Here is a 72,089-nt window from a genome sequence, read left to right as displayed (position 1 = left end):
AAAATGGACTTTATGTTTTCACTCAAAAACTCGGTTTTTCGTAGGAAATTAAAGTGATCACAGATTTCTTTCTTTTTGCCCTAGCGCCTTTAGTTTAGCCAGAAAGATAGACTTTTATGTTTTCACTCAAAAACTCGGTTTTTCGTAGGAATTAAAAGTGATACAGATTTTCTTCTTTTTGCCCTAGCGCCTTTAGTTTAGCCAGAAAATGGACTTTTATGTTTTCACTCAAAAACTCGTTTTTCGTAGGAAATTAAGTGATCCACAGATTTTCTTCTTTATTGCCCTAGCGCCTTTAGTTTAGCCAGAAAATGGACTTTTATGTTTTCACTCAAAAACTCGGTTTTTTCGTAGGAAATTAAAGTGTCACAGATTTTCTTTCTTTTTGCCCTAGCGCCTTTAGTTTAGCCAGAAATGGACTTTTATGTTTTCACTCAAAAATCTCGTGTTTTTGTGGAAATTAAAGTGATACAGATTTTCATTTCCTTTTGCCCTAGCGCGCTTTAGTTTAGCCAGAAAATGGACTTTTATGTTTTCACTCAAAAACTCGGTTTTTCGTAGAAATTAAAGTGATCACAGATTTTCTTTCTTTTGCCCTAGCGCCTTTAGTTTAGGCCAGAAAATGGACTTTTATGTTTTCACTCAAAACTCGGTTTTTCGTAGGAAATTAAAGTGATCACAGATTTTCTTTCTTTTTGCCCTAGCGCCTTTAGTTTAGCCAGAAAATAGGACTTTTATGTTTTTCACTCAAAAACTCGGTTTTTCGTAGGAAATTAAAGTGATCACAGATTTTCTTTCTTTTTGCCCTAGCGCCTTTAGTTTAGCCAGAAAATAGACTTTTATGTTTTCACTCAATAACTCGGTTTTTCGTAGGAAATTAAAGTGATCACAGATTTTCTTTCTTTTTGCCCTAGCGCCTTTAGTTTAGCCAGAAAATGGACTTTTATGTTTTCACTCAAAAACTCGGTTTTCGTTAGGAAATTAAAGTGATCACAGATTTTCTTTCTTTTTGCCCTAGCGCCTTTAGTTTAGCCAGAAAATGGACTTTTATGTTTTCACTCAAAAACTCGGTTTTCGTAGGAAATTAAAGTGATCACAGATTTTCTTTCTTTTTGCCCTAGCGCCTTTAGTTTAGCCAGAAAATGGACTTTTATGTTTTCACTCAACAAACTCGGTTTTTCGTAGGAAATTAAAGTGATCACAGATTTTCTTTCTTTTTGCCCTAGCGCCTTTAGTTTAGCCAGAAAATGGACTTTATGTTTTCACTCAAAATCTCGGTTTGTGTATTGAAAATTAAAGTGATCACAGATTTCTTTCTTTTGCCCTATCGCCATTTAGTTTAGCCAGAAAATGGACTTTATGTTTTCAATCAAAATCTCGGTTTTTCGTGGAAATTAAGTGATCACAGATTTTCTTTCTTTGCCATAGCGCCTTTAGTTTAGCCAGAAAATGGACTTTTATGTTTTCACTCAAAATCTCGGTTTTTGGTTGGAAATTAAAGGTGATCACAGATTTTCTTTCTTTTTGCCCTAGCGCCTTTAGTTTAGCCAGAAAATGACTTTTATGTTTTCACTCAAAACTCGGTTTTTCGTAGAAATTAAGTGATCACAGATTTTCTTTCTTTTTGCCCTAGCGCCTTTAGTTTAGCCAGAAAATGGACTTTTATGTTTTCACTCAAAAAACTCGGTTTTTCGTAGGAAATTAAAGTGATCACAGATTTTCTTCTTTTTGCCCTAGCGCCTTTAGTTTAGCCAGAAAATGGACTTTTATGTTTTCACTCAAAAACTCGGTTTTCGTAGGAAATTAAAGTGATCACAGATTTTCTTTCTTTTTGCCCTAGCGCCTTTAGTTTAGCCAGAAAATGGACTTTTATGTTTTCACTCAAAATCTCGGTTTTTGGTTGGAAATTAAAGTGATCACAGATTTTCTTTCTTTTGCCCTAGCGCCTTTAGTTTAGCCAGAAAATAGACTTTTATGTTTTCACTCAAAAACTCGGTTTTCGTAGGAAATTAAAGTGATCACAGATTTTCTTTCTTTTTGCCCTAGCGCCTTTAGTTTAGCCAGAAAATGGACTTTATGTTTTCACTCAAAAACTCGGTTTTTCGTAGGAAATTAAAGTGATCACAGATTTCTTCTTTTGCCCTAGCGCCTTTAGTTTAGCCAGAAAATGGACTTTTATGTTTCACTCAAAACTCGGTTTTTTCGTAGGAAATTAAAGTGATCACAGATTTTCTTTCTTTTGCCCTAGCGCCTTTAGTTTAGCCAGAAAATGGACTTTTATGTTTTCACTCAAAAACTCGGTTTTTTCGTAGGAAATTAAAGTGATCACAGATTTTCTTTCTTTTGCCCTAGCGCCTTTAGTTTAGCCAGAAAATGGACTTTTATGTTTTCACTCAAAAATCTCGGTTTTTGGTTGGAAATTAAGTGATCACAGATTTTCTTTCTTTTTGCCTAGCGCCTTAGTTTAGCCAGAAAATGGACTTTTATGTTTTCACTCAAAAACTCGGTTTTTCGTAGGAAATTAAAGTGATCACAGATTTTCTTTCTTTTTGCCCTAGCGCCTTTAGTTTAGCCAGAAAATGGACTTTTATGTTTTCACTCAAAAACTCGGTTTTTCGTAAGGAAATTAAGTGATCACAGATTTTCTTTCTTTTTGCCCTAGCGCCTTTAGTTTAGCCAGAAAATGGACTTTTATGTTTTCACTCAAAACTCGGTTTTTCGTAGGAAATTAAAGTGATCACAGATTTTCTTTCTTTTTGCCCTAGCGCCTTTAGTTTAGCCAGAAAATGGACTTTTATGTTTTCACTCAAAACTCGGTTTTTCGTAGGAAATTAAAGTGATCACAGATTTTCTTTCTTTTTGCCCTAGCGCCTTTAGTTTAGCCAGAAAATAGGACTTTTATGTTTTCACTCAAAACTCGGTTTTTCGTAGGAAATTAAAGTGATCACAGATTTTCTTTCTTTTGCCCTAGCGCCTTTAGTTTAGCCAGAAAATGGACTTTTATGTTTTCACTCAAAAACTCGGTTTTTAGTAGGAAATTAAAGTGATCACAGATTTTCTTTCTTTTGCCCTAGCGCCTTTAGTTTAGCCAGAAAATGGACTTTTATGTTTTCACTCAAAAACTCGGTTTTTCGTAGGAAATTAAAGTGATCACAGATTTTCTTTCTTTTTGCCCTAGCGCCTTTAGTTTAGCCAGAAAATGGACTTTTATGTTTTCACTCAAAAACTCGGTTTTTCGTAGGAAATTAAAGTGATCACAGATTTTCTTTCTTTTTGCCCTAGCGCCTTTAGTTTAGCCAGAAAATAGGACTTTTATGTTTTCACTCAAAAACTCGGTTTTTCGTAGGAAATTAAAGTGATCACAGATTTTCTTTCTTTTTGCCCTAGCGCCTTTAGTTTAGCCAGAAAATAGACTTTATGTTTTCACTCAAAACTCGGTTTTCGTAGGAAATTAAAGTGATCACAGATTTTCTTTCTTTTTGCCCTAGCGCCTTTAGTTTAGCCAGAAATGGACTTTTATGTTTTCACTCAAAATCTCGGTTTTTGGTTGGAAATTAAAGTGATCACAGATTTTCTTTCTTTTTGCCCTAGCGCCTTTAGTTTAGCCAGAAAATGGACTTTTATGTTTTCACTCAAAAACTCGGTTTTTCGTAGGAAATTAAAGTGATCACAGATTTTCTTTCTTTTTGCCCTAGCGCCTTTAGTTTAGCCAGAAAATGGACTTTTATGTTTTCACTCAAAAATCTCGGTTTTGGTAGGAAATTAAAGTGATCACAGATTTCTTTCTTTTTGCCCTAGCGCCTTAGTTTAGCCAGAAATGGACTTTTATGTTTTCACTCAAAAACTCGGTTTTTTCGTAGGAAATTAAAGTGATCACAGATTTTCTTTCTTTTTGCCCTAGCGCCTTTAGTTTAGCCAGAAAATAGACTTTTATGTTTTCACTCAAAAACTCGGTTTTTCGTAGGAAATTAAAGTGATCACAGATTTTCTTTCTTTTTGCCCTAGCGCCTTTAGTTAGCCAGAAAATGGACTTTTATGTTTTCACTCAAAATCTCGGTTTTTCGTAAATTAAGCTGATCACAGATTTTCTTTCTTTTTGCCCTAGCGCCTTAGTTTTCGCCAGAAAATGGACTTTTATGTTTCACTCAAAATCTCGGTTTTTGGTTGGAAATTAAAGTGATCACAGATTTTCTTTCTTTTTGCCCTAGCGCCTTTAGTTTAGCCAGAAAATGGACTTTTATGTTTTCACTCAAAAACTCGGTTTTTCGTAGGAAATTAAAGTGATCACAGATTTTCTTTCTTTTTGCCCTAGCGCCTTTAGTTTAGCCAGAAAATGGACTTTTATGTTTTCACTCAAAACTCGGTTTTTCGTAGGAAATTAAAGTGATCACAGATTTTCTTTCTTTTTGCCCTAGCGCCTTTAGTTTAGCCAGAAAATGGACTTTTATGTTTTCACTCAAAAACTCGGTTTTTCGTAGGAAATTAAAGTGATCACAGATTTTCTTTCTTTTGCCCTAGCGCCTTAGTTTAGCCAGAAAATGGACTTTATGTTTTCACTCAAAAACTCGGTTTTTCGTAGGAAATTAAAGTGATCACAGATTTTCTTTCTTTTTGCCCTAGCGCCTTTAGTTTAGCCAGAAAATGGACTTTTATGTTTTCACTCAAAACTCGGTTTTTCGTAGGAAATTAAAGTGATCACAGATTTTCTTTCTTTTTGCCCTAGCGCCTTTAGTTTAGCCAGAAAATAGACTTTATGTTTTCACTCCAAAACTCGGTTTTTCGTAGGAAATTAAAAGTGATCACAGATTTTCTTTCTTTCTCAAAAACTCGGTTTTTCGTAGGAAATTAAAGTGATCACAGATTTTCTTTTCTTTTTGCCCTAGCGCTTTAGTTAGCCAGAAGATGGACTTTATATTTTCACTCAAAACTCGGTTTTCGTAGGAAATTAAAGTGATCACAGATTTTCTTTCTTTATGCCCTAGCGCCTTTAGTTTAGCCAGAAAATGGACTTTTATGTTTTCACTCAAAACTCGGTTTTGGTTGGAAATTAAAGTGATCACACGATTTTCTTTCTTTTTGCCCTAGCGCCTTTAGTTTAGCCAGAAAATACTACTTTATGCTTTCACTCAAAAACTCGGTTTTTTGATAGGAAATTAAAGTGATCACAAGATTTTCTTTCTTTTTGCCCTAGCGCCTTTAGTTTAGCCAGAAAATAGACTTTATGTTTTCACTGAAAAACTCGGTTTTTCGTAGGACATTAAAGTGATCACAGATTTTCTTTCTTTTTGCCCTAGCGCCGTTAGTTTAGCCAGAAAATGGACTTTTATGTTTTCACTCAAAATCTTTTAAAGTGATCACAGATTTTCTTTCTTTTTGCCCTAGCGCCTTTAGTTTAGCCAGAAAATGGACTTTTATGTTTTCACTCAAAATCTCGGTTTTTGGTTGGAAATTAAAGTGATCACAGATTTTCTTTCTTTTGCCCTAGCGTCTTAGTTTAGCCAGAAAATAGACTTTTATGTTTTCACTCAAAAACTCGGTTTTTTGTAGGAAATTAAAGTGATCACAGATTTTCTTTCTTTTTGCCCTAGCGCCTTAGTTTAGCCAGAAAATGGACTTTTATGTTTTCACTCAAAAACTCGGTTTTTCGTAGGAAATTAAAGTGATCACAGATTTTCTTTCTTTTTGCCCTAGCGCCTTTAGTTTAGCCAGAAAATAGACTTTTATGTTTTCACTCAAAAACTCGGTTTTTCGTAGGAAATTAAAGTGATCACAGATTTTCTTTCTTTTTGCCCTAGCGCCTTTAGTTTAGCCAGAAAAATGGACTTTTATGTTTTCATTCAAAATCTCGGTTTTTCGTAGGAAATTAAAGTGATCACAGATTTTCTTTTCTTTTTGCCCTTGAGCCTTTAGTTTAGCCAGAAAATGGACTTTTATGTTTTCATTAAAGTGATCACAGATTTTCTTTCTTTTTGCCCTAGCGCCTTTAGTTTAGCCAGAAAATGGACTTTATGTTTTCACTCAAAACTCGGTTTTTCGTTGGAAATTAAAGTGATCACAGATTATCTTTCTTTTTGCCCTAGCGCCTTTAGTTTAGCCAGAAAATGGACCTTTATGTTTTCACTCAAAATCTCGGTTTTTGGTTGGAAATTAAAGTGATCACAGATTTTCTTTCTTTTTGCCCTAGCGCCTTTAGTTTAGCCAGAAAATAGACTTTTATGTTTTCACTCAAAATCTCGGTTTTTGGTTGGAAATTAAAGTGATCACAGATTTTCTTTCTTTTGCCCTAGCGCCTTTAGTTTAGCCAGAAAATAGACTTTTATGTTTTCACTCAAAAACTCGGTTTTTTGTAGGAAATTAAAGTGATCACAGATTTTCTTTCTTTTTGCCCTAGCGCCTTTAGTTTAGCCAGAAAATAGACTTTATGTTTTCACTCAAAAACTCGGGTTTTCGTAGGAAATTAAAGTGATCACAGATTTCTTTCTTTTTGCCCTAGCGCCTTTAGTTTAGCCAGAAAATAGACTTTTATGTTTTCACTCAAAAACTCGGTTTTTCGTAGGAAATTAAAGTGATCACAGATTTTCTTTCTTTTTGCCCTAGCGCCTTTAGTTTAGCCAGAAAATAGACTTTTATGTTTTCCACTCAAAAACTCGGTTATTCGTAGGAAATTAAAGTGATCACAGATTATCTTTCTTTTTGCCCTAGCGCCTTTAGTTTAGCCAGAAAATGGAACTTTATGTTTTCACTCAAAAACTCGGTTTTTGGTTGGAAATTAAAGTGATCACAGATTTATCTTTCTTTTTGCCCTAGCGCCTTAGTTTAGCCAGAAAATGGACCTTTATGTTTTCACTCAAAAACTCGGTTTTTCGTAGGAAATTAAAGTGATCACAGATTTTCTTTCTTTTTGCCCTAGCGCCTTTAGTTTAGCCAGAAAATAGACTTTTATGTTTTCACTCAAAAACTCGGTTTTTCGTAGGAAATTAAAGTGATCACAGATTTTCTTCTTTTTGCCCTAGCGCCTTTAGTTTAGCCAGAAATAGACTTTTATGTTTTCACTCAAAAATCTCGGTTTTTGGTTGGAAATTAAAGTGATCACAGATTATCTTTCTTTTTGCCCTAGCGCCTTTAGTTTAGCCAGAAAATAGACTTTTATGTTTTCACTCAAAATCTCGGTTTTTGGTTGGAAATTAAAGTGATCACAGATTTTCTTTCTTTTTGCCCTAGCGCCTTTAGTTTAGCCAGAAAATGGACTTTTATGTTTTCACTCAAAACTCGGTTTTTCGTAGGAAATTAAAGTGATCACAGATTTTCTTTCTTTTTGCCCTAGCGCCTTTAGTTTAGCCAGAAAATAGACTTTTATGTTTTCACTCAAAAACTCGGTTTTTGGTAGGAATTAAAGTGATCACAGATTTTCTTTCTTTTTGCCCTAGCGCCTTTAGTTTAGCCAGAAAATAGGACTTTTATGTTTTCACTCAAAAACTCGGTTTTTGGTTGGAAATTAAAGTGATCACAGATTTTCTTTCTTTTTGCCCTAGCGCCTTTAGTTTAGCCAGAAAATGGACTTTTATGTTTTCACTCAAAAACTCGGTTTTTCGTAGGAAATTAAAGTGATCACAGATTTTCTTTCTTTTTGCCCTAGCGCCTTTAGTTTAGCCAGAAAATAGACTTTTATGTTTTCACTCAAAAACTCGGTTTTTCGTAGGAAATTAAAGTGATCACAGATTTTCTTTCTTTTTGCCCTAGCGCCTTTAGTTTAGCCAGAAAATAGGACTTTTATGTTTTCACTCAAAACTCGGTTTTTCGTAGGAAATTAAAGTGATCACAGATTTTCTTTCTTTTTGCCCTAGCGCCTTTAGTTTAGCCAGAAAATGGACTTTTATGTTTTCACTCAAAAACTTCGGTTTTTCGTAGGAAATTAAAGTGATCACAGATTTTCTTTCTTTTTGCCCTAGCGCCTTTAGTTTAGCCAGAAAATGGACTTTTATGTTTTCACTCAAAAACTTCGGTTTTTCGTAGGAAAATTAAAGTGATCACAGATTTTCTTTCTTTTTGCCCTAGCGCCTTTAGTTTAGCCAGAAAATGGACTTTTATGTTTCACTCAAAAACTCGGTTTTTCGGTAGGAAATTAAAGTGATCACAGATTTCTTTCTTTTTGCCCTAGCGCCTTTAGTTTAGCCAGAAAATGGACTTTTATGTTTTCACTCAAAATCTCGGTTTTTGGTTGGAAATTAAAGTGATCACAGATTTTCTTTCTTTTGCCCTAGCGCCTTTAGTTTAGCCAGAAAATGGACTTTTATGTTTTCACTCAAAATCTCGGTTTTTGGTTGGAAATTAAAGTGATCACAGATTTTCTTTCTTTTGCCCTAGCGCCTTTAGTTTAGCCAGAAAATGGACTTTTATGTTTTCACTCAAAAACTCGGTTTTTCGTTAGGAAATTAAAGTGATCACAGATTTTCTTTCTTTTTGCCCTAGCGCTTTAGTTTAGCCAGAAAATGGACTTTTATGTTTTCACTCAAAAACTCGGTTTTTCGTAGGAAATTAAAGTGATCACAGATTTTCTTTCTTTTGCCCTAGCGCCTTTAGTTTAGCCAGAAAATGGACTTTTATGTTTTCACTCAAAAACTCGGTTTTTCGTAGGAAATTAAAGTGATCACAGATTTTCTTTCTTTTTGCCCTAGCGCCTTTAGTTTAGCCAGAAAATAGACTTTTATGTTTTCACTCAAAAACTCGGTTTTTCGTAGGAAATTAAAGTGATCACAGATTTTCTTTCTTTTGCCCTAGCGCCTTTAGTTTAGCCAGAAAATAGGACTTTTATGTTTTCACTCAAAAACTCGGTTTTTCGTAGGAAATTAAAGTGATCACAGATTTTCTTTCTTTTTGCCCTAGCGCCTTTAGTTTAGCCAGAAAATGGACTTTTATGTTTTCACTCAAAAACTCGGTTTTTCGTAGGAAATTAAAGTGATCACAGATTTTCTTTCTTTTTGCCCTAGCGCCTTTAGTTTAGCCAGAAAATGGACTTTTATGTTTTCACTCAAAACTCGGTTTTTCGTAGGAAATTAAAGTGATCACAGATTTTCTTTCTTTTTGCCCTAGCGCCTTTAGTTTAGCCAGAAAATAGGACTTTTATGTTTTCACTCAAAATCTCGGTTTTTGGTTGGAAATTAAAGTGATCACAGATTTTCTTTCTTTTTGCCCTAGCGCCTTTAGTTTAGCCAGAAAATAGACTTTTATGTTTTCACTCAAAATCTCGGTTTTTGGTTGGAAATTAAAGTGATCACAGATTTTCTTTCTTTTTGCCCTAGCGCCTTTAGTTTAGCCAGAAAATGGACTTTTATGTTTTCACTCAAAATCTCGGTTTTTCGTAGGAAATTAAAGTGATCACAGATTTTCTTTCTTTTTGCCCTAGCGCCTTTAGTTTAGCCAGAAAATGGACTTTTATGTTTTCACTCAAAAACTCGGTTTTTCGTAGGAAATTAAAGTGATCACAGATTTTCTTTCTTTTGCCCTAGCGCCTTTAGTTTAGCCAGAAAATAGACTTTTATGTTTTCACTCAAAAACTCGGTTTTTCGTAGGAAATTAAAGTGATCACAGATTTTCTTTCTTTTTGCCCTAGCGCCTTTAGTTTAGCCAGAAAATAGACTTTTATGTTTTCACTCAAAAACTCGGTTTTTTGTAGGAAATTAAAGTGATCACAGATTTTCTTTCTTTTTGCCCTAGCGCCTTTAGTTTAGCCAGAAAATAGACTATTATGTTTTCACTCAAAACTCGGTTTTTGGTTGGAAATTAAAGTGATCACAGATTTTCTTTCTTTTTGCCCTAGCGCCTTTAGTTTAGCCAGAAAATGGACATTTATGTTTTCACTCAAAAACTCGGTTTTTCGTAGGAAATTAAAGTGATCACAGATTTTCTTTCTTTTTGCCCTAGCGCCTTTAGTTTAGCCAGAAAATAGACTTTTATGTTTTCACTCAAAAACTCGGTTTTTCGTAGGAAATTAAAGTGATCACAGATTTTCTTTCTTTTTGCCCTAGCGCCTTTAGTTTAGCCAGAAAATAGACTTTTATATTTTCACTCAAAAACTCGGTTTTTGGTTGGAAATTAAAGTGATCACAGATTTTCTTTCTTTTTGCCCTAGCGCCTTTAGTTTAGCCAGAAAATGGACATTTATGTTTTCACTCAAAATCTCGGTTTTTCGTAGGAAATTGAAGTGATCACAGATTTTCTTTCTTTTTGCCCTAGCGCCTTTAGTTTAGCCAGAAAATAGACTTTTATGTTTTCACTCAAAAACTCGGTTTTTCGTAGGAAATTGAAGTGATCACAGATTTTCTTCTTTTTGCCCTAGCGCCTTTAGTTTAGCCAGAAAATGGACTTTTGTGTTTCCACTCAAAAACTCGGTTTTTCGTTGGAAATTAAAGTGATCACAGATTATCCTTCTTTTTGCCCTAGCGCCTTTAGTTTAGCCAGAAAATGGACTTTTATGTTTTCACTCAAAAACTCGGTTTTTCGTAGGAAATTAAAGTGATCACAGATTTTCTTTCTTTTTGCCCTAGCGCCTTTAGTCTAGCCAGAAAATAGACTTTTATGTTTTCACTCAAAAACTCGGTTTTTCGTAGGAAATTAAAGTGATCACAGATTTTCTTTCTTTTTGCCCTAGCGCCTTTAGTTTAGCCAGAAATAGACTTTTATATTTTCACTCAAAAACTCGGTTTTTGGTTGGAAATTAAAGTGATCACAGATTTTCTTTCTTTTTGCCCTAGCGCCTTTAGTTTAGCCAGAAAATGGACTTTTGTGTTTCCACTCAAAAACTCGGTTTTTCGTTGGAAATTAAAGTGATCACAGATTATCTTTCTTTTTGCCCTAGCGCTTTTAGTTTAGCCAGAAAATGGACTTTTATGTTTTCACTCAAAAACTCGGTTTTTCGTAGGAAATTAAAGTGATCACAGATTTTCTTTCTTTTTGCCCTAGCGCCTTTAGTCTAGCCAGAAAATAGACTTTTATGTTTTCACTCAAAAACTCGGTTTTTCGTAGGAAATTAAAGTGATCACAGATTTTCTTTTCTTTTTGCCCTAGCGCCTTTGGTTTAGCCAGAAAATAGACTTTTATGTTTTCACTCAAAAACTCGGTTTTTCGTAGGAAATTAAAGTGATCACAGATTTTCTTTCTTTTTGCCCTAGCGCCTTTAGTTTAGCCAGAAAATGGACTTTTATATTTTCACTCAAAAACTCGGTTTTCGTAGGAAATTAAAGTGATCACAGATTTTCTTTCTTTATGCCCTAGCGCCTTTAGTTTAGCCAGAAAATGGACTTTTATGTTTTCACTCAAAAACTCGGTTTTTCGTAGGAAATTAAAGTGATCACAGATTTTCTTTCTTTTTGCCCTAGCGCCTTTAGTTTAGCCAGAAAATAGACTTTTATGTTTTCACTCAAAAACTCGGTTTTTGGTAGGAAATTAAAGTGATCACAGATTTTCTTTCTTTTTGCCCTAGCGCCTTTAGTTTAGCCAGAAAATGGACTTTTATGTTTTCACTCAAAAACTCGGTTTTTCGTAGGAAATTAAAGTGATCACAGATTTTCTTTCTTTTTGCCCTAGCGCCTTTAGTTTAGCCAGAAAATGGACTTTTATGTTTTCACTCAAAAACTCGGTTTTTGGTTGGAAATTAAAGTTATCACAGATTTTCTTTCTTTTTGGACTTTTATATTTTCACTCAAAAACTCGGTTTTTCGTAGGAAATTAAAGTGATCACAGATTTTCTTTCTTTATGCCCTAGCGCCTTTAGTTTAGCCAGAAAATGGACTTTTATGTTTTCACTCAAAATCTCGGTTTTTGGTTGGAAATTAAAGTGATCAAAGATTTTCTTTCTTTTTGCCCTAGCGCCTTTAGTTTAGCCAGAAAATGGACATTTATGTTTTCACTCAAAATCTCGGTTTTTCGTAGGAAATTGAAGTGATCACAGATTTTCTTTCTTTTTGCCCTAGCGCCTGTAGTTTAGCCAGAAAATGGACTTTTATGTTTTCACTCAAAAACTCGGTTTTTCGTAGGAAATTAAAGTGATCACAGATTTTCTTTCTTTTTGCCCTAGCGCCTTTAGTTTAGCCAGAAAATGGACTTTTATGTTTTCACTCAAAAACTCGGTTTTTCGTAGGAAATTAAAGTGATCACAGATTTTCTTTCTTTTTGCCCTAGCGCCATTAGTTTAGCCAGAAAATAGACTTTTATGTTTTCACTCAAAAACTCGGTTTTTTGTACGAAATTAAAGTGATCACAGATTTTCTTTCTTTTTGCCCTAGCGCCTTTAGTTTAGCCAGAAAATGGACTTTTATGTTTTCACTCAAAAACTCGGTTTTTCGTAGGAAATTAAAGTGATCACAGATTTTCTTTCTTTTTGCCCTAGCGCCTTTAGTTTAGCCAGAAAATGGACTTTTATGTTTTCACTCAAAAACTCGGTTTTTTGTAGGAAATTAAAGTGATCACAGATTTTCTTTCTTTTTGCCCTAGCGCCTTTAGTTTAGCCAGAAAATAGACTATTATGTTTTCACTCAAAAACTCGGTTTTTGGTTGGAAATTAAAGTGATCACAGATTTTCTTTCTTTTTGCCCTAGCGCCTTTAGTTTAGCCAGAAAATGGACATTTATGTTTTCACTCAAAAACTCGGTTTTTCGTAGGAAATTGAAGTGATCACAGATTTTCTTTCTTTTTGCCCTAGCGCCTTTAGTTTAGCCAGAAAATAGACTTTTATGTTTTCACTCAAAAACTCGGTTTTTCGTAGGAAATTAAAGTGATCACAGATTTTCTTTCTTTTTGCCCTAGCGCCTTTAGTTTAGCCAGAAAATAGACTTTTATATTTTCACTCAAAAACTCGGTTTTTGGTTGGAAATTAAAGTGATCACAGATTTTCTTTCTTTTTGCCCTAGCGCCTTTAGTTTAGCCAGAAAATGGACATTTATGTTTTCACTCAAAATCTCGGTTTTTCGTAGGAAATTGAAGTGATCACAGATTTTCTTTCTTTTTGCCCTAGCGCCTTTAGTTTAGCCAGAAAATAGACTTTTATGTTTTCACTCAAAAACTCGGTTTTTCGTAGGAAATTGAAGTGATCACAGATTTTCTTTCTTTTTGCCCTAGCGCCTTTAGTTTAGCCAGAAAATGGACTTTTGTGTTTCCACTCAAAAACTCGGTTTTTCGTTGGAAATTAAAGTGATCACAGATTATCTTTCTTTTTGCCCTAGCGCCTTTAGTTTAGCCAGAAAATGGACTTTTATGTTTTCACTCAAAAACTCGGTTTTTCGTAGGAAATTAAAGTGATCACAGATTTTCTTTCTTTTTGCCCTAGCGCCTTTAGTCTAGCCAGAAAATAGACTTTTATGTTTTCACTCAAAAACTCGGTTTTTCGTAGGAAATTAAAGTGATCACAGATTTTCTTTCTTTTTGCCCTAGCGCCTTTAGTTTAGCCAGAAAATAGACTTTTATATTTTCACTCAAAAACTCGGTTTTTGGTTGGAAATTAAAGTGATCACAGATTTTCTTTCTTTTTGCCCTAGCGCCTTTAGTTTAGCCAGAAAATGGACTTTTGTGTTTCCACTCAAAAACTCGGTTTTTCGTTGGAAATTAAAGTGATCACAGATTATCTTTCTTTTTGCCCTAGCGCTTTTAGTTTAGCCAGAAAATGGACTTTTATGTTTTCACTCAAAAACTCGGTTTTTCGTAGGAAATTAAAGTGATCACAGATTTTCTTTCTTTTTGCCCTAGCGCCTTTAGTCTAGCCAGAAAATAGACTTTTATGTTTTCACTCAAAAACTCGGTTTTTCGTAGGAAATTAAAGTGATCACAGATTTTCTTTCTTTTTGCCCTAGCGCCTTTGGTTTAGCCAGAAAATAGACTTTTATGTTTTCACTCATAAACTCGGTTTTTCGTAGGAAATTAAAGTGATCGCAGATTTTCTTTCTTTTTGCCCTAGCGCCTTTAGTTTAGCCAGAAAATGGACTTTTATATTTTCACTCAAAAACTCGGTTTTCGTAGGAAATTAAAGTGATCACAGATTTTCTTTCTTTATGCCCTAGCGCCTTTAGTTTAGCCAGAAAATGGACTTTTATGTTTTCACTCAAAAACTCGGTTTTTCGTAGGAAATTAAAGTGATCACAGATTTTCTTTCTTTTTGCCCTAGCGCCTTTAGTTTAGCCAGAAAATAGACTTTTATGTTTTCACTCAAAAACTCGGTTTTTGGTAGGAAATTAAAGTGATCACAGATTTTCTTTCTTTTTGCCCTAGCGCCTTTAGTTTAGCCAGAAAATGGACTTTTATGTTTTCACTCAAAAACTCGGTTTTTCGTAGGAAATTAAAGTGATCACAGATTTTCTTTCTTTTTGCCCTAGCGCCTTTAGTTTAGCCAGAAAATGGACTTTTATGTTTTCACTCAAAAACTCGGTTTTTGGTTGGAAATTAAAGTTATCACAGATTTTCTTTCTTTTTGGACTTTTATATTTTCACTCAAAAACTCGGTTTTCGTAGGAAATTAAAGTGATCACAGATTTTCTTTCTTTATGCCCTAGCGCCTTTAGTTTAGCCAGAAAATGGACTTTTATGTTTTCACTCAAAAACTCGGTTTTTCGTAGGAAATTAAAGTGATCACAGATTTTCTTTCTTTTTGCCCTAGCGCCTTTAGTTTAGCCAGAAAATAGACTTTTATGTTTTCACTCAAAAACTCGGTTTTTGGTAGGAAATTAAAGTGATCACAGATTTTCTTTCTTTTTGCCCTAGCGCCTTTAGTTTAGCCAGAAAATGGACTTTTATGTTTTCACTCAAAAACTCGGTTTTTCGTAGGAAATTAAAGTGATCACAGATTTTCTTTCTTTTTGCCCTAGCGCCTTTAGTTTAGCCAGAAAATGGACTTTTATGTTTTCACTCAAAAACTCGGTTTTTGGTTGGAAATTAAAGTTATCACAGATTTTCTTTCTTTTTGGACTTTTATATTTTCACTCAAAAACTCGGTTTTTCGTAGGAAATTAAAGTGATCACAGATTTTCTTTCTTTATGCCCTAGCGCCTTTAGTTTAGCCAGAAAATGGACTTTTATGTTTTCACTCAAAATCTCGGTTTTTGGTTGGAAATTAAAGTGATCAAAGATTTTCTTTCTTTTTGCCCTAGCGCCTGTAGTTTAGCCAGAAAATGGACTTTTATGTTTTCACTCAAAAACTCGGTTTTTCGTAGGAAATTAAAGTGATCACAGATTTTCTTTCTTTTTGCCCTAGCGCCTTTAGTTTAGCCAGAAAATGGACTTTTATGTTTTCACTCAAAAACTCGGTTTTTCGTAGGAAATTAAAGTGATCACAGATTTTCTTTCTTTTTGCCCTAGCGCCTTTAGTTTAGCCAGAAAATAGACTTTTATGTTTTCACTCAAAAACTCGGTTTTTTGTACGAAATTAAAGTGATCACAGATTTTCTTTCTTTTTGCCCTAGCGCCTTTAGTTTAGCCAGAAAATAGACTATTATGTTTTCACTCAAAAACTCGGTTTTTGGTTGGAAATTAAAGTGATCACAGATTTTCTTTCTTTTTGCCCTAGCGCCTTTAGTTTAGCCAGTAAATGGACATTTATGTTTTCACTCAAAAACTCGGTTTTTCGTAGGAAATTGAAGTGATCACAGATTTTCTTTCTTTTTGCCCTAGCGCCTTTAGTTTAGCCAGAAAATAGACTTTTATGTTTTCACTCAAAAACTCGGTTTTTCGTAGGAAATTAAAGTGATCACAGATTTTCTTTCTTTTTGCCCTAGCGCCTTTAGTTTAGCCAGAAAATAGACTTTTATGTTTTCACTCAAAAACTCGGTTTTTGGTTGGAAATTAAAGTGATCACAGATTTTCTTTTTTTTTGCCCTAGCGCCTTTAGTTTAGCCAGAAATGGACTTTTATGTTTTCACTCAAAATCTCGGTTTTTGGTTGGAAATTAAAGTGATCACAGATTTTCTTTCTTTTTGCCCTAGCGCCTTTAGTTTAGCCAGAAAATAGACTTTTATGCTTTCACTCAAAAACTCGGTTTTTCGTAGGAAATTAAAGTGATCACAGATTTTCTTTCTTTTTGCCCTAGCGCCTTTAGTTTAGCCAGAAAATTGACTTTTATGTTTTCACTCAAAAACTCGGTTTTTGATTGGAAATTAAAGTGATCACAGATTTTCTTTCTTTTTGCCCTAGCGCCTTTAGTTTAGCCAGAAAATGGACTTTTATGCTTTCACATTAAAGTGATCACAGATTTTCTTTCTTTTTGCCCTAGCGCCTTTGGTTTAGCCAGAAAATTTACTTTTATGTTTTTGCCCTAGCGTCTTTAGTTTAGCCAGAAAATGGACTTTTATGTTTTCACTCAAAATCTCGGTTTTTGGTTGGAAATTAAAGTGATCACAGATTTTCTTTCTGTTTGCCCTAGCGCCTTTAGTTTAGCCAGAAAATAGACTCTTATGCTTTCACTCAAAAACTCGGTTTTTCGTAGGAAATTAAAGTGATCACAGATTTTCTTTCTTTTTGCCCTAGCGCCTTTTGGTTTAGCCAGAAAATGGACTTTTATGTTTTCACTCAAAAACTCGGTTTTTGGTGGGAAATTAAAGTGATCACAGATTTTCTTTCTTTTTGCCCTAGCGCCTTTAGTATAGCCAGAAAATAGACTTTTATGTTTTCACTCAAAAACTCGGTTTTTGGTGAGAAATTAAAGTGATCACAGATTTTCTTTCTTTTTGCCCTAGCGCCTTTACTTTAGCCAGAAATTGGACTTTTATGTTTTCACTCAACTCGGTTTTTAATTGGAAATTTAAGTGATCACAGATTTTCTTTGTTTTTGCCCTAGCGCCTTTAGTTTAGCCAGAAAATGGACTTTTATGTTTTCACTCAATAACTCGGTTTTTAATTGGAAATTAAAGTGATCACAGATTTTCTTTGTTTTTGCCCTAGCGCCTTTAGTTTAGCCAGAAAATTGAATTTTATGTTTTCACTCAAAAACTCGGTTTTTGGTTAGAAATTAAAGTGACCACAGATTTTCTTTCTTTTTGCCCTAGCGCCTTTAGTTTAGCCAGAAAATGGACTTTTATGTTTTCACTCAAAAACTCGGTTTTGGTTGGATATTAAAGTAATCACAGATTTTCTTTCTTTTTTTTTTTGCCCTAGCGACCTATATGTTTTCACTCTAAAAATCGATTTTTGGTGGGAAATTAAAGTGATCACAGATTTTCTTTCTTTTTTTTTTGCCCTAGCGACCTATATGTTTTCACTCAAAAACTCGATTTTTGGTTGGAAATTAAAGTGATCACAGATTTTCTTTCTTTTTGCCCTAGCGCCTTTAGTTTAGCCAGAAAATGGACTTTTATGTTTTCACTCAAAAACTCGTTTTTTCGTAGGAAATTAAAGTGATCACAGATTTTCTTTCTTTTTGCCCTAGCGCCTTTAGTTTAGTCAGAAAACGGACTTTTATATTTTCACTCAAAAACTCGGTTTTTGCTTGGAAATTAAAGTGATCACAAATTTTCTTTTTGCCCTAGCGCCTTTAGTTTAGCGAAACTCGGTTTTTTTAGGAAATTAAAGTGATTATAAACATATAAGAGTATAGATGTGAAACTTTTTTAGTTTTTTTTGTAATAGAAACTTCAAATTGAATCGGTAATGTGCTAATTGAAGGAATAATAATAATCTCATATTCTTTAAATGACACCCAATAAATAGCGTTTAATTAAAACACTATAATAAACCTAACAGTCTGGCAATACCATTATTTTGTTTTCTTCTGCCACACACTTCATTCATTTCAGTCTGACAGTTTTCCATTTACATTCTACCAGTACGTTTGCTTTCTTTCGTAACACAGCCAAACTAAAAAGTGATAATTTTAATAAATTAAATTTTACTTCAAAAGTGTAATAAAACAATAATGGGTACTCGCAAAAAAGGTGCAGAATTTATTAAACATATAACAGATATTATTAAAAATTCAACTGGTTTCGAAAAACATTTAGAAAAGGTAAGCTAAAAAAAAATTGTCAAGAAATTTCTTTCGCATAATCATTTCATTCATTGTTCTCTCATCAAAACAATTGGCAAGAAAAAAAAAAACAGCTACAGCTGAACATTCTCGCACGTTGAGCAATACAGCTGTTTTTTGTTTTGACTTTTTTTGTGTAGAAGACAGGGTGTTACAAGTAAAGTGGGAAATTGAAATATTTTTAAGTTTTGAAGCAGACTGTGGAAATTATTTAAATAGTTAAGTTTGAATTTAAAAATTCAATGGCAATATTTCGAATAGAAGAAGAGAACCACTGATTTGTAAAATTTTAGAAGGAGAAATACAACATTTTAGTCCTATCATAGTCATAACGTCTCTTAATTTCAAACATTTACCTTGTTTTTTGCCAACAACGGTTTTTTTTTTTTAAATTCTAATACTTCGGAGGGTTCATTCCGATATATGAAATACCTAGTGGTTAATCGATAACTAATTCTTTATAGTGAACAAATTATATAAGTTTCTATATATCGATTTGGTCCATATTTTTTAAATATTCAATGACCTCATCTAACTTTTGTTTCCTAAAAGTCTTTCTTATTTTGGGCTCTATAAGTAACCCCCATATTCATAAATGCTTAATAAAGTTGTTGATGGTTTATTGTAGGAATTTTGTATGGAAAATGTGTGTAATAAACCTAAAATAAACGAATAATATCATTATGAATACGGGGGTAAGTCTTGATGACTACAAATACATATAAAGTTTAATATATAGAATAGAATGACGTCTCAGTATTATAGGGAATTTCACGATGCTTTATGCAACCCGTTAAGTCAACCACTATATGTATATTAAAGGCTTTCAATAGTCCAGTTGTTCCTTTTCAATTTGGTCTTATAAAGCGGTGTAGTCTTCCATATTGAATGATTTATTTTTTTATTTTTAAACTGACATATTAAATTGTTATTTTGTAATTGTCTGAATTAGTTCATACTCATTTAATTAAATTCATTATTATGGATTCCCATTATACTAAAAAGCACATCATCTCGCCTCACTCTAAAAATTCTCTATATTAACAAATCAAATTTTTTCCCCCCTCCTTACTCTCGCTTTCTCCTACGCTCAGGTTAAAATAACCAGTGGTGGTGATGGAAAATGTTCAGCAGAGTTCACAGTAAGTCGTGAACATCTCAATCGTATGGGTGGTTTACATGGTGGTTTTACCGCCACACTCGTAGACATGGTCACCACTTATGCACTCATGTCGAAACCCTGTCATCCCGGGGTATCGGTTAGTATAAGTGTTGATTATCTTAAGGCAGCAAAAGAAGGTGATGATGTGCTCATCGATGCGAATCTGCTAAAGGCGGGTAAGAAACTCGCCTTCCTAGAGTGTATACTAAAACATAAGAAAGATAATTCTATAATTGCCAAAGGTAGTCACACAAAATATGTTGATTTTAAATGAAAATTCTATAAGATTTAATAGCGAAAATTAAAAAAAACTCTTGTTGAAGAACTACAATGTTTTAATCTTATTTAATTTTTATTTTATATTTTTTTTTTCAAATCATTACATTAGTTGTCTATAATTGTTTATATAGTACGTTTATAATTATTTTTTTTTTTTTTTGGTTTTTGTTTATTTTGTTTTAAGTTTGGCCATTCATTGTGTTTGGTTTTATAATTGTGTGTTTTTTTTTTTATTTTCTTAAAAGTGTTAAAGAATCTTAAAATTAAGTTTAGTATTTGATTTTTTTTTTGTTTGGTTTAATTCATTTGAACTAAGTTATTGTGCATAAAATGAATAATTTTCAGAAATTGTTTTGTGTATCAGAGTTTAAAAAATGTTATACATCATACAATATTTTTAAAAACGTTTTTAATCTCTTTTTGTTCTCAATAAAAAAAAATTGGGATTTCAATTGCTTAGTTTTTATTAAAAGTGGGTGGACAGTGGGGACAACATGCCATAGGTGGTGTTATGGGATCTACGCCCGGTAGACAATGGACTTCACCGCATTTCTCTTTTGTACAAGTAACCTGAGCCCGTCGGCATTCACATTTGGTACAATAGTCCGGTGTCCATACTTCGTTGTTTAAGCGTGTGGTGCCATTATCATCAACACAATGATTACGTTTGGTTGGTTTGGCATTGGTGTTGGCGTTGGCGTTAGAACTATCACAAGATTCCTCTAGTTTATGGATTTTCTTGTGTAGTTTTTTCAATTCTTTTTGGAAACTACTAACCACTTCCTCTAGTCCACCTACTCTTTCCTCATTAATATCCCAAAGTTCTTCTAAATGATTATTGGCTTCTGCTGCCACAGGTTCGGGTTGTTCTGCTGTATTAAGAGATCTCTTATTTCTACTGTGTGTATATGTTTGTGGTACATAGGTATCGAAGAGTGGCGGTAAACTACTGCAACTACCACAGTCTTGCCATAAATACAGGTTAATACCAGGTATATCCTCACATTTCTTATAACCTCCCTGGCGGCTGGGTAAAATGAAAACATTGTCGGTCATGTCTTCAATCTTATCGCCATTGTCACAGAGTACACGACCCAAATTAGCCTGTTTAATTTGATCCAATTGTTGAGGCAGAAAAACAGTGGGATTTTCATAATAGAATCTATCACCATCACGCAAACGTCTAAATTGTTCTACCAACAAACACTGGAATAGAGGACCCACTTTGCCACCCTCAACTTGCTCTTCCAAAATACCTCCTACCCAAACATCTATATTATCAGGATGACCATACAATTCCTTTAATTTATCTCTTACATCTTTGCTAATAATTTCCGCAGCCAAATCATCGAAAGTTTTGGCTTCAGTAAGATTACAGAATTTACGATAGACATTATAGCCGGGTATGCCATGATCACGACCTCTTTGTATATTAATAGCAGCCAAATCTAAGGCTACAGCATGGGCAGTTTGGAAAAGTTTTTCGGTCAATTCGGTATTAAGATTTTGGTCGGGTGTTTTTAATTTGGCCGGTACCGCAAACATGCCTCTCATTATAGCATCTACACCACCTTCATAGGCCAATCTCCAGGGTGCAAAGAAAGCCTTATGTAAAGGCAAATGTCCTTGAGGTATAGGCTCAAATGAGGCATTCAATCTATGCAATATGGGATTAATAATAGTATGACCAAATCTCAAAGCAGCAGTAGCAAACTCATTAGCAATACTGGGATTTATAGAAGAATCATAACCCTTATATTCACCCAACATGGCCATACCACTTTCGCCAATAATCAAGGGCAACCAGTGTTTATAGGTGATGTGTTGCATTTCTGCGCCCACTATTTTACGGGCCTCAAAGTAAATAGTATCACCATCCCAATGAGGATTTACATGTCTAAATTCATTAGCTATGCGATTATGTTCACGCATCCAAATGGTGTGCATGGCCAGTAAACCAACTTGCTCATTAACTCTAATATCTCCGGCCACAAAACAACTCATTTGATTTTCATCCAAATTACGGCGACAATCCATGCCATCTTGAGGAGCAGCAAATGGCAACATTTCACGTTGATTGGGGAAATGCACACCCACTCGTAAGAGACCATCATCGGTAGTAAGATTTCTCAATTCATTGGCAAATTGTTCACTAAAACCGTAAACTTGTGAGGCATCAATATACGAAGTCAATTGATTAATTTGTTCTCTATGCTGAACACTGTCAAAGAACACCGAAGTCATGCCAGAACCACAAATCGAACTCGAACGTACTACATCAATACAACGTCTATTCTTAATGCGAGGATCATTTGGTGGCACTTCAATGGGATAACAGGGAGGAGCAAATTCACAAGTTTTCTTACAATCAATACCATCCCAACTCTCAGAACTAACCGAGGGTATAGCATGATCCAGATCATGATCCAAAAATTGACCCCATTGCATCACCATATGGGTAATGGTATCATCTGGCGTAATATCTTTGGTGGATATTAGAGAAGTAGAAACCAATCTTGAACTGGGTTTGGGAAAACCAGCATACAACTTGTTCTTAGTCCAACCTATAGGCATGCTGAAACCATTTTCATATATAGGTTTCTCTATACGTCTAAAGGAAGTTAGCGAAGCACCCCAAGTGGGATGCAACAGATTGTTGCAAGTACCATCTAGTGTACGATATTTCGAATGGAAACACATATCCGTACAATTGGGCATTTCACGATGTTCCATACAACCCGATAATTCGGCCACTAAATGCAAATGTTCTCGAGATAAAAGATCCTTAAATTTATACTGATCACTTTCGATAGTTAAATTGTCACCCTTCAACACATGTTTCCTGATATTAACTAAAGTTCTTTCATAAATCTCAGCAGCTCTGGCCAATTGTCTGGCTTCTCCGGTGGGGAAACGGAATACTCTCAATAAATCTCCATAGTTGGGCGGTGCTCTTTCGCCATTGGGCCTAGTACGATTGCGATTTGTAAACAGCATGTCTATGGTGTTATTAATGGCCAAATCAATTTCCTTTGCTGCCTCCTCGAAAGCAATGCGTACATAACGATCTCCCGGAGCTACATCTTCATTATGTCTGTAAAAAAAGGAAAAAATGTTTTTAAAGATTTAGTAGGTTTAAATAATAGCAATAGTTAATAACCCTAGGAAAATATTTATATATAAATAAGTTTGTAATATACTATTGTTTACATACACAATAGGGTGGCTCCGTTTGTAAGCAACAAAATTAAGGTTCCCAGCGAAAATGAAAGCTTGGTTCATTCTAACATACCATTTCTTAAAATTTTTGTTCTGCAGTCAATATTTGGTGAGCTGAGTCTTAGAATGAACTAAATTTTCATTTTTGACAGGAACATATGTAACTTTCTTTTTGGGGCCGCCCCAATAATACACTATCTAAACAACATCCTTTACCAAAACCTATTGTGTGTTTATTTGGTCTACAGGAAAAAAAAAAGATTTTAACTTGATTGTTTTTACAATGCTCGTTATAGTCATTGTCGTTCCTTCTATATAGATAGAGTTTTAGTAACCACACTTTAATTTAAACTTAATTAAACAATAACAATGTCTATATTGTTTAAATACCTTACACACAGTACATCTGTTGCAGATGCCATTACTACGTTGGGGCTTTAAAAAATTTAAAGTTTTATTATGCTATAAATGGAAAAAATTCTTTAAATAATTTTTCTAAAAAAAAAAACTTTTTAAAATATTATGAGTTTTATTTACACCTGATTGAACTAATGTTCTTGTGTATATAGTTTAAATAAAACTCTTAACTAGATAAAAAAAATTTGCATTGTCTGCCATATAAATAGTTATGTTTTTGTTCATATTCCAGTCTAGTAGCTGTAGCATTGGCTTATGAGGAACACCTCTGCAGACTACGTAATAAAAAAAATGAATCGTATCGTTTTATGTGTGGATAACATAGGCGATAAGTCGTTGACATTGTCATAGCAAAGCTAGATGGTCTGTACTTATCAACTTTCCAAAGTTTTGGCAAAAATCATTGTATATTAGTTGCACTTTATTTGTTTAAAAAGTATAGATCAGGCCTATAGATCAGGTCATATGTGAGGAAGTTGCCTAGCATTTCCATTATATCTCTTAATCGTAGAGAAGATTTTCCATATACTTAACCCTCGCAGTCTACTAGTTTTCAACAGAATTAGTCACTTCTTCGACTGGGCTTTATAGGGGGGCATAGAGTTTCTCTTTCATTTCTTTCTTTAGGGTACTGACTGGGTTGAAATCTCTTGAGAATAGACCTGTTTCCATTTATCTATTCTTTTCTCTTTTTAAGAGATATGTAATCTCTTTCTTTCTTGTTTTCTTAGAGTGTTTTTGTTCCTCTGTCTTTGGATCTTTACTCTTTAAAGGGAATCATTTCTTAACTTAAATATACTATTTCCTAAAATAATTTAACCAATTTCCAGCATTTTCGTCACATTGACTATAACCTTTCTACCTTAAAAAGATTAATTAATTTTATGAGTCCTCAAAAATACTCGTAACTGTACATTTCTGTATGCAAAGACTTAAGGCTATAGAGTAATCTTTAATTTAATTGTGGTAGATTTTCTCTTCAGTTTCCTATTACCAACTCCGGTAAGCAGTATTCTTCGATGTCAAACATTTTAACTTTATGAACAATGTCAAAAAGTAGATAGAATTCTTGGAAGCTTTAAGAATTCGCCTATTAGTTGCCAAGGAATCTATTTCTCTTGACAATTAGGACAAGTGGTAATGCGTTAGTATACATTGACTTGCATACTTATCTAGCACTCAGTTATAACTGCCAGCAATCTCAATATGACCCGCCTATTAGGCTCTGTCTCTGTTCCATTTATTTTCAGTTTATGATACCAATTTTAATAGATCTCAGCGGAATTGTAACTGAAGACACAGATCCAATTCCAGCTATCTCATCTGCTGCTCATAGCCATTTTAGTCTTTATATGCAGGGATCCAAAGTTATATCAGATAGACAACATTTTTGACATGCCACTTATATTCTCTGAACAATAGCGATGTCCTAGTGAAATTAGTTTAGAAAAGTGCCGCCTGACTATCATTGAAAATTCCACAGATTGTGACCCAAACCTTTTTTACCAGTATTTTTCCTACATTAGTTTAGAATCTTTACTTCTTGCTTCTTGATCATATTATTTTTATTTTCAATTGTCAGATCCATTTTGAACCTTCCTATTTGTTTAGTAACTCGGACATATCCATGAATGTTTTATATAACTTTGTTTTGGTTTTCGAAATTGAGAGTGTAACTCTTCAGTTGTAAAAATGTTTATAACTGGAATAACTTTATATAAAGATCAAAGATATTGGTATATATTTCATTAATATCTTGATTGTCTCAAACATTGGGATATTTAGGGATCTACATATTTAAATTTTTTTAAAAGTTCTAGCCGATATTTGAGGTATTATTTGTCTTAAAATTGGGCTATTAAAGGATCGTAGGTAATTAGTTAGAAGCACTAGATCAGAGATACAAACCAAGACGGCTCAAACCGGCGGCAGCTGGCCGCCGGTAATATTTTGCAAGCCGCGCCGCCACCGACTTCTTTCGGCTCAAAAGCTAAACCGGCTTAAACGTAGCCGCTGATAAAGTAAAGTATTTCAGAAAATAATTTCACCAATTTGAACGGAGTTGCCACTTTTTTAAATTCTTATGGCTAATTGAAAGGAGTTGCCACACAATATTGTGCCAATATTAAAATAGTGATAACTACTATAATAATGTCCATTTTTGCAGAAAAAACTTATATAATGATATGTTTCTATATAACAGACTATTATACAAAGATTTTTTAATATAATAAACGCTTATAAGATCAATTTCTGAAGAAAAAGTTAAATTGAGCAGACAATTTAGCCGCCGCCGATATTTTCTATAATAAGCCCCCGCCGCTGACCTAAAATGGTTGCGGCGCCGCCGCCGATCATTTTGCATCGGCTTGTATCTCTGCACTAGATATCTATTTATTCGCTTTATTAAGAAAATCTTCCGGACTAGAGAGAAAGGAACTATTCTCGGCTTTGAAATGCAAATGATTGTATATGAGTTTTTACCTAAAAGGCACTATAAGTGCAAAAGAGCCTTCCATTCACAGTCTGCGAAGACTTCCACGTCTTTAAACAATTGTATTATCTAGACTCTTTAGTAGGTTATTTATTACATAATAAGTAAGGACCAGACTCCTTCAGCTTTGTGTGTATTTGTTTGGTTTATGTTATGTATCTAATGATGTTGAACTGCACTTAATTTAAGTACATAAATAATTCTTTCAGTTACATAATTATAAAGATTATTTAAATATCTTTAGTATAAGATTATACTTTCAACAATTTTGCAACTATTGTTTGTGACCTTAGGTAAAATTTCTGCAGACAAAATACATATTTTTTCATAGATATTTTAAAATATTAGTCTACAAAATACCAATTCAGGAAACTAACACCCCATAGTCTTTAGAAAAATGTAGTCTGTTATTAAACTATACAATTTGAATGCAACCTGATATTGGTTTAAGATGAAATATATTTCTTTTAAATAAATGTTTTTGTATATTTTTAATGTTATACATACTTTATACTGTCATTATCACTATAAATCAGAGTTTGACATTTACAACAATTTGTATGTAGATAAAATTCTCTAAAGAATAAACTAAAATAAATATAAATGTCGGTAAATGTAGGTTTGTTGTAATGTATACATACATATACATATATATTCACGTTTAAACGTATAAATTTATCTGATAAAATTGAAAAGAAATAAAATTATCAGGCAACAGCCAACAGATGGTGGACACTTAAATGTTGTTGTAAAAAAATTAATCCATATTTTTATACCCACCATCAAAAAAGATGGGGGGTATATTGATTTTGTCATTCCGTTTGTAACACATCGAAATATTGGTCATAGACCCACAAAAGTATATATATTATGGGTCCTTATTATATTCTAAGACGATCTAGCTATGTCTGTCCGTCTGTCCGTCCGTCTGTCCGTCCGTCGGTCTGTCTGTCTGTCTGTCTGTCTGTCTGCCTGTTGAAAGCACGATAGAGTCCGAACGGAACGAGATAGATGATTGAATTTTTTCATAAATATTCTCTATAGGTAAGGTTTGTTTGGTATTGAAAATGGGCAATATCGGTGCACGTTTTCGAATAGCCCCCATACAAGTGGACCGCCGGTAAACAGCTTTAATGGGCATATCTGTTTCAAAAGTACGAATATAGCGATGAAATACGACATAAATAAGTTTCATATGATTCAAAATCTTCGTACCAAATTTTATGAGGATCGGTCCATAATTGACCCTACCCCCCATATAAGGCCCCCTTCAGATAATTTGTTTAACGCTCATTACTGGCTTAAAAATACTAGTATAACAATGAAATTTGACATAGGTAAGTCTCTTATAATCCAAAACTTCGCTACCAAATTTTATGTTGATCGGTCCATAATTGACGCTACCCCCCATATAAGGTCCCCTTCGAAAAATCACTATAACGCTCATTACTAGTTTAAAAATATGAATATAGCGATGAAATTCGACACACATAAGTTTCATGCGAGTCAAAATCTCTATACAAAATTTTATGTGGATCGGTCCATAATTGACCCTACCCCCCGTATAAGGTCCCCTTAAAAAAATTACTTTAACGCTCATTACTGGCTTAAAAATACGAGTATAGCAATGAAATTTGACATAAGTATGTCACTTACAAGCAAAATCCATTTTAGCAAATTTTATGTGGATCGGTCCATAAACTACCGCCCATATAAGGTCCTCTTCAAAAAATTACTTTAACTCTCATTACTGACTTAAAAATACGAGTATTATTTAACGCTCATTACTGGCTTAATATTACGAGTGTATAGATGAAATTTGACATAAGTAAGTTTCTTACGAGACAAAACCTAAGAAACTTTTATAGGAACGTAAATCTTCCTACCGAATTACAAGCGGAAAGTGTCGGGAACTGATATTCGATGTAAACATGTTTTATATGAACCAAAATCGGTCTAAAAAAATTATGAAAAATGTCATGAAAAACTGTCAATAATTCACCCTTCCTCTCATATAAGGTCCTCTAGTAAATTTGATGAGTAATATCACCCTGATGTTTATAGGAGAGCATTCCTTTTACGGCATACGGTTTGATGGTGGGTATATTAGATTCGGCATAGCCGAATATAGCACTTTTACTTGTTTTTAATTAAAAAATCTAAAACTAAAACATATATTTTTAACTGCTTTATTATAAAAAAACACTTTCTTTTTAAAATCCTTATTAACTCATACACATACATTTTCCTTACATAATTAATGTCCCCATTAAATTGTGCTAATACTGTGGCCATGGATAAAACTCCAACAGTGTTTATACAAGCCACAATCTTAGATTTGTAATATAAGGAAAGCAAATCTTTTCCCTTGCCGAGCAGGAAAACAATACAACTAAAATATACATTATGACAAAAAAAAAAAAAAGAAAAGATGCAACTGGAAAAAAATAAATTATGAAAAAGGAAACGGATGTAAGATTTCAGAGACAAAAGACGCCCTTTATTATAATAAACGAGCATATGAACAGATATTGTTGTGGTAAATGTTGTTGCTATTGCTCTTCTTGTTTCTTCTACAAGTATTTTATGATTATGACAATATTAACAGACACCGCAAAAAAATTATATGATATTCTTTTCTATGGTTTAGTTGTCTACATAAATATTTTCATAACTTACACTTGCACTTAGCAGTAGAAAATAATATTTATATGTAGGAGTGTAGTAGTTATAGTGTAATAAACTAACATCCTTTTTAAGAAAATAAAGCACAAATTAAAGTTATCAACAGGGGCGTAGGTTGGGGTGGGGACTTAAGTGTTGATAGTGATACTCAAAAGTAAGGGAATTAGTTTTTCTTAATATACCTCGACTTAGTATTGATACTGAAATGAAACAACTTGGAAACCTGCCATACGTAAGATCACGATCAATCAATGAAGAGATTGATCGTGATCTTAGTCGCTTGTAGAGTTTAGAGGCAAATGTTCAAAGTTTTGTAGAGTTAAGTAAGAAGTTTGTTAGGACTGTATACTGTCCCTTTACTTATACATCTTTAAATTTTCGAGAACTGCGCAAGGAGTGGAATCGATAGCTTGAGCAGACGACTGAAATATTATTGTGAAACTTCTCTTGCTCGGGAACATCATATCCTGGTAGCAAAATCAAGTTGTCCGCTGTACCGATAAGCCGGAGGGGAAATCCATACAAATCAACGAAACTACACATTGAGAATATGGTCCGGATTTAATCAACTAAAATGGAGGGCATTAAACTTCTCTAATACATCCCGTTTAGTTTTGATACTAAAAGGAACAACTTAGAATCCTGCCATACGCAATGTGCAACAATTTAAAGAGATTGATCGTTGACTACTATGGCTTCTAGTAGTCACACTTGTAAAAGTTATAGACGAATGAATTGTTATTGTGAAACTTCTCTGGCATGTGGAACATTCTACAGCTAATAAACTAGCAAATGACGATCGATCATGGGCGGTATAACCCCCAACAAAATCAGGTAGCAAAATCAAGTTGCTAATAAACCGGAGAGGGAATACAAACCCATCAATAAACCTACACATTGAGAATATGGTCGTCATTTAATCAACAGGGATGAAGGGAATTAGACTTCTCTAATACATTCCGTTCAGTTTTGATACTGAAACGAACAACAAGGAATCCTGTCATACACAATGTGCAACTATTAGAAGAGACTGAACGTGAACTACTGTTCGTGCTAGTAGCTTGTAGAGTTTTTGAACTATGCCCTGTCCCTTTTCTATTAAACTTCTATATCTTTTAAACTTTCTATAACTCCGCAAGAACTGGAAGTGATTGATTGTGCTGACGAATGTATTATTATTGTGAAACTTCTAATGCATGCGGAACAACCTGCCGCTAATAAACTAGGAAATGCTGACCGATCAGGGGCGGTATAATCCAAACAACTGATGGTCCTCCAAATTTACGGGGAATTACCCGCTTGCCGACCTATTGGGCAAGCGGAGCGGTGGAGTTCGCATAGAGAATATGCACTGGATTTAGTGGAATAACCTATTGTATACTAATCAATAGTTAAAATGTTAGAACACTTCCAGAACCTTCCGCAAGGAAATCAACTAGATATGGTAGGTGTTTGCAAAGTCAGATTAAAAGGGACAAGCAGCAATAGAGCAATGTGAAAATAACGACAGGAATTGGAATATTAACATCGAATAAAACGAAAAATTCGTTAATCGGATTCAGACCAATATATGAACGGGTAATCGGGGCATGATTTCGCACCAAATATCACAACATCACCATCTTCCAATGCTATATAGAGTGACATGAAAATCGTACTCGGCGATATGAAAGCGAAAATTGGATCGAATAATTCCAACCTATGTTCTATAATGGGCAAACAAAGTCTAGCGTGCAATAGCAACAACAGATGGGGTTCAGTATAGGTGTCTACGTATGTATAAGGAATATTTTGGCGATCTTCAAATACCCTGTGTGGGTCGTAAAGGTTCTGTAGATTCTGCGATCTACTGGAAGATATTGGACCTCTTCAAGATGTGAAGATACTGAATAATATTATCAGTGTATTGTAAGTTACAATTTGTAACCAATAAAGTAATTCAGATTGAGGATCATAATCAGAGAGTAGGTGATGACATGTAATCTTTAAGGGTTGAGGTTCTGAGCAAAGTTTAAGGAAAAACCAGCATAACAATTTTGGGTACTGGACCTTATCATGAGATAATGAATAAAGTTAGAGAATAAACCAACGAGAACAAGATGTACAAAGTAAAAAATTTCTTTTAATTTTATCTAAAAAAGTTTACTATTTTGCCAATAGCCTGGTGTGGACTTAAGTTACTGCAGAGCCCTGAGGTCTACTTGAAGATGTTCGATGTTTGATTATACTGCATAAACATAGAATTTCTATCGGTGCAACAAAGTTAAAGAATTATCAGAGTTGGAGTTGAAACCTTTTTATCAAGGGTTGAAGTGAAAGGAAAGTTTGGAACTGGACTTAATCATATAGGAGTCATTGATGAAACCCCCTTTTTAGGCTTGGAGATAGATTCGACATAAGACATTATCTTGAGAAAATGAAATAAGTTAGAAGAAACCCCTTATTAGCGGAGAGTCGGTGAGGAAAGCTTTTCTTAGATAGTTGAAGATTTTGTATATATAGTTAGAGGGAAAAGCCTGTGTGATAAGGTTCTGAAACGGATCATTTCAAAAGAGAGATATTGGGATCTTCTCTATTAGGCTTAAAATAGAATTAGTATCTCTAAAGAAGACACATCTTCTTCTGCAATAATCTTGACCATCTGGATGTATAAGTTAACCTTAACCTTGGCCTATTTAATTTCTCAGCTCACTGTTTAGGAAAGAAATAAAGAGATGGCATCCGGCGTCAGTTTCACTTTGAGAATTGATTTTAATAAACTTTACTAGAAGACCCCTGTTGACTATTTTTCCCATAGCTTGGTGGCCTTAAAATCTTCGCAGAGGCATGTGGTCTATTTGAAGATTAATTATACTGCAGAGAGAATTTCTATCGTTGCATTATAACCAACAACGTAATTACTTAGAAAATTAACATCAGAGAGTCGTTGGTGAAACCTATTTTTTAAGAGTTGAAGTTTCTGAACAATGTTCAAGGATAAACTTGCAAGGCATAATTCGAAACTGGACGAAATTCCCTTCCCAAATCATTAATTCCATTACCTACACACCTGCTAATTGCGAAAAAAAAACTTTCAATATAGTATAAATTATAAATCATTGTCGTTGACTTTATGTTGCAACTTGTGCATAGTCCTTAACTAAAGGATATATGTATATAATTTTAGCATAATAGCAACAACAGCAATAAAAACAACAATTTGCAAGAGCATAAATGAAAAACTAAAAAGCTAAATATACAATACACTTAAATCCCAAAACAATACGTTTCTCCAGCTATAGCATACAAACGCAAATGATGATAATGCTGACAGTGGGAGGGATGGGGCTGATGGTAGTGGTAGAGGAAGTCATTTGAATATTCGTGCAGCATTTATACATTATGCAGTGTAACCTAAAGGTACACTACTACTCACTCAATAAACCGGCAACGCATAAAACAAACACACATAATGAGAAAAGTTTGCATTTTTAGAGCAAAGAATTTTCACATAAAAAAACATACACACACAAAATATTTAGAATCCATAATGTATTTTTAGAATTCGGGTTAAAAAACAAAGAAAAATTCCAAAAAAAAAAAAAGCATAAAATGCATGTGAAAGTAATATATGTATAATATGAGATTTTAACCGCATTTTACCAGCATTATTTTTGTAGATTTATTTTTGATAATGCTTAATGTTCTTTTTTCGACAAAAAAAGTTTTCCTGGTCTTTGTTAATGTATGCATTTCTTTAATTCCTTATACTGAAACTCGTTCTGGTATTTGTGGCCTGTATATAACCGCCATAAAAATAGCAGCAGCAGCCACATTTTAACACTTTTTGCCGTATGCGCTGGTTAATTAAATTTTCAGCTTTTGTTTTCCTGAACACTTTTTTCTCGAATAACTTTATATTGTTTTTTATTTTATTTATATTTCCTTTTATTTCACTATTTTTCTACAAAAAATCATATACGTAGGAACAAAAAACCGTTTTGAAATAAGAGTTTTTATTGTAATTTTGTCTTTAGTCTATAATTATGTGGCTTTTTGCTTTAGGTATTGGTTTTGAAGACGTAGTTTACCTTTCGCTATTTTTTACTTAAAACCTGATTAAACTTTTACAATTATACGAACTTTATCCAGAATCTTGAAAAAAACGCTTTGTTTTTCCCAACTAACTACTAACTAACTAACTAACTAACTAACTAACTAACTACTAACTAACTAACTAACTAACTAACTAACTAACTAACTAACTAACTAACTAACTAACTACTAACTAACTAACTACTAACTAACTAACTAACTAACTAACTAACTAACTAACTAACTAACTAACTAACTAACTAACTACTAACTAACTAACTAACTAACTAACTAACTAACTAACTAACTAACTAACTAACTAACTAACTAACTAACTACTAACTAACTAACTAACTAACTAACTAACTAACTAACTAACTAACTAACTAACTAACTAACTAACTAACTACTAACTAACTAACTAACTAACTAACTACTAACTACTAACTAACTAACTAACTAACTAACTAACTAACTAACTAACTAACTAACTACTAACTAACTAACTAACTAACTAACTAACTAACTAACTAACTAACTAACTAACTAACTAACTAACTAACTAACTAACTAACTAACTAACTAACTAACTAACTAACTAACTAACTAACTAACTAACTAACTAACTAACTAACTAACTAACTAACTAACTAACTAACTAACTAACTAACTAACTAACTAACTAACTAACTAACTAACTAACTAACTAACTAACTAACTAACTAACTAACTAACTAACTAACTAACTAACTAACTAACTAACTAACTAACTACTAACTAACTAACTAACTAACTAACTAACTAACTAACTAACTAACTACTAACTAACTAACTAACTAACTAACTAACTAACTAACTAACTAACTAACTAACTAACTAACTAACTAACTACTAACTAACTAACTAACTAACTAACTAACTAACTAACTAACTAACTAACTAACTAACTAACTAACTAACTAACTAACTAACTAACTAACTAACTAACTAACTAACTAACTAACTAACTAACTAACTAACTAACTAACTAACTAACTAACTACTAACTAACTAACTAACTAACTAACTAACTAACTAACTAACTAACTAACTAACTAACTAACTAACTAACTAACTAACTAACTAACTAACTAACTAACTAACTAACTAACTAACTAACTAACTAACTAACTAACTAACTAACTAACTAACTAACTAACTAACTAACTAACTACTAACTAACTAACTAACTAACTAACTAACTAACTAACTAACTAACTAACTAACTAACTAACTAACTAACTAACTAACTAACTAACTAACTAACTAACTAACTAACTAACTAACTAACTACTAACTAACTAACTAACTACTAACTAACTAACTAACTAACTAACTAACTAACTAACTAACTAACTAACTAACTAACTAACTAACTAACTAACTAACTAACTAACTAACTAACTAACTACTAACTAACTAACTAACTAACTAACTAACTAACTAACTAACTAACTAACTAACTAACTAACTAACTAACTAACTACTAACTAACTAACTAACTAACTAACTAACTACTAACTAACTAACTAACTAACTAACTAACTAACTAACTAACTACTAACTAACTAACTAACTAACTACTAACTAACTAACTACTAACTAACTAACTAACTAACTAACTAACTAACTACTAACTAACTAACTAACTAACTAACTAACTAACTAACTAACTAACTAACTAACTAACTAACTAACTAACTAACTAACTAACTAACTAACTAACTAACTAACTAACTAACTACTACTAACTAACTAACTACTAACTAACTAACTAACTAACTAACTAACTAACTACTAACTAACTAACTACTAACTACTACTAACTAACTAACTACTAACTAACTAACTAACTAACTAACTAACTACTAACTAACTAACTAACTAACTAACTAACTAACTAACTAACTAACTAACTAACTACTAACTAACTAACTAACTAACTAACTAACTAACTAACTAACTACTAACTAACTAACTAACTAACTAACTAACTAACTAACTAACTACTAACTAACTAACTAACTAACTAACTAACTAACTAACTAACTAACTAACTAACTAACTAACTAACTAACTAACTAACTAACTAACTAACTAACTAACTAACTAACTAACTAACTAACTAACTAACTAACTAACTAACTAACTAACTAACTAACTAACTAACTAACTAACTAACTACTAACTACTACTAACTAACTAACTAACTAACTAACTAACTAACTAACTAACTAACTAACTAACTAACTACTAACTAACTAACTAACTAACTAACTAACTAACTAACTAACTAACTAACTAACTAACTAACTAACTAACTAACTAACTAACTAACTAACTAACTAACTAACTAACTAACTAACTACTACTAACTAACTAACTAACTAACTAACTAACTACTAACTAACTAACTAACTAACTAACTAACTAACTAACTAACTAACTAACTAACTAACTAACTAACTAACTAACTAACTACTAACTAACTAACTAACTAACTAACTAACTAACTAACTAACTAACTAACTAACTAACTAACTAACTAACTAACTAACTACTACTAACTAACTAACTAACTAACTACTAACTAACTAACTAACTAACTAACTAACTAACTAACTAACTAACTAACTAACTAACTAACTACTAACTAACTAACTAACTAACTAACTAACTAACTACTACTAACTAACTAACTAACTAACTAACTAACTAACTAACTAACTACTAACTAACTAACTAACTAACTACTAACTAACTAACTACTAACTACTAACTAACTAACTAACTAACTAACTAACTAACTAACTAACTAACTAACTAACTAACTAACTAACTAACTACTAACTAACTAACTACTAACTAACTAACTAACTACTAACTAACTAACTAACTAACTAACTAACTAACTACTAACTAACTAACTACTAACTAACTACTACTAACTAACTAACTAACTAACTAACTAACTAACTAACTAACTAACTAACTAACTAACTAACTAACTAACTAACTAACTAACTAACTAACTAACTAACTAACTACTAACTAACTAACTAACTAACTAACTAACTAACTAACTAACTAACTAACTACTAACTAACTAACTAACTACTAACTAACTAACTAACTAACTAACTAACTAATAACTAACTAACTAACTAACTAACTAACTAACTAACTAACTAACTACTAAACTAACTACTAACTAACTAACTAACTAACTAACTAACTAACTAACTAAACTAACTAACTAACTAACTATACTACTAACTAACTAACTAACTACTACTAACTAACTAACTAACTAACTAACTAACTAACTAACTAACTACTAACTAACTAACTAACTAACTAACACTAACTAACTAACTACTAACTAACTAACTAACTACTAACTACTAACTAACTAACTACTAACTAACTAACTACTAACTAACTAACTAACTAACTAACTAACTAACTAACTAACTAACTAACTAACTAACTAACTAACTAACTAACTAACTAACTAACTAACTAACTAACTAACTAACTAACTACTAACTACTAACTAACTACTAACTAACTAACTAACTAACTAACTAACTAACTACTAACTAACTAACTAACTAAAACTAACGACGAACTAACTAACTAACTAACTAACTAACTAACTACTAACTAACTAACTAATACTACTAACTAACTAAATAACTAACTAACTAACTAACTAACTACTAACTAACTAACTAACTAACTAACGAACTAACATAACTAACTAACTAACTAACTAACTAACTAACTAACTAACTAACTAACTAACTACTAACTAACTAACCTAACTAACTAACTACTAACTACTAACTAACTACTAACTAACTAACTAATGCAATATCTTTCAGTTTCTCAAAACATCGAATTTTTCATTTGTCCAATTCACAATCGCTGTTGTACGGTTGTATCATAGTATGTTGTATTTTTTTTTTGTTTCAAAAACTTTATTTCAAAATTGTTTATGACATACAACGAATTGAACAATTACATCTGCTGCGTTTGATCAACATTTAATTCAAATGAAATACGTTTACGTCACCGTATTCCCTTAAAATATAACCATCACTGTCAAATATTCCACAATTCTTTCAAAAACACACATTATTCTTATCGACCAGAACGACAAAGTTATAAATTGCAGAATTACTCTTTCTTAAATTTAGTGCGTATGATCAACATTTAATACAAAAGAAATAAGTATACGCCTCAGTATTCTCTGACATAGAGGTTTTTGTGCTCTAGACTAGAGAAATAAATGTGAAAATGTTTTCTTAAATAAACTTATACATATTTTAAAAATTATAACCATCACTTTCAAATACTTTACAATTCTCTCAATAACATTCTTTATTCTTTTACATATTTGTATAATCGACCAGTACAACAAAATTAGCAGTTACAAAATGATTCTTTCTCAAACTCATTCAAAATTAAAATCCTTTTGGTATTTTTTGTTTCTATTTAACATTCCAGTCTATGCGTTAAATCTCATGTGCGCAAAACCGACACTTACATTTTTATAGGGGCTTTTACCGCATAATCATGCATTTTTTTTTGTTATAATTTCTCTGTTGTTGTTCAAACGGAAAATTTAATTTTTTTCCTGTTCTACACGACTGTGCTCATGTTTCTTTTGTTAATGCACACAAAATGCACAAAAAAACGAAAGGAGAAGGGAGATGTGAGGAAAAAATTTCTTTAGTTTGCATTTTTTTTTTTTTGCAAATGGGAAAATCTGCAGTTATCCTTAGTTTAGTGGTTTTTAGTTTTTGTAATGTTCGGTTACTTATGCTGTTTTTGTTTTATTTAAATGTCATCGTTGTGAGTTGGGCACAAGAAACAAGTTAGTTATCACTTTTTTGTAGTTGTTAAGTTGGCTATGATGCTTTTTTAGCCCTTTAAGCAATTGCCCTCCCAAAAAAAGCGAAAGCATGATGAAGGATGTACGCAAGAAAATATTAGTTAGTTTTTGTTTTAGTTGGTTATGGTGTGCAAAAAGTATTTAAATTACTTTTAATATGCAAACTGTTATAGTTTAAAACAAAACTATTTACACAATTAATTAAGAAAGTTTATGTAAGAATTATGGTTTCACTCGTTCTTAAAAGATATTAAGATAAATTTGTGGCTTGTCATTTAGTTTTTGTTTTAGAAAACTATTTTTTTCCATATTGAACTTAATGTTTATAAAGTTTTATTAACTTAAATCTGTTTTTCTCTCCTTCTCGTTGCAGGTATGTACTTTCCTCATGTTCTTTTCCAGTTTTAATTGGATGTTCTTCACTATCCGTACTTTAAAATGCGCAATTAATATTTGTTTTCAATTTAACAAAAAAAAAAAAAAATAATAAAACGAAAAATGTTGGTAAGAAAATTAATGAGAACTAATGAAAGTGGTTGAAGGTTAAATGAAAATAAACAGCTCTATATAAAATTTAAATACACAGTATATTTGTACTTGTGTGTGTGTGTGTGTGTAGTGGAGGATAGAAAACAGTGTTTTTTTCTAACAGACACGTGTCTACACGTGACATCTATGCAGACGGGATAGAACAATTTTATGTACATTTCACAAGTGCACTATAATTACTGCAAAAAATAACAACCATTAGTAAATATAAGTAGGGGAAGGAAATGAGGTTTAGATTTTTCAAAATGTACTTGAGTTAAAAAATAATAAAGGTGGAAAGAAAATTAGAACAGTTCAAAATGAAAAATATAAAAACAGTAAAAGTTAAAGTAAAAATTATATTATATTAAAAAATATATTTCAGACAATGAACCTATCATTAACTGAGACTAAAAACCAGATAATAGAGCAAAGAATAATCCAATTTATGGATCAATAGTCCATACTATTGATCAATGTATACCCCAAACTATAGATCAATCTATAATCTAGACTATAGATATAGATAAATCTAGTCCTGATTAAGATCAATCTATAGTCCAGACTAAAGATAAGTCTATAGTCCAGACTATAGACAAATCTATAGACAATCTATAGTCCAAACAATATACAATCTATAGTCCAGACTATAGACCATCTATTGTCCAGACTATAGACAATCTATAGTCCAGACTATTGACAATATATACTACAGACTATTGACAATCTATAGTCCAGACTATAGACAATCTATAGTCCAAACTATAGACAATCTACAGCCCAGACTATAGACAATCTATAGTTCCTACTATAGACAATATATAGTTCATACTATAGACAATCTATAGTCCAAACTATAGACAATCTATAGTCCAGACTATAGACAATCTATAGTCCAGACTATAGACAATCTATAGTCCAGACTATAGACAATCTATAGTCCAAACTATAGACAATCTATAGTCCAGACTATAGACATTCTATAGTCCAGACTATAGAAAATCTATAGTCCAGACTATAGACAATCTATAGTTCATACTATAGACAATCTATAGTTCATATTGTAGACAATCTATAGTCCAGACTATAGACAATCTATAGTCCAAACTATAAACAATCTATAGTCCAGAATATAGACAATCTATAGTCCAGACTATAGACAATATATAGTCCAAACTATAGATAATCTATTGTCCAGACTATAGACATTCTATAGTCCAGACTATAGACAATCTATAGTCCAGACTATAGACAATCTATAGTCCAGACTATAGACAATCTATAGTCCAGACTATAGACAATCTATAGTCCAGACTATAAACAATTTATAGTCCAGACTATAGACAATCTATAGTCCAGACTATAGACAATCTATAGTCCACACTATAGACAATCTATAGTCCACACTATAGACAATCTATAGTTCATACTATAGACAATCCATAGTCCAGACTATAGACAATCTATAGTCCAGACTATAGACAATCTATAGTCCAGACTATAGACAATCTATAGTCCAGACTATAGACAATCTATAGTCCAGACTATACACAATCTATAGTCCGGACTATAGACAATCTATAGTCCAGACTATAGACAATCTATAGTCCAAACTATAGACAATCTATAGTCCAGAATATAACCAAATCTATAGTCCAGACTATAATCAAATCTATAATCCCGACTAGAGATAAATCTATATTCCAGACAAGTTTATAGTTCAAACTATAGATAAATCTATAGTCCTGACTATAAACAAAAATATAGTCCAGACGATATGCAAATATATACTCCATACTTTAGATAAATCTGTGGTCCAGACTGCAACCTATATTTAAATGCTGAGTTGTACAAATTAACCTTGGGTGTTGGGATATTAAAAGACTTTGATTAATAACGTTTATTCTACTTACCTTATTGTTACTAAAGCCGAAGCGGTAGCCCGACCAAATTCATTTTTAATCGAACATTCATAACGGCCATTATCCAAAATTGTGACATTTTTAATAAACAAACTGCCTGTACCGATAACTTCATATTTATCTGTCTGTAAAACTTTAGGGTCAATAATACGACCATCCTTGCGCCAAGTTATCTGAAAAAAAATTAAGTCACAAAATATAAAAAAACAGTTTCAGTTTTAATTTCATTTCACTTATTAAATTAAACAAAGAAGAAGACAACACAAATTAAAACATGATTATTTTTGCCCTTTTTATTGTACACATACACACAGACAGGCACACATTAAAAACATGTCCATCACTCCACTAACCTGTATGCCCTCGCTTTCGTCTGCTTTACAGGGCAACTCAATGGATGTGCCAGTGAAAGCTTCCAGATCGTAAGGTTCTATAACCAAATGTGGTGCACTATGTGTTTTTTCCACAGTTATCGTGGCAGCGGCTGTCGCATGACCATTTTCATTTTCTGCAATGCAGGTGTAGATGCCTATAGTAGTAGAATTAAACAAGATGAAATCAGTGAAAAAGGATTGAGAGGAAATTTTTAATGAAAAGAAATTTTAGTTTGTATTTTTGCTCTGATGTTTTTTCACGGACAATATTTATTCATTTAATATTCTCATTCAATTTCGATTTTATATGTATTTCTGCCGTTGGTTTACTTATTAAATATTCTGTATAACAACGGGTGAATGAGTTATAGCTGCTAGCCAGGCAACAACCCACCTGTCCGACTAACTGACTAGGTTATTTTGGTTGGTTGGTTGGTTAAGGCTATTTGCCTGATGAGATTGTGTTATATTTCATTTCATTTTATTTTTTACCTGTATCAGATTCCTGAGCTTTATTTACTATCAATTCCGTATTTTCATTTTCCAACACCAGATGCTCGTTGGCCACAATTGCTTCACCATTAAATTGCCACGTTATGGTTGGTATCGGATTACCATCCGCATCACATTCCAATACAAAGCTTTTACCAACTTTAATTGTTTGATTTTGTGGCGCCATCAGTATTTCAGGTAATTCTATAAAAATGACAATAAAAAAACACACGCAAAATATTATTTATAAGTGTGAGTAAGCGGGTGTCAGTGTATCAATAGTGGGAAAATAACAAAAAAACTCTTAGATTCATTAAAACAAAGTAATTGCGTCTGTAAACAATTATGGTTTCATTGTTAAATATTTCTCTTTCATTTACATACGCATGTTATGTGAGTGTTTGTACATATGCATATCGCCAATTGTCAGCGTGTGTAGGAGGAAGCTACTGAAAGGACTTTCCATACAGTAGATATTTCCATAGTCCAGAAATATACTTATCTATAGTCCAAACTATAGACATATCTATAGTCCAGACTATAGACATATCTATAGTCCAGACTATAGACATATCTATAGTCCAGACTATAGACATATCTATAGTCCAGACTATAGACATTCATTCCACTATAGAGAAATCTATACTCCAGAAATAGACTTATCTATAGTCCAAACTATAGACTTATCTATAGTCCAAATTATAGACATATCTATAGTCCAGACTATAGACAAATCTATAGTCCAGACTATAGACATATCTAAAGTCCAGACTATAGACATATCTATAGTCCAGACTATAGAGATATCTATAGTCCAGACTATAGACATATCTATAGTCCAGACTATAGGCATATCTATAGTCCAGACTATAGACATATCTATAGTCCAGACTATAGACATCTATAGTCCAGACTATAGACATATCTATAGTCCAGAATATAGACAAATCTATAGTCCAGACTATAGAGATATCTATAGTCCAGACTATAGACATATCTATAGTCTAGACTATAGACATATCTATAGTCCAGACTATAGACTTATCTATAGTCCAGACTATAGACAAATCTATAGTCCAGACTATAGACAAATCTATAGTCCAGACTATAGACAAATTTATAGTCCAGAATATAGACAAATCTATAGTCCAGACTATAGACAAATCTATAGTTCAGACTATAGACAAATCTATAGTCCAGACTGTAGAGAAATCTATAGTCCAGATTATAGACAAATCTATAGTCCATACTATAGACAAATCTATAGTTCAGACTATAGACAAATCTATAGTCCAGACTATAGACAAATCTATAATCCATACTATAGACAAATCTCTAGTTCAGACTATAGACAAATCTATAGTCCAGACTATAGACAAATCCATAGTCCAGACTATAGACAAATCTATAGTCCAGACAATAGACAAATCCATAGTCCAGACTATAGACAAATCTATAGTCCAGACTATAGACAAATCTATAGTCCAAACTATAGACAAATCTATAGTCCAGAGTACAGACAAATCTATAGTCCAGACTATAGACAAATCAATAGTCCAGACTATAGATTTAGTATGATTTATGGTTCGGTGGACTATCTAGATTATTGTCGACTTGGATTGTCGTCTGAAATTCGAAACATTACGAGGGCTGCTAACCGGTTTTATCGAGACTTCGTGTCTACACTTATGACGAAGTACTTAACGGCAAAATATACGAAATATAAACTGGTACTTGAATGTCGGTAATTGCGAACTAGTTACCAGATTATTTACAGATTCCTGGAAATATTATTGCGGACTCATTGGTAATAATATAGAATTGCTTTTTCGTGTAAAGTTTAGATTATTGCTGACTTGGATTGTCGGCTGAATTCTCAATCATTAGGAGACATCGTATCTGCACTGATATTAAGGCTTTCAGATTCAGATATATCCGACATATTAACTGGTACTTGAGTGTCGTTATTAGCAAAGTAGATACCATATCTTTATAAAATTCTTGGAAATATTAATGCGGATGCACTGCTCAACCATGTCTCTAATGCAGTGAATAGGGACAACCTTTATAATCTAACCAATAATGAGTTCGCATTTTGTCTAGATATATTTGGAATATATTTAGGAAAGGATGATATAGATATTTATCCAGACTTAAGTGAAAAGTGGAAGAGTACACAATATGGTACACAACACTTAACTGAGAATATATTAGAATAACAGTTTGGAAAAGTTTTTTAGAGCCATTTTCCGATTAGCCTCCTATTTCTTATGTACCAAATACATACATATAGTAATTGTGAGGTTAAGTATTTAATGGCGTTAAATTGACAAATGAAAATGACGTGCACGTTTGTTTTTACTGCGTACATGCCGTTACACAGTGTAAATGCATGTGTATGGTTGAAAAATCTGCAACCAATTGCCACTCTTAATGAGTTGCGAACAGACATTTCAAAGTATGTAATTAACTTTAAAACTAAACACATTTATTTTAATTTTAATTTACTAATGAAAGCTATTTAATGTTTAAGTTGGAACTGTGCTAAGTAATTTACAATTTATTAAACTGTTTTGCATTTGTTGCAAAACTTTTGCTTTTAGCAAAATTATTTTTTTTGGAAAAAGTAAAGAAGAAAATTCAGGAACTCTAACTGAAAGTTTAATGCAAGCATGAACATGCATAACTGAAAGTTTTATTTAAAAGAAGATTCGAAGTGATAGAAGCAAAGGCAATAGTTTTATATATACAAAATGTTTGAAGTATTACTCAAGTAATAATTGATTTTGAGAGAACTTTCAGGGTCCCTGGGTGGTATAAGCTTCCAAATTATAACGTATTATAAAATAATTCATATAAATAGTTTTATCGCCACCATAATGAAATCGTCCTTTTAAATCTCTTAATTTGATGGCACGTACTCCACTATACAGCGATTTTGTATGAAAGTAATGTCTGTATTTAAGTGAATCTAGTGGTAATGTATAACTGAATCAGAATGAGTGTCTGTGCGAAATAATCTGTTTGTTAAAGACAAACATTACACATACATACATATGTATGCACGTTTTTGTTAGTTTTAATATCCGCCTAAACAGACACACTGGCATTCAAGTAACTTAATTTAAATGAAAATGAGCAGTAAACACAATGAACACTTTTTGGATTTCAAACTTAAGCGATAGCTTAAAAGTGTATTTTAAAACTGACACTTGTTAAGGCACTAGATATGTTTGATTTTAATTAGGGGAGTAATTGTAAGCTATGGATAAATTATATAGTAATAAGTTTGCTATAGTAATGATTTGCTAATCATTAGTATTTAATATAATTTCTTAATCCTCTTTAAACCCCATAATATTCTACCAATTATTAACATTTATTTCACATTTCCTTCTCTAATTACAATTGTAACAACTTAACCACCAAATCTACTAGATTTTTCTAAACCAATTTATACAATTTATACTTTCAATAGCAATTATACAAATAAACTCCTACTCTTAATATCTAATTGTTATTAGATTATATCACTCACACAATCTGTCAAAATATTTGTAATTAAATTCAGATCATGATAAATGTAACGCACACACACACACACATTCGAAACGTGAATACATTAATTTATTTATTTTGTTGGTCACCGAGGGCTGGGATGTATAAAAAAAAAATTGTTGTAAATTGAATTTTCGAAATTTCAATAAAACCAACAAAACCGCAACATTGTTACAAGTCAATTAAATGATGCATATTTTACGCATTATATTTAGTTTAATTTAATTTTTTTATATCATATTTTAACAGATGCGTAACAGCAATTGGGGTCATGAAAGCTAACTTTTCACGCTTTGCAAAGAGATTTTTTGGATAATTTGGTGCTAACAAGAACATACCAATAATAATTCAGTTCTATTTCTAGTTCACATCTAGCCTCAGTTGTACTTAATTCTAGCTCAGTTTAGTTCAGTTCAGTTCTAGTTCAGTTCTAGTTCAGTTCTAGTTCAGTTCTAGTTCAGTTCTAGTTCAGTTCTAGTTCAGTTCTAGTTCAGTTCTAGTTCAGTTCTAGTTCAGTTCTAGTTCAGTTCTAGTTCAGTTCTAGTTCAGTTCTAGTTCAGTTCTAGTTCAGTTCTAGTCAGTTCTAGTTCAGTTCTAGTTCAGTTCTAGTTCAGTTCTAGTCAGTTCTAGTCAGTTCTAGTTCAGTTCTAGTTCAGTTCTAGTCAGTTCTAGTTCAGTTTCTAGTTCAGTTCATTTCTAGTTCAGTTCTAGTTCAGTTCTAGTTCAGTTCTAGTTCAGTCTAGTTCAGTTCTAGTTCAGTTCTAGTTCAGTTTCTAGTTCAGTTCTAGTTCAGTTCTAGTTCAGTCTAGTTCAGTTCTAGTCAGTTCTAGTTCAGTTCTAGTTCAGTTCTAGTTCAGTTCTAGTCAGTTCTAGTTAGTTCTTAGTTCAGTTTTAGTTCAGTTCTGTTCAGTTATAGTCAGTTCTAGTTCAGTAGTTCAGTTAGTTCTAGTTCAGTTTCTAGTTCAGTTCTAGTTCAGTTCTAGTCAGTTCTAGTTCAGTTCTAGTTCAGTTCTAGTTCAGTTCTAGTTCAGTTCTAGTTCAGTTCTAGTAGTTCTAGTTCAGTTCTAGTTCAGTTCTAGTTCAGTTCTAGTTCAGTTCTAGTTCAGTTCTAGTTCAGTTCTAGTTCAGTTCTAGTTCAGTTTCTAGTTCAGTTCTAGTTCAGTTCTAGTTTCAGTTCTAGTTCAGTTCTAGTTCAGTTCTAGTTCAGTTCTAGTTCAGTTCTAGTTCAGTTCTTGTTCAGTTCTAGTTCAGTTCTAGTTCAGTTCTAGTTCAGTTCTAGTTCAGTTCTAGCTCAGTTCTAGTTCAGTTCTAGTTCAGTTCTAGTTCAGTTCTAGTTCAGTTCTAGTTTAGTTCTAGTTCAGTTCTAGTTCAGTTCTAGTTCAGTTCTAGTTCAGTTCTAGTTCAGTTCTAGTTTCTAGTTTTCTTATAAAATGGAATCCAATATTGTTAAAATTTAAATGACCATAAAATTAAGCATTAGTTTTACAACTTGATGATAACGTATTAACCGTTATTCAGTTTGTTCAATTTTGTAGTTTATTTTTGGTTTAATCTGCTCAATATTCAAATGCATTTCTAATCGAACATACTGTCACTGCTGTGAACATGACTGTTTCATTAAAATAAATTTATGCAAATAATATTTGTCTGTATATTTGTGTATTCATCTACATATGAATGTATCTGTCTGTCGGTATGTTGGTATCCCTCTGGAGCATTTGCTATTTCCTCTAGGATTATTATTTTTGAAGGAATTTAAATAAAATTGTATATGGCATCGTAGTTTTACCATATGTTTTAATTTATTATGAAATTTATATTCATAACATAACCATCCATCACATTGATTGTACATAAAAATATCTGTGATGTCTGCTTAATAGGAGGGTTGTTATTTTATGTATAAAAAATAATTTAAATAAATAAAGTACATATGAAATATTTATAAGATTTGTTGAAATAAAGTATTATTTTTACTTAAAATTTTACTTAAAAGCTTCTATATTTCTTTAAATTCTTGGTTTCCTATTTAAAAATTTCTTTGGCTTCTAATGCACATGCCACCTTACTGTACTACATTCATCATTTATTTATTGTGTTTGTGTTTTTGACAGAATGTCAAACATAAACTGCACAACACATGCATTCAGTTTCAAATGGATAAATACAATTTTTTTCTACTTTCAATCTTCTACACTTTAGGTGTCTTTTTTGTGAATGCATGTCTGTGAATTTATGTTTTTTTATATTTGTATAAATGCCTATGGCAGAGCTTTGAAATGTACTTTTCTTTTTGTTTGATAAAAACTGTTAGATAAAAGTATTACTCGAAGCGTTTAAAATAACCTTGAAGTTGCCGCAACGCTGAACATATTAGTGGTATAAGGCAATTAGGGATGGAAATGCGATAGAAATGAATTATAACAGCACTGAACTAGAACAGAACTATAACTAAACTAAAACAGAACTATAACTGAACTATAACTGAACTATAACTGAACTATAACTGAACTATAACTGAACTATAACTGAACTATAACTGAACTAGAACTGAACTAGAACTGAACTAGAACTGAACTAGAACTGAACTAGAACTGAACTAGAACTGAACTAGAACTGAACTAGAACTGAACTAGAACTGAACTAGAATTGAACTAGAACTGAACTAGAACTAGAACTGAACTAGAACTGAACTAGAACTGAACTAGAACTGAACTAGGACTGAACTAGAACTGAACTAGAACTGAACTAGAACTGAACTAGAACTGAACTAGAACTGAACTAGAACTGAACTAGAACTGAACTGAACTAGAACTGAACTGAACTAGAACTGAACTGAACTGAACTAGAACTGAACTAGAACTGAACTGAACTAGAACTGAACAAGAACTGAACTAGAACTGAACTAGAACTGAACTAGAACTGAACTAGAACTGAACTAGAACTGAACTAGAACTGAACTAGAACTGAACTAGAACTGAACTAGAACTGAACTAGAACTGAACTAGAACTGAACTAGAACTGAACTAGAACTGAACTAGAACTGAACTAGAACTGAACTAGAACTGAACTAGAACTGAACTAGAACTGAACTAGAACTGAACTAGAACTGAACTAGAACTGAACTAGAACTGAACTAGAACTGAACTAGAACTGAACTAGAACTGTACTAGAACTGAACTAGAACTGAACTAGAACTGAACCAGAACTGAACTAGAACTGAACTAGAACTGAACTAGAACTGAACTAGAACTAACTAGAACTAACTATAAACTGAACTAGAACTGAACTAGAACTGAACTAGAACTGAACTAGAACTGAACTAGAACTGAACTAGAACTGAACTAGAACTGAACTAGAACTGAACTAGAACTGAACTAGAACTGACTAGAACGGAACTAGAACTGAACTAGAACTGAACTAGAACTGACTAGAACTGAACTAGAACTGAACTAGAACTGAACTAGAACTGAACTAGAACTGAACTAGAACTGAACTAGAACTGAACTAGAACTGAACTAGAACTGAACTAGAACTGAACTAGAACTGAACTAGAACTGAACTAGAACTGAACTAGAACTGAACTAGAACTGAACTAGAACTGACTAGAACTGAACTAGAACTGAACTAGACTGAACTAGAACTTACTAAACTGAACTAGAACTGTACTAGAACTGAACTAGAACTGAACTAGAACTGAACTAGAACTGAACTAGAACTGAACTAGAACTAAATGTTTTTTAAAAAAATTCACCTTATTATAAACAACACTCTTTCCTAATACTGTCTTCCAACAAATCCGGACTGCCCAATAATTTATTAATCCTTGTTTCACTTACCTCTTACTTCGATATTGGCGCTAGACTGTATGGTACCTAAATGATTTGTGGCCTCACAACGATATACACCTGCCTGTAGTAGAGTAGGCTGAACAATAACTAAACTACCATTTGTTTGGATGCGTAGTGCATCAGTTGATTGTGCAACCAAGCGTCCGTTGAAATACCATTGGATGTCAGGTGTTGGATTGCCCGTTGCCATACAATCCAAACGTACATCATCGCCATTTAGGGCCACAATACGATCCGTGGGTGTGTATACAAAAGTGGGTGGTTGCTGGAGACCGTTGGCAGGATGTAATGGTGAGGCTGTGTATGGTGCATAAGCTTGTCTACCGTTGCTATTACTGCGAGGAATGTTTCTGTTGCTGTTGTCAATGTTGCGAATTAATTCGGTATTCTGTCTGTTATTTTGGTTTAGATGAACATTCCACAGTTGATTATTATCATTGTTACTATTATATTCCCCATGTTGTGTTGGAGCGTATCGATTGTTTGAGTTTGTGTTTTGGTTTGGGGTTTGTTCAACCATCATACGTATGGGTTGAGTACGTGTTTCACCAACTTCATTGCGTCCTATGCACTCATAAATACCAATATCATTTGAGTCTACCGCATTTATTTTGAGCGTGCCTGAGGACAATATTTGCATTTTAGGTGAATAGTCTGTTGAAACTTCATTTGTGTTTTGCATCCAAATTATTTCAGGCTCTGGATCGCCCACCATGCGACAGGGCAACTCAACTGTTTCACCTGTTGTTAAATGCATGTCATGTGGTGCCTGTACTATTTCAGGTTTTTCTGTAAATTTGAGAAGAAAAAAAGATTGTGTGTATTCATAAACTCTTATTAAAAGTAAAATACAAGTTTTAAGGGACTAGGGTTATGTAGGCTATAGTTAGGGAAACTTTTTGCTCTTTTGTTATATAAGGGGTGTTCTTGGGAAGTCACTTTAATTAAGATTAATCAAAATTCAATTGAATTTAGTTATTGATGAACAGTTTAGTTAAAGCTGCAATTGTTAAATGTTAGAATGAACTTTCATTAAATTGTACTGCGTAGTCTTTACATAGTAAGGTATTACTTGTAAAAAGTCTAAAAGTTTTCACTGGGTTATTGTATACATTTTTAAAAAAATACATGATTCGTATCATTAGATAGTTAACATAAAACAATATGTTTTATTTTATTTTCTTTCATAAAATTCATGTTTTATTAACTGTAACGTGTAACATTTATTTGCATTTCACTTGAATGTTTTTTGATTTGTTTATACTATTGTCTCAAGCAAAAAAATATATTTTTTTATTAAAAAATGTTAACTGAACAATATATTGGTGTAAGTGCTATTGTTAGAGTTAAATTGACTTTTTTGTGAAACGAAAATTTTTGTAATAATAAATTTAAAATAAACATGTTTTAAAATAAAAACTAAAATGTTATATAACAAAAAATGTATTAAAAGTATTTTATTTGTTAAAGTTTAAGCGAAACACATTACATATCCAAAAATAGATCTAGAACAAGAACTAGAACAGAACAGAACTAGAACGAAACCATAACAGAACTAGAACAGAACTAGAACAGAATAGAACAGAACTAGAACAGAACTAGAACAGAACTAGAACAGAACTAGAACAGAACTAGAGCAGAACTAGAACAGAACTAGAACAGAACTAGAACAGAACTAGACAGAACTAGAACAGAACTGGAACAGAACTAGAACAGAACTAGAACAGAACTAGAACAGAACTAGAACAGAACTACAGACTAGACGAACAACAGAACTAGAACAGAACTAGAACAGAACTAGAACAGAACTAGAACAGAACTAGAACAGAACTAGAACAGAACTAGAACAGACTAGAACAGAACTAGAACAGAACTAGAACAGAACTAGAACAGAACTAGAACAGAACTAGAACAGAACTAGAACAGAACTAGAACAGAACTAGAACAGAACTAGAACAGAACTAGAACAGAACTAGAACAGAACTAGAACAGAACTAGAACAGAACTAGAACAGAACTAGAACAGAACTAGAACAGAACTAGAACAGAACTAGAACAGAACTAGAACAGAACTAGAACAGAACTAGAACAGAACTAGAACAGAACTAGAACAGAACTAGAACAGAACTAGAACAGACTAGAACAGAACTATAACAGAACTAGAACAGAACTAGAACAGAACTAGAACAGAACTAGAACAGAACTAGAACAGAACTAGAACAGACTAGAACAGAACTAGAACAGAACTAGAACGAACTAGAACTGAACTAGAACTGAACTACTGACTAGAACTGAACAGAACTGAACTAGAACTGAACTAGAACTGAACTAGAATGAACTAGAACTGAACTAGAACTGAACTAGAACTGAACTAGAACTGAACTAGAAATGAACTAGAACTGAACTAGAACTGAACTAGAACTGAACTAGAACTGAACTAGAACTGAACTAGAACTGAACTAGAAACTGAACTAGAACTGAACTAGAACTGAACTAGAACTGAACTAGAACTGAACTAGAACTGAACTAGAACTGAACTAGAACTGAACTAGAACTGAACTAGAACTGAACTAGAACTGAACTAGAACTGAACTAGAACTGAACTAGAATGAACTAGAACTGAACTAGAACTGAACTAGAACTGAACTAGAACTGAACTAGAACTGAACTAGAACTGAACTAGAACTGAACTAGAACTGAACTAGAACTGAACTAGAACTGAACTAGAACTGAACTAGAACTGAACTAGAACTGAACTAGAACTGAACTAGAACTGAACTAGAACTGAACTAGAACTGAACTAGAACGAACTAGAACTGAACTAGAACTGAACTAGAACTGAACTAGAACTGAACTAGAACTGAACTAGAACTGAACTAGAACTGCAACTAGACGTACTAGAACTGAACTAGAAACTGTACTAGAACTGAACTAGAACGAACTAGAACTGAACTAGAACTGAATCTAGAACAGAACTAGAACAGAACTAGAACAGAACTAGAACAGAACTAGAACAGAACTAGAACAGAACTAGAACAGAACTAGAACAGAACTAGAACAGAACTAGAACAGAACTAGAAACTAGAACAGAACTAGAACAGAACTAGAACAGAACTAGAACAGAACTAGAACAGAACAGAACAGAACTAGAACAGAGAACTAGAACAGAACTAGAACAGAACTAGAACAGAACTAGAACAGAACTAGAACAGAACTAGAACAGAACTAGAACAGAACTAGAACAGAACTAGAACAGAACTAGAACAGCAACTAGACGAACTAGAACAGAACTAGAACAGAACTAGAACAGATCTAGAACAGAACTAGAACAGAACTAGAACAGAACTAGAACAGAACTAGAACAGAACTAGAACAGAACTAGAACAGAACTAGAACAGAACTAGAACAGAACTAGAACAGAACTAGAACAGAACTAGAACAGAACTAGAACAGAACTAGAACAGAACTAGAACAGAACTAGAACAGAACTAGAACAGAACTAGAACAGAACTAGAACAGAACTAGAACAGAACTAGAACAGAACTAGAACAGAACTAGAACAGAACTAGAACAGAACTAGAACAGAACTAGAACAGAACTAGAACAGAACTAGAACAGAACTAGAACAGAACTAGAACAGAACTAGAACAGAACTAGAACAGAACTAGAACAGAACTAGAACAGAACTAGAACAGAACTAGAACAGAACTAGAATAGAACTGAACTAGAACAGAACAGAACAGAAATAGAACAGAACTAGAACAGAACTAGAACAGAACTAGAACAGAACTAGAACAGAACTAGAACAGAACTAGAACAGAACTAGAACAGAACTAGAACAGAACTAGAACAGAACTAGAACAGAACTAGAACAGAACTAGAACAGAACTAGAACAGAACTAGAACAGAACTAGAACAGAACTAGAACAGAACTAGAACAGAACTAGAACAGAACTAGAACAGAACTAGAACAGAACTAGAACAGAACTAGAACAGAACTAGAACAGAACTAGAACAGAACTAGAACAGAACTAGAACAGAACTAGAACAGAACTAGAACAGAACTAGAACAGAACTAGAACAGAACTAGAACAGAACTAGAACAGAACTAGAACAGAACTAGAACAGAACTAGAACAGAACTAGAACAGAACTAGAACAGAACTAGAAAAGAACTAGAACAGAACTAGAACTGTATTAGATTTGAACTAGATCTACGCTGAACTTTTAATAAATTTTTGAACAGATTTTTTTTTATACATTTTATTTTCGATGCTATTTTTACTGCAAATTTAAGTAATTGCACATGAATGAGAAAAATTTTTTAAAAGTAATTTTGTAAGATTTTCTTTAATCATTTTTATATTTTTATTTAAGTTCATCAAAGCAATATTAAAGTATACCACTTTAAAGACAATTGAACAAACTATAATAAATCCAACAAAACAATTTTCTGAAAAGGATTTTCATTTTTCACCAACCTCTCGTTCGTCTACCTCTAAATAATTTACAGTGTATGATTTTCTTCTAAAAGTTTTTGTTAATAATAAAATAGCAATGAAAAGAAATGAAAAGTAACAAATAAACAAAACAAAAAATGAACAATAAAATAAGGAAACAATAACTATATTCGAGATATTCTATCTAGAATAGATAGTTGGTTGGATGGCTGGTTATACATAGTCAGTCATTGCTCAGTAATTTCCCACAGTTTAAATTGGATTTTCAACTGTTTACGCTCGAATACAATAGACACACTACATATATATGTACATAGATTAAAACTAAAAGTAGTAGTATTAGTAATAGTTGGTAATTGTATCTGTGCAACATACACATACATACATAGACTTATATCTAGTTTCATAATACAGATTTCACTTACTGCAATGAAAATGATATTCCTGTAGACTCGCAAATCCATGACGTACAATGTTGCTGGTGTCTCACAAGTCAAAGCAATGGTGATGACTTGTCGTTGGGGATGCTGTTGATAGTGGCGCCACAATGAGTAAATACCACAATTACAGTCGATGGGATTGCCATCTAGTCGTAGGCGTTTCAAGCTGGCAAACGTGTAAATGCATCTGGTGGCAGATTAGTCAGTTTATTATTGAAAAGAAAACTAAATGGTGCAGATAAAGTAGGTGTAGGCAGAAGGAGGCACAAATTTATTGTTGCAAAAAAAAGTGAAAAGAAGAAAAAAAAAAAAGGATTAGAATTAGAAAACTGTATGACATGGAGAAATATATATAAAAAATGCAATTAGCAATGAGCTACGGGCAATACAAAAAGGAAATTTGATACACATTTTTTCAACCTCATTATTTAGGGTTTACGATCCAAGTGAACTAGAACTGAACTAGAACTGAACTAGAACTGAACTAGAACTGAACTAGAACTGAACTAGAACTGAACTAGAACTGAACTAGAACTGAACTAGAACTGAACTAGAACTGAACTAGAACTGAACTAGAACTGAACTAGAACTGAACTAGAACTGAACTAGAACTGAACTAGAACTGAATTAGAACTGAACTAGAACTGAACTAGAACTGAACTAGAACTGAACTAGAACTGAACTGAACTAGAACTGAACTAGAACTGAACTAGAACTGAACTAGAACTGAACTGAACTAGAACTGAACTGAACTGAACTAGAACTGAACTAGAACTGAACTAGAACTGAACTAGAACTGAACTGAACTAGAACTGAACTAGAACTGAACTAGAACTGAACTAGAACTGAACTAGAACTGAACTAGAACTGAACTAGAACTGAACTAGAACTGAACTAGAACTGAATGACTAGAACTGAACTAGAACTGAACTAGAACTGAACTAGAACTGAACTAGAACTGAACTAGAACTGAACTAGAACTGAACTAGAAAAACTGAACTAGAACTGAACTAGAACTGAACTAGAACTGAACTAGAACTGAACTAGAACTGAACTAGAACTGAACTAGAACTGAACTAGAACTGAACTAGAACTGAACTAGAACTGAACTAGAACTGAACTAGAACTGAACTAGAACTGAACTAGAACTGAACTAGAACTGAACTAGAACTGAACTAGAACTGAACTAGAACTGAACTAGAACTGAACTAGAACTGAACTAGAACTGAACTAGAACTGAACTAGAACTGAACTAGAACTGAACTAGAACTGAACTAGAACTGAACTAGAACTGAACTAGAATTGAACTAGAACTGACTAAACTGAACTAGAACTGAACTAGAACTGAACTAGAACTGAACTAGAACTGAACTAGAACTGAACTAGAACTGAACTAGAACTGAACTAGAACTGAACTAGAACTGAACTAGAACTGAACTAGAACTGAACTAGAACTGAACTAGAACTGAACTAGAACTGAACTAGAACTGAACTAGAACTGAACTAGAACTGAACTAGAACTGAACTAGAACTGAACTAGAAATGAACTAGAACTGAACTAGAACTGAACTAGAACTGAACTAGAACTGAACTAGAACTGAACTAGAACTAGAACTGAACTAGAACTAGAACTAGAACTAGAACTGAACTAGAACTAGAACTGAACTAGAACTAGAACTGAACTAGAACTGAACTAGAAATGAACTAGAACTGAACTAGAACTGAACTAGAACTGAACTGAACTAGAACTGAAGTAGAACTGAACTAGAACTGAACTAGAACTGAACTAGAACTGAACTAGAACTGAACTAGAACTGAACTAGAATTGACCTTAAATCTTAATTTTGTTAAATCTTACTTTATGTAACCAAAAATGTTTTTCAACTCCTTTAATAAACTGAAACTTAATGTTACAAATCTCAAAACATTTTCTGCTTCATACCATATATACGATTGAGACTATATCAGTTTTATGTAATTTTAGCTTTTGTGTAATACGATACTTACATTCGATTTAAACGTGGTAAATTGGCGAAGGTATCTGCATCAATTTGCCAAATCATTGTTTTCCAGGTATCTATAGGAACAAACAGAATAAGAAATTAAACGAAAAGAAAATACATTGTTTATATACAGCAACAATAAAAAGAAAATCATTGAAATGAAAACGTGCTTTTATTAGAAGTTGTAAAATTTTCAATCACACAATGTATTTGCATTTCACTTTTCATTCTTTGGTCAAGCAATTAGACAAGACAATACAAACTACCAATATAACACCATTTCTAAAAGTATAGGGATAAATTCCCTTCAATTAAATCCAGATATTTATTTCATTTTTTTGATTTATTTTATATTCTCTTTACTTTAGGAATTAGTTCATTACTTTCATCACTCTCTTTACTTTAACTATACAACTTTATTATTATAACATTTTTAATCTAATACTTACATTCCCTCCAATTGCTGCAACTTTTGAAAGATACTCTTTGGCAACTTGCTAATGCGATTAGAGCTCAAATACAAGAACCGCAATGAGACTAAACCATCAAAGCTCCCTCCTGTATATAGGAAATCTCATTCTCATTCAGAAACAACGTAGTCACCTGTGTTAATCCATCGAAAGCATTTGCTGGTATTTCCTCAAAACGATTGAAACGAAAATCACTAGAAATGGAAAATACAGAAAAAATTAGAAAATGAATGAAAAAATTCAAGAAACAAGAATGATAAGTGAAAAAATGATAGAAAATTTTTAATGCAAATAAGTAACTGCTGATACTAATAATAAAATCAAGAGTACAAACAGACACCAAAGTACGTATCGTTAGATGTTGATGAAAATAGGATGGATAATATAATAAAGATGCCTTAAAGGGGAAATCCTTAAATTTGTTCTAGGATAGTAGAGTTGTGGCAGTGGTTTTAAAGAACCTTAAAGCTTTAAGAAACCTTAAAGCTTTAAAGAAACTTAAAGCTTTAAGAAAATAAAATATTTTACGTGAACAAATGTTCTAGTTCAGTTCTAGTTCAGTTCTAGTTCAGTTCTAGTTCAGTTCTAGTTCAGTTCTAGTTCAGTTCTAGTTCAGTTCTAGTTCAGTTCTAGTTCAGTTCTAGTTCAGTTCTAGTTCAGTTCTAGTTCAGTTCTAGTTCAGTTCTAGTTCAGTTCTAGTTCAGTTCTAGTTCAGTTCTAGTTCAGTTCTAGTTCAGTTCTAGTTTAGTTCTAGTTCAGTTCTAGTTCAGTTCTAGTTCAGTTCTAGTTCAGTTCTAGTTCAGTTCTAGTTCAGTTGTAGTTCAGTTCTAGTTTAGTTGTAGTTTAGTTGTAGTTCAGTTCTAGTTCAGTTCTAGTTCAGTTCTAGTTCAGTTCTAGTTCAGTTCTAGTTCAGTTCTAGTTCAGTTCTAATTCAGTTCTAGTTCAGTTCTAGTTCAGTTCTAGTTCAGTTCTAGTTCAGTTCTAGTTCAGTTCTAGTTCAGTTCTAGTTCAGTTCTAGTTCAGTTCTAGTTCAGTTCTAGTTCAGTTCTAGTTCAGTTCTAGTTCAGTTCTAGTTCAGTTCTAGTTCAGTTCTAGTTCAGTTCTAGTTCAGTTCTAGTTCAGTTCTAGTTCAGTTCTAGTTCAGTTCTAGTTCAGTTCTAGTTCAGTTCTAGTTCAGTTCTAGTTCAGTTCTAGTTCAGTTCTAGTTCAGTTCTAGTTCAGTTCTAGTTTAGTTCTAGTTCAGTTCTAGTTCAGTTCTAGTTCAGTTCTAGTTCAGTTCTAGTTCAGTTCTAGTTCAGTTCTAGTTCAGTTCTAGTTCAGTTCTAGTTCAGTTCTAGTTCAGTTCTAGTTCAGTTCTAGTTCAGTTCTAGTTCAGTTCTAGTTCAGTTCTAGTTCAGTTCTAGTTCAGTTCTAGTTCAGTTCTAGTTCAGTTCTAGTTCAGTTCTAGTTCAGTTCTAGTTCAGTTCTAGTTCAGTTCTAGTTCAGTTCTAGTTCAGTTCTAGTTCAGTTCTAGTTCAGTTCTAGTTCAGTTCTAGTTCAGTTCTAGTTCAGTTCTAGTTCAGTTCTAGTTCAGTTCTAGTTCAGTTCTAGTTCAGTTCTAGTTCAGTTCTAGTTCAGTTCTAGTTCAGTTCTAGTTCAGTTCTAGTTCAGTTCTAGTTCAGTTCTAGTTCAGTTCTAGTTCAGTTCTAGTTCAGTTCTAGTTCAGTTCTAGTTCAGTTCTAGTTCAGTTCTAGTTCAGTTCTAGTTCAGTTCTAGTTCAGTTCTAGTTCAGTTCTAGTTCAGTTCTAGTTCAGTTCTAGTTCAGTTCTAGTTCAGTTCTAGTTCAGTTCTAGTTCAGTTCTAGTTCAGTTCTAGTTCAGTTCTAGTTCAGTTCTAGTTCAGTTCTAGTTCAGTTCTAGTTCAATTCTAGTTCAGTTCTAGTTCAGTTCTAGTTCAGTTTCTAGTTCAGTAGTTCAGTTCTAGTTCAGTTCTAGTTCAGTTCTAGTTCAGTTCTAGTTCAGTTCTAGTTCAGTTTCTAGTTCAGTTCTAGTTCAGTTCTAGTTCAGTTCTAGTTCAGTTCTAGTTCAGTTCTAGTTCAGTTCTAGTTCAGTTCTAGTTCAGTTCTAGTTCAGTTCTAGTTCAGTTCTAGTTCAGTTCTAGTTCAGTTCTAGTTCAGTTCTAGTTCAGTTCTAGTTCAGTTCTAGTTCAGTTCTAGTTCAGTTCTAGTTCAGTTCTAGTTCAGTTCTTTCAGTTCTAGTTCAGTTCTAGTTCAGTTCTAGTTCAGTTCTAGTTCAGTTCTAGTTCAGTTCTAGTTCAGTTCTAGTTCAGTTCTAGTTCAGTTCTAGTTCAGTTCTAGTTCAGTTCTAGTTCAGTTCTAGTTCAGTTCTAGTTCAGTTCTAGTTCAGTTCTAGTTCAGTTCTAGTTCAGTTCTAGTTCAGTTCTAGTTCAGTTCTAGTTCAGTTCTAATTCAGTTCTAGTTCAGTTCTAGTTCAGTTCTAGTTCAGTTCTAGTTCAGTTCTAGTTCAGTTCTAGTTCAGTTCTAGTTCAGTTCTAGTTCAGTTCTAGTTCAGTTCTAGTTCAGTTCTAGTTCAGTTCTAGTTCAGTTCTAGTTCAGTGCTAATTCAGTTCTAGTTCAGTTCTAGTTCAGTTCAGTTCTAGTTCAGTTCTAGTTCAGTTCTAGTTCAGTTCTAGTTCAGTTCTAGTTCAGTTCTAGTTCAGTTCTAGTTCAGTTCTAGTTCAGTTCTAGTTCAGTTCTAGTTCAGTTCTAGTTCAGTTCTAGTTCAGTTCTAGTTCAGTTCTAGTTCAGTTCTAGTTCAGTTCTAGTTCAGTTCTAGTTCAGTTCTAGTTCAGTTCTAGTTCAGTTCTAGTTCAGTTCTAGTTCAGTTCTAGTTCAGTTCTAGTTCAGTTCTAGTTCAGTTCTAGTTCAGTTCTAGTTCAGTTCTAGTTCAGTTCTAGTTCAGTTCTAGTTCAGTTCTAGTTCAGTTCTAGTTCAGTTCTAGTTCAGTTCTAGTTCAGTTTCTAGTTCAGTTCTAGTTCAGTTCTAGTTCAGTTCTAGTTCAGTTCTAGTTTAGTTCTAGTTCAGTTCTAGTTCAGTTCTAGTTCAGTTCTAGTTCAGTTCTAGTTCAGTTCTAGTTCAGTTCTAGTTCAGTTCTAGTTCAGTTCTAGTTCAGTTCTAGTTCAGTTCTAGTTCAGTTCTAGTTCAGTTCTAGTTCAGTTCTAGTTCAGTTCTAGTTCAGTTCTAGTTCAGTTCTAGTTCAGTTCTAGTTCAGTTCTAGTTCAGTTCTAGTTCAGTTCTAGTTCAGTTCTAGTTCAGTTCTAGTTCAGTTCTAGTTCAGTTCTAGTTCAGTTCTAGTTCAGTTCTAGTTCAGTTCTAGTTCAGTTCTAGTTCAGTTCTAGTTCAGTTCTAGTTCAGTTCTAGTTCAGTTCTAGTTCAGTTCTAGTTCAGTTCTAGTTCAGTTCTAGTTCAGTTCTAGTTCATTCTAGTTCAGTTCTAGTTCAGTTCTAGTTCAGTTCTAGTTCAGTTTAGTTCAGTTCTAGTTCAGTTCTAGTTCAGTTCTAGTTCAGTTCTAGTTCAGTTCTAGTTCAGTTCTAGTTCAGTTCTAGTTCAGTTCTAGTTCAGTTCTAGTTCAGTTCTAGTTCAGTTCAGTTCGTTCTAGTTCAGTTCTAGTTCAGTTCTAGTTCAGTTCTAGTTCAGTTCTAGTTCAGTTCTAGTTCAGTTCTAGTTCAGTTCTAGTTCAGTTCTAGTTCTTCTAGTTCAGTTCTAGTTCAGTTCTAGTTCAGTTCTAGTTCAGTTCTAGTTCAGTTCTAGTTCAGTTCTAGTTCAGTTCTAGTTCAGTTCTAGTTCAGTTCTAGTTCAGTTCTAGTTCAGTTCTAGTTCAGTTCTAGTTCAGTTCTAGTTCAGTTCTAGTTCAGTTCTAGTTCAGTTCTAGTTCAGTTCTAGTTCAGTTCTAGTTCAGTTCTAGTTCAGTTCTAGTTCAGTTCTAGTTCAGTTCTAGTTCAGTCCTAGTTCAGTTCTAGTTCAGTCCTAGTTCAGTTCTAGTTCAGTTCTAACTAAAGTTCTAACTTCATAAACGATCGGATTAAAGTTTAATTTTCACATAGAGCTTTTACATTTTCAGTACATGACACTTAGTAGATGTCTCAACCACTAAGAGCCCTTTTGCCAGAAAACACTTTACACACACTTGTTACGATCCATATTGCAAGTGTAACACACATTTAAACACTCATACACACATACATTAATAAACTAACATTCTTAATGTGGCAAATATTTATCTATTTAACGTGTGCAGCCAAAATACTCGTGTACTATGGATATAAGGCAAAAAGGTAAATTTAAAACTTGCAGCACATAAAACGTGTTCTAAATGTCGACAACGTGGATAATGTTTGCCGCTTGAAATGTGTTTTGTGAAAGAAAAAAAAAACGAATAAACCAAGGATGTAAACAAGGATAAACTTGGTTGAGAGAGATAGAGCTGGTTGCTGCTCTAAAACCTCTAATACAAGTTGTTTATAAAAGCAAGTTTGCCTATAAGCTTTAAGCTAAAAAAGAAAAATTTTCTAGCAACATTACCCCTCCCTATTTCCCCAACATCTTTACCACTACTTTGAAACCGCAAATGTTGAAATAATAACCTGTGGCAAACACGGGTTTTCTTTGAATTCTTTCTCTCTCTCTCTCTTCATAGTTTCTCTCCCTATTTCCTTTATGTGTTTGTGCCTTCTTTATGGTTTAGGGGGTTTGTAAGTGTTTATGTTAGCGGTCTAGCGTGTGTAAAATACACATGCATATTTAGTTTATTAATATGTGTTGCAGTTGTTGTTTTGCTCTTGGTGTTTTAATCCTGTGTGTTGTACGTTCTTTACAAGTAATTGATGTTAGTGGCTGACTGACTGGCTGCAGGTTTTCTTTGGCGCTTCTCTTTGAATTTAATACAGGCTTGGGCAACATAAAAAATTTTAATAAAAAATATGGTTGTATTATATGAAAATACAACTATAATACGGAAGTAGTTTATTTTTAGTTTCTTTATAAGTTTATGTAGTTTAAATTTATTAGCTAAACGTGGGTTGCATGCATCTTTTTGCTTTTTTTCAAAAGAAATTTTCATCATTGTACCTATTTATACGTCTGTTCAATAAGTTTATGGATTTGTAATTCAATGGTTGTTATAGAAATGGAAATTGATATGAAGTAAAATGGGGTTACTTAGAGTAAGTGTAAATGTTTAATGTTAAAGCAGTTTATAATTTTTCAATATTTCAATTAGAGTATTTAAAAATTGGCCTATTTTGACATTAAATTATGTTCAGTTCTAGTTCAGTTCTAGTTCAGTTCTAGTTCAGTTCTAGTTCAGTTCTAGTTCAGTTCTAGTTCAGTTCTAGTTCAGTTCTAGTTCAGTTCTAGTTCAGTTCTAGTTCAGTTCTAGTTCATTTCTAGTTCAGTTCTGGTTCAGTTCTAGTTCAGTTCTAGTTCAGTTCTAGTTCAGTTCTAGTTCAGTTCTAGTTCAGTTCTAGTTCAGTTCTAGTTCAGTTCTAGTTCAGTTCTAGTTCAGTTCTAGTTCAGTTCTAGTTCAGTTCTAGTTCAGTTCTAGTTCAGTTCTAGTTCAGTTCTAGTTCAGTTCTAGTTCAGTTCTAGTTCAGTTCTAGTTCAGTTCTAGTTCAGTTCTAGTTCAGTTCTAGTTCAGTGTTAGTTCAGTTCTAGTTCAGTTCTAGTTCAGTTCTAGTTCAGTTCTAGTTCAGTTCTAGTTCAGTTCTAGTTCAGTTCTAGTTCAGTTCTAGTTCAGTTCTAGTTCAGTTCTAGTTCAGTTCTAGTTCAGTTCTAGTTCAGTTCTAGTTCAGTTCTAGTTCAGTTCTAGTTCAGTTCTAGTTCAGTTCTAGTTCAGTTCTAGTTCAGTTCTAGTTCAGTTCTAGTTCAGTTCTAGTTCAGTTCTAGTTCAGTTCTAGTTCAGTTCTAGTTCAGTTCTAGTTCAGTTCTAGTTCAGTTCTAGTTCAGTTCTAGTTCAGTTCTAGTTCAGTTCTAGTTCAGTTCTAGTTCAGTTCTAGTTCAGTTCTAGTTCAGTTCTAGTTCAGTTCTAGTTCAGTTCTAGTTCAGTTCTAGTTCAGTTCTAGTTCAGTTCTAGTTCAGTTCTAGTTCATTTCTAGTTCAGTTCTAGTTCAGTTCAGTTCAGTTTCTAGTTCAGTTCTCTTCAGTTCTAGTTCAGTTCTAGTTCAGTTCTAGTTCAGTTTCTAGTTCAGTTCTAGTTCAGTTCTAGTTCAGTTCTAGTTCAGTTCTAGTTCTTCTAGTTCAGTTCTAGTTCAGTTCTAGTTTCAGTTCTAGTTCAGTTCTTTGTTCAGTTCTAGTTCAGTTCTAGTTCAGTTCTAGTTCAGTTCTAGTTCAGTTCTAGTTCAGTTCTAGTTCAGTTCTAGTTCAGTTCTAGTTCAGTTCTAGTTCAGTTCTAGTTCAGTTCTAGTTCAGTTCTAGTTCAGTTCTAGTTCAGTTCTAGTTCAGTTCTAGTTCAGTTCTAGTTCAGTTCTAGTTCAGTTCTAGTTCAGTTCTAGTTCAGTTCTAGTTCAGTTCTAGTTCAGTTCTAGTTCAGTTCTAGTTCAGTTCTAGTTCAGTTCAGTTTCTAGTTCAGTTTCTAGTTCAGTTCTAGTTCAGTTCTAGTTCAGTTCTAGTTCAGTTCTAGTTCAGTTCTAGTTCAGTTCTAGTTCAGTTCTAGTTCAGTTCTAGTTCAGTTCTAGTTCAGTTCTAGTTCAGTTCTAGTTCAGTTCTAGTTCAGTTCTAGTTCAGTTCTAGTTCAGTTCTAGTTCAGTTCTAGTTCAGTTCTAGTTCAGTTCTAGTTCAGTTCTAGTTCAGTTCTAGTTCAGTTCTAGTTCAGTTCTAGTTCAGTTCTAGTTCAGTTCTAGTTCAGTTCTAGTTCAGTTCTAGTTCAGTTCTAGTTCAGTTCTAGTTCAGTTCTAGTTCAGTTCTAGTTCAGTTCTAGTTCAGTTCTAGTTCAGTTCTAGTTCAGTTCTAGTTCAGTTCTAGTTCAGTTCTAGTTCAGTTCTAGTTCAGTTCTAGTTCAGTTCTAGTTCAGTTCTAGTTCAGTTCTAGTTCAGTTCTAGTTCAGTTCTAGTTCAGTTCTAGTTCAGTTCTAGTTCAGTTTAGTTCAGTTCTAGTTCAGTTCTAGTTCAGTTCTAGTTCAGTTCTAGTTCAGTTCTAGTTCAGTTCTAGTTCAGTTCTTGTTCATTCTAGTTCATTTCTAGTTCAGTTCTAGTTCAGTTCTAGTTCAGTTCTAGTTCAGTTCTAGTTCAGTTCTAGTTCAGTTCTAGTTCAGTTCTAGTTCAGTTCTAGTTCAGTTCTAGTTCAGTTCTAGTTCAGTTCTAGTTCAGTTCTAGTTCATTTCTAGTTCAGTTCTAGTTCAGTTCTAGTTCATTTCTAGTTCAGTTTTAGTTCAGTTCTAGTTCAGTTCAGTTCTAGTTCAGTTCTAGTTCAGTTCTAGTTCAGTTCTAGTTCAGTTCTAGTTCAGTTCTAGTTCTAGTTCTAGTTAGCTCAGTTCTGTTCAGTTCTAGTCATTTCACCCTGCATGAAAATGGCTTACACTTGTCCAATTGTAATGAAATATAGCAATATTTTTATCTCATTCCCCCTGTTGCTTCACTTTAAATTTTTAACTTTACCTCACATACCATTGTCATTTTACCACATTTTTGTGAGAACACAAAAAAAAAATATAAGCCGCAACAAAAAAGCAACTTAACATACAATAAAGTTCTTAAAATTCTATTTAAATTCATTACCTGCATCCATATCGCCAATGTCTGTGCAATTATTTGTCCCTACTTTTTTTTTTTACAATTTGTTAAATTTTTTTTCTGTTTATACGAAAAACAAATGATTTGCGGTTTTTTAAACAAACATTTATACAAATTAGATTCAGCAACAATATCAATGAAACAATGGTATTTTGTTTTTAATTCTTCCTTTCAAACCACACCACATGAGTAAACCCTCATGCAACATTTGAAATCACAACACATCACATACTGCATGACAGACATACAAAATATTTCCATTAAATGGTGAAATACCAGAGGGGAAATTTAAATACAAACATATAATAATTACCACAAAATGGAAAATTAAATTGTATGCAACATAAATATCTAATAAATGAAGAGTAAAAGGGTGTTGCAACATATACATAAATGTTGCTGCAGAAAATATTAAAAATATATATGAATTCCTCTTTTTAACATTTCACCCTTTACTTATTGTACACCCTGTTAATGTTGTAATATATAATTCTTATATTTAAGTTAATGTGCATTTAGTACACACTTTGCTTTTTAACAAATGTTTCTGTTTCTAATGTGTCTTTAATTAAATTCATGTTCAATAATAGCTGCTAACTATGAGAATATGTTTTTTAAATTTTATGTTTACACAGATAATTAAAATAAATATAGTAAGTTTTCACAAAATTCCCTTTTTTACCAAATTTTCACAAAAGTTTCTTTTTTACAAGGCCAATTTTCACAATTTTTTTTTGGTATAGAAAATTTTCACAAAACTTATTTTTATAGGAAATTTTCACAAAATTACAAAGTTTAGTTCTGGTTCAGTTCTATTTCAGTTCTAGTTCAGGTTCTAGTTCAGTTCTAGTTCAGTTCTAGTTCAGTTTCTCGTTCTAGTTCAGTTCTAGTTCAGTTCTAGTTCAGTTCTAGTTCAGTTCTAGTTACAGTTCTAGTTCCGTTCTAGTTCAGTTCTAGTTCAGTTCTAGTTTCAGTTCAGTTCTAGTTCAGTTCTAGTTCTGTTCTAGTTCAGTTCTAGTTCAGTTCTAGTTCAGTTCTAGTTCAGTTCTAGTTCAGTTTCTAGTTCATTTCTAGTTCAGTTCTAGTTCAAGTTAGAGTTCAGTTCTAGTCAGTTCGTTCTAGTTCAGTTCTAGTTCAGTTCTAGTTCAGTTCTATTCAGTCTAGTTCAGTTCTAGTTCAGTTCTAGTTCAGTTCTAGTTCAGTTCTAGTTCAGTTCTAGTTCAGTTCTAGTTCAGTTCTAGTTCAGTTCTAGTTCAGTTCTAGTTCAGTTCTAGTTCAGTTCTAGTTCAGTTCTAGTCAGTTCTAGTTCAGTTCTAGTTCAGTTCTAGTTCAGTTCTAGTCAGTTCTAGTTCAGTTCTAGTTCAGTTCTAGTCAGTTCTAGTTCAGTTCTAGTTCAGTTCTAGTTCAGTTCTAGTTCAGTTCTAGTTCAGTTCTAGTTCAGTTCTAGTTCAGTTTAGTCAGTTCTAGTTCAGTTCTAGTTCAGTTTCTAGTTCAGTTCTAGTTCAGTTCTAGTTCAGTTCTAGTTCATTTCTAGTTCAGTTCTAGTTCAGTTCTAGTTCAGTTCTAGTCAGTTAGTTCAGTTCTAGTTCAGTTCTAGTTCAGTTCTAGTTCAGTTCTAGTTCAGTTTCTAGTCAGTTCTAGTTCAGTCTAGTTCAGTTCTAGTTCAGTTCTAGTTCAGTTCTAGTTCAGTTCTAGTTCAGTTCTAGTTCAGTTCTAGTTCAGTTCTAGTTCAGTTCTAGTTCAGTTCTAGTTCAGTTCTAGTTCAGTTCTAGTTCAGTTCTAGTTCAGTTCTAGTTCAGTTCTAGTTAAGTTCTAGTTCAGTTCTAGTTCAGTTCTAGTTCAGTTCTAGTTAAGTTCTAGTTCAGTTCTAGTTCAGTTCTAGTTCAGTTCTAGTTCAGTTCTAGTTCAGTTCTAGTTCAGTTCTAGTTCAGTTCTAGTTCAGTTCTAGTTCAGTTCTAGTTCAGTTCTAGTTCAGTTCTAGTTCAGTTCTAGTTCAGTTCTAGTTCAGTTCTAGTTCAGTTCTAGTTCAGTTCTAGTTCAGTTCTAGTTCAGTTCTAGTTCAGTTCTAGTTCAGTTCTAGTTCAGTTCTAGTTCAGTTCTAGTTCAGTTCTAGTTAAGTTCTAGTTCAGTTCTAGTTCAGTTCTAGTTCAGTTCTAGTTAAGTTCTAGTTCAGTTCTAGTTCAGTTCTAGTTCAGTTCTAGTTCAGTTCTAGTTCAGTTCTAGTTCAGTTCTAGTTCAGTTCTAGTTCAGTTCTAGTTCAGTTCTAGTTCAGTTCTAGTCCAGTTCTAGTTCAGTTCTAGTTCAGTTCTAGTTCAGTTCTAGTTCAGTTCTAGTTCAGTTCTAGTTCAGTTCTAGTTCAGTTCTAGTTCAGTTCTAGTTCAGTTCTAGTTCAGTTCTAGTTCAGTTCTAGTTCAGTTCTAGTTCAGTTCTAGTTCAGTTCTAGTTCAGTTCTAGTTCAGTTCTAGATCAGTTCTAGTTCAGTTCTAGTTCAGTTCTAGTTCAGTTCTAGTTTAGTTCTAGTTCAGTTCTAGTTCATTTCTAGTTCAGTTCTAGTTCAGTTCTAGTTCAGTTCTAGTTCAGTTCTAGTTCAGTTCTAGTTCAGTTCTAGTTCAGTTCTAGTTCAGTTCTAGTTCAGTTCTAGTTCAGTTCTAGTTCAGTTCTAGTTCAGTTCTAGTTCAGTTCTAGTTCAGTTCTAGTTAAGTTCTAGTTCAGTTCTAGTTCAGTTCTAGTTCAGTTCTAGTTCAGTTCTAGTTCAGTTCTAGTTCAGTTCTAGTTCAGTTCTAGTTCAGTTCTAGTTCAGTTCTAGTTCAGTTCTAGTTCAGTTCTAGTTCAGTTCTAGTTCAGTTCTAGTTCAGTTCTAGTTCAGTTCTAGTCAGTTCTAGTTCAGTTCTAGTTCAGTTCTAGTTCAGTTCTAGTTCAGTTTCTAGTTCAGTTCTAGTTCAGTTCTAGTTCAGTTCTAGTTCAGTTCTAGTTCAGTTCTAGTTCAGTTCTAGTTCAGTTCTAGTTCAGTTCTAGTTCAGTTCTAGTTCAGTTCTAGTTCAGTTCTAGTTCAGTTCTAGTTCAGTTCTAGTTCAGTTCTAGATCAGTTCTAGTTCAGTTCTAGTTCAGTTCTAGTTCAGTTCTAGTTTAGTTCTAGTTCAGTTCTAGTTCATTTCTAGTTCAGTTCTAGTGTTTTTAGGAATATGTTCTCAACATTAAAACAACATTTACTTTTAAATTATGTATTTCACATTTTTATTAACTCTTCATTGCTTCGTTCCATTTGTAGTACCCCTAAGCGTATGTTTAATATGTCTTCTTACAAATAACACGCATACGCTTTGATGTGTTTTCATATATTAAATTATGTTTAGTATTTGCAGCTGATTAAAGTGCCTTAAATCCTTTAAAATTAATTATATATTTTCTTCAGTTCTATTTGATATTTTAATTAAAGACATACAAACATTCAAGAAGATTACAACAATAAAAAATATGTTTTCTATAAAATCCTTGCATTATGCAAATATATACTCTGTTTTACATGATGTTTTTTCTCACTAGTTTTATATTTTAATTTCAAACAAGAAAAATATACCTACATTTTGTTCCTTATAAAAGACGGAATATTTTATAATCCTTTTTTTTACAACGAAAAAAGAAAACTTGAAGTTTTACAGAAAAAAGACAAAAACAGAATAACTATATGCAGCGACAACAACAAAAACTAGCAAGTATTAAAATTTCAAGTGTAAGAAAAGCAAAGGAAAAACTAAAAACAAACAGAAAACAAACAAACAGACACTACACGTTCAAAAAAGAACAAAAATACTGAATATATTGGGCACTAAATATACACTTGGTAAGTTAGAGAAACTGAAATATTAATTCGTTAGTAATATTATTTTACTAATTTAAATGCTATTATTTCTGATAATTAAACTAACAATGGTTTCAACAAATTAAAAGTCTTCCCCTGTATTTATTTCAGTTTCAAGCTTCGAAAACACTTCCTAGCACTCATAAAATCTTATATTTAAATGTATACATTAGTATATATTTTTGTACATTTGCCTTCTGAAGATGCTACTTAATCTTTTCTCTACATATATTTAAACATTTATATAATGACTGAGTGAATAGAATACATGCTGTAGCATCTTTTATGCATCTTAAGCTTTAAGTCAAGTGGCTGAATGCACAAATGGATGGTACAGGTCATGAAAAGTTAAAGACAAAGTAAAGAAAACTTTTACAGCAACAGAAAAAGAAACGTAATAGAAAAAGTGAAAAAAATCATCTTACAACAAGCCAACATGCAACATAAGCCACAATTTAAACATAAAGAAAAAAGTGAAAATATATATAAAAAAAGATATGGCAACAAACCAGCAAGGAATATGAACAGCTACAATAACAAGTATAACAACAAAAATAATTGCAAAAGCAAGTAACAAGAATAACAACAACCAACACCAATGTTGTATATAAGCCACTAAAAACAACAGCAAGCCAGTATCTAGTGATTTATGCCATACAAAACCATTCAGTTGCACATTATTTTATCCACAAGACTCACAACAAGAGGACACACACACATCTATTAAAGGACATTAGGAAGGGTTTCTTTTTAATTTTTAAAGAAATGTTCATAAGAGATTTTTTCGAACTGAACTGAACTAGAACTAGAACTGAACTAGAACTGAACTAGAACTGAACTAGAACTGAACTAGAACTGAACTAGAACTGAACTAGAACTGAACTAGAACTGAACTAGAACTGAACTAGAACTGAACTAGAACTGAACTAGAACTGAACTAGAACTGAACTAGAACTGAACTAGAACTGAACTAGAACTGAACTAGAACTGAACTAGAACTGAACTAGAACTGAACTAGAACTGAACTAGAACTGAACTAGAACTGAACTAGAACTGAACTAGAACTGAACTAGAACTGAACTAGAACTGAACTAGAACTGAACTAGAACTGAACTAGAACTGAACTAGAACTGAACTAGAACTGAACTAGAACTGAACTAGAACTGAACTAGAACTGAACTAGAACTGAACTAGAACTGAACTAGAACTGAACTAGAACTGAACTAGAACTGAACTAGAACTGAACTAGAACTGAACTAGAACTGAACTAGAACTGAACTAGAACTGAACTAGAACTGAACTAGAACTGAACTAGAACTGAACTAGAACTGAACTAGAACTGAACTAGAACTGAACTAGAACTGAACTACTGAACTAGAACTAGAACGAATAGGACTGTACTAGAACTGAACTAGAACTGAACTAGAACCGAGCTAGAGCTGAACTAGAACTGTACTAGAACTGAACTAAAACTGAAACTTTTTTCTTTTTGCAGAAAACTTTATACATTTTTCTATTTGTAGAATTTTTTGAGAAAATGTCCCTTTTATAAATGTTTTCTTTAAAAAAATATCCTTATTATGCTGCATGCCACAACAAGAAGAGCCAGCATTAACATCAAAATCAGTAACACCATCAACAATAGTCTGACATAGAGATACAAAACCGCACAATCACACAATGTTTTGTTGATGGTCTTATTTTAAGTCCTTTTAACAAGAACATTAGGGTGGCTTATTGCTAAAGGAAATAACATATAAAATTCCTACAACTAAACAAAACTCTTTCCAGAATTTGAGCCACCTTAATATTCCTACATACTTAACTGTGTATATGACCAATATGAATACATTGTTTTTATGCTGGAGTGTTTGTTTGTTGCATTAATAGCTGTTTGCAACTGAACTATTAAAATATATGCGAGTCCTATTTTGTTGTTACTTTTTCGAGTATGTTATTTTCTTTCTTTTTTTTTGTTTTGCCAGCCACTTTTATTATGGAACAACAAGGATATATAGTTCCACAGATACTTGTGAGTGTTGTAGCTACCAACATTATCATCATCCTCGCCAACACTAAGAGACTCTTCAGTGCAGTTGTTTGCCACATATATTCCTGTTGCAAAAAAGTTGTTGTTAAAAAAAAAACACGAAAATTGTATGAGAACAAAACACCAACAATGGCATCATTATTTGCCACTAACGGTGGCAACAATATTAACAGCATGATGCATACAATGTTGTCTCAAAAACTTGGTTGTTTAAAAATAAACCAAAAAAAAAGTGACAGCAACTACAACAACATATGACACATTTTAACCGTCTTGCAACAACGATGACACCAAACCACATAGATGTAAAAAATTTACTGAAACTAAACTAAATATTGCTGCTTTGAAAACAGAAATGAAAAACTTTATAAATCCCTTAAAATTTTAATGAGTTTTTATTGGAAAATAGTTGAGAAGATTGCTATTTCTTGTTTTTTTAGAAATATCTTTTTAAATATTATTTTATTATTTAATAATGAAAGTTACTTTAAAGTTTTTATGTTGAATTTAATTTAAAATTAATTAAAATTTAAATTTTACTCCATGCAATAGAGTAACGGAAATTTCAAGAGTTGTTATATAAATGTCAATAAAAAGGACAAAAACTACAAATGGGAAACTACAATGACAACTATTAACTACGACTATAGTATGAATGAATGGGTTATTTTAAAATGACAATAAGTCAAAATTTGCAGTTGATATAAAGAATGCTAAAAGTTTCAGATTTTTTAATTTTAATTGATATTTTCCAAAAGCCGTATTTTTTAAAGAATAACACATTATCTTAATAACGCATACACAATAATTGACTTATACCACTTTCAAAAACACCCACTCTATGTATACCCAACATTTAAAGTACTTGTATTAATGTACTCTTATCCGAGTGTTGTTTGTATTGTTTGTGTGTATTTTACCCTTGAAACTTTTCTGTTTATTTGCCATTCGCAATAACAAAACAACAAATAAATACTAAAGAGTGGGATTGGAAGCAAAAAAAAAAAAGGAGAATCATATGGTCAAATGGCATACAATGAATTAAGCTCATAAAAAAATCCAAACATTTGTAGTCTTATTTTCATTTTATGCACTCAAATACACTTTTATACTATATGAACGTAAATATATAGTAAAAGGGACTAATTGGGGAGACATGATCCTTAGAAATGAACAAATAATGACGCAGTAACAATAATACCACAAATAAGAACAAAATTTTATCATAAAACATAAACATCGATCCGTTTCCTGCTTATTCGATAAATTTTCTTTAGAATCGATAAGTCTTCCTTAGATTACTAATATCACTATCGATTAATTTTATAATTTTAACATCGATCACATCGATAGAAAACATCATAAGCGATAAAATTTATATATAAAACTGAGTTTTCTATAGATAACTTCTTAAGCAATCAGTTTTTTTATAGAAAACTTCTTTGATTCATCAGTTTTCTTAAGAAAAACTCTTCAGCGATCATTTTTCAAAACAAAACTTCTTTGATCCATCACTTTTCTAAAGAAAACTTCTTTAGCGATCACTTTTTTTTATAGAAAACTTCTTTAGTGATCACTTTTTTATGGAAAACTTCATTAGCGATCACATTTCTAAAAAAACATTTATTTAGCGAACACTTTTCCATAGAAAACTTCTTTAGCGATCAGTTTTCTATAGGAAACGTCTTTAACGATCAGTTTTCTATAGAAAACTTCTTTAGCGACCACTTTTCTAAAGAAAACTTCTTTAGCGATCATAGATCTATAAAAAACTTCTTTAGCAATCAGTTTTCTATAAAAAACGTCTTTAGCTATCACTTTTCTATAGAAAATTTGTTTGGCTATCTCTTTTATATAGAAAACTTGTTTGACTTTTCTATAGTAAACATCTTTAGCGATCACTTTTTTACTTTAGTGATTATTTTTCTATAGAAAACATCTATAGCGATCAGTTTTCTATAGAAAATTTCTCTAGTGAACAGTTTTCTATATAAAACTTCCTTAACGATCAGTTTTCTATAAAAATATTCTTAAGCGATCAGTTTTCTATGGAAAACTTTTTGTTTGACGATCACTTTTCTATAGTAAACATCTTTAGCGATCACTTTTCCATAGAAAACTTCTTTAGTGATAATTTTTCTATAGAAAACTTCTATAGGGACCAGTTTTCTATAGAAAATTTCTGTAGTGATCAGTTTTCTATATAAAACTTCCTTAGCGATCAGTTTTCTATATAAAACGTCCATAGCGATCAGTTTTCTATATAAAACTTCTTAAGCGTTCAGTTTTCTATACAAATCTTCTTAAGCGATCAGTTGTCCATAGAAAACTTCTTTCAGTTTTCTATAGAAAACTTCGATCAGTCTTTTTTGAGAAATTGCAACACGGAAAAGTTTTCTATCGAAAAATTTAATATCGATCAGTGTTACATAAAAAATTTTAATATCGATCAGTGTTCTATACAAAACATTAATTTTGAACAGTTTTCTATACAAAACCTTAATATCGATCAGTTTTCTATACAAAACTTCAATATCGAGCAGTTTTCTATAGAAAACTTTAATATCGATCAGTATTCTATAGAAAACTTTAATATCGATCAGTTTTCTATACAAAACTTTAACATCGATCAGTTTTCTATAGAAAACCTTAACATCGATCAGTTTTCTATACAAAAGTTTAACATCGATCAGTTTTCTATAGAAAACTTTAATATCGATCACTTTTCTATAGAAAGCCTTAATATCGATCGATACAAAACTTTAATATCGATCACTTTTCTATAGAGAACTTTAATATCGATTAGTTTTCTATACAAAACTTTAATATCGATCAGTTTTCTATACAATACTTTTATATCGATCAGTTTTCTATAGAAGTCCTTAACATCGATCAGTTTTCTATAGAAAACCTTAACATCCATCAGTTTTCTATAGAAAACTTTAACATCGATCAGTTTTCCATAGAAAACCTTTAATATCGATCAGTTTTCTATAGAAAACCTTTAATGTCGATCAGTTTTCTATAGAAAACCTTTAATGTCGATCAGTTTTCTA

At 32.6% G+C, this 72,089-nt stretch overlaps 2 protein-coding genes across 2 annotated transcripts; one reads left to right on the top strand and one right to left on the bottom strand.

Moving 5' to 3' along the window:
* The first annotated feature begins 17,780 nt into the window (after nucleotides 1-17,780).
* Nucleotides 17,781-19,515, top strand: LOC119612634 (acyl-coenzyme A thioesterase 13). Its single transcript, XM_037968463.1, has 2 exons — nucleotides 17,781-17,977; nucleotides 19,093-19,515. Exons 1-2 carry the CDS (start codon nucleotides 17,888-17,890, stop codon nucleotides 19,432-19,434), a joined length of 432 nt encoding a protein of 143 aa, XP_037824391.1. The 5' UTR covers nucleotides 17,781-17,887; the 3' UTR covers nucleotides 19,435-19,515.
* A 353-nt stretch (nucleotides 19,516-19,868) lies between these two features.
* LOC119612635 (peroxidasin) lies at nucleotides 19,869-55,562 on the bottom strand (the record flags this gene model as incomplete). The annotated part of the gene is given in 12 exon segments (XM_037968465.1): nucleotides 19,869-22,533; nucleotides 39,709-39,890; nucleotides 40,071-40,246; nucleotides 40,584-40,787; nucleotides 47,981-48,781; nucleotides 52,876-52,920; nucleotides 52,923-53,060; nucleotides 53,063-53,115; nucleotides 54,898-54,948; nucleotides 54,950-54,967; nucleotides 55,343-55,439; nucleotides 55,442-55,562. Coding segments are annotated over 12 exon segments (4,524 nt in total), but the record flags the coding sequence as incomplete, so codon positions are not given.
* Nucleotides 55,563-72,089: the final 16,527 nt, after the last annotated feature.

The sequence above is a fragment of the Lucilia sericata genome, unplaced genomic scaffold (genome assembly GCF_015586225.1).
Source record: "Lucilia sericata isolate MDLA Ls3-8-SP2 unplaced genomic scaffold, ASM1558622v1 Contig001779F_arrow, whole genome shotgun sequence".
NCBI lineage: Eukaryota > Metazoa > Arthropoda > Insecta > Diptera > Calliphoridae > Lucilia > Lucilia sericata.
This window is presented reverse-complemented; position numbering and strand designations above follow the sequence as displayed.

What these genes read in the sequence shown, in the direction of transcription:
- LOC119612634 (XM_037968463.1), top strand. Translation starts at nt 17,888, where the DNA reads ATGGGTACTCGCAAAAAAGGTGCAGAATTTATTAAACATATAACAGAT. An exon ending in TCGAAAAACATTTAGAAAAG is followed by an intron (nt 17,978 to 19,092) that starts GTAAGCTAAAAA and finishes TCCTACGCTCAG; the next exon opens with GTTAAAATAACCAGTGGTGG.